The sequence below is a fragment of the Dermacentor variabilis genome, chromosome 4, assembly GCF_050947875.1.
Source record: "Dermacentor variabilis isolate Ectoservices chromosome 4, ASM5094787v1, whole genome shotgun sequence".
In the NCBI taxonomy this organism is placed as follows: Eukaryota; Metazoa; Arthropoda; class Arachnida; order Ixodida; family Ixodidae; genus Dermacentor; species Dermacentor variabilis.
The window spans coordinates 202,078,681-202,150,769 of NC_134571.1; the positions used below are offsets into that span (position 1 = coordinate 202,078,681).

At 46.7% G+C, this 72,089-nt stretch overlaps 1 protein-coding gene across 1 annotated transcript; it reads left to right on the top strand.

Annotated features, from left to right (window-relative positions):
* The first annotated feature begins 15,047 nt into the window (after nucleotides 1-15,047).
* Nucleotides 15,048-41,312, top strand: LOC142578133 (uncharacterized). Its single transcript, XM_075687538.1, has 4 exons — nucleotides 15,048-15,172; nucleotides 32,904-33,042; nucleotides 34,984-35,221; nucleotides 39,843-41,312. Exons 1-4 carry the CDS (start codon nucleotides 15,085-15,087, stop codon nucleotides 40,023-40,025), a joined length of 648 nt encoding a protein of 215 aa, XP_075543653.1. The 5' UTR covers nucleotides 15,048-15,084; the 3' UTR covers nucleotides 40,026-41,312.
* Nucleotides 41,313-72,089: the final 30,777 nt, after the last annotated feature.

Here is a 72,089-nt window from a genome sequence, read left to right on the forward strand (position 1 = left end):
AAATTCCGAGCAAAAACTTTGTCATGAATGTAAGACAAGGTAAGAGCAACATTGGTAATATAACTTTAGCGCCGTATAGAACATACAGGATAATTTTCGCTCGCGGGACGCCGGCTATGGCGCGACGCCGTCATCGGATTCCCTGCGACACGGGGCCCATAACGCTATCGCGTTAAAATTTGTATCACTCACCCTTCTATTAGGGGCTTTGTTACGGCGTACTAGTATTGGGAGCGACAAGCAAAAAAAAAGGATTATAGGAAACTGATTGAGCTACAAAAGAAAATACCGCGTTGTTATGCAAACTATCATGGCAGCATCTACCGCTTGCGCATATCAACGCTCGTTTAATAATAATAATAATAAATAAATAATTTATTTGTGAATTTACAAGGAACAAATACGGGCCTCCCCAAAGCAAGAAATGGCTTGTGGGGCAGTTACCTGCAGCCAGAGACAAATAAGAGCTTACAGAACTGTCGGTCCACTTGAAGAAAATAACTGGACTAGGGAACAGGCAGGAAGGAAAGGAGAGAAATCAAGCATAGAAAACAGAGGTAAGAGGCTTTACGCCTTTCCGACTGCTTGAAGACAAAACACTAATCGGGAGTTCATTCAGAACACCTGGCACATAGAAAGCACAAACACGTTCCTCATATCTAGTCTGCACGCTGGGCAAAGTGAAATTATGTCGTCGGCGTAATGTTCGAGCAGGGACATGTGGGAGGCAGAATTCATTATTCTACAGGTACGTAAGAATAACACTTTCGTTAAATAACAACCTGAAGGAAGGCATACGTGAGCCCAAAACAGGCTAGCATTGTTGGGAATTGAAACACACTACATCACAACATGAATTATAAATTTTAGTAAGCAATCAATCTTATTGCGCCAAAACACTGACCAAAAGTCGGAAAATAAAAACTCCGTAGCGCAGCGCACTGTATGCTAACGCATGAGCTATCATCTTCCTTACATAAACTGTGCAGAATGCTTTGATAGAGTATAGCAGGCACGCTATCTTGTGTAGCTGTTCACAAACGCTAGTCAAATGACTGTCCCAAGACATGCTGGAACCGAAATGGACACCGAGATATTTTAGCGAGTAAGTAAAAACTTTATTGAAAATAAATAGAATAAGGCACGATGGTTGGGGCCTCTATTCCAGGGCCCCACTGGCGCGAGCGGTTCGCTGGGCTTGGTCCAGAAGAGTCAATTGGCTCTCCTGAGCCTCGTCCGCAAGCCATGCCTCCCAGTGCCTATTCCTCATTAGTAGATGTTGGTATATTATGGGGCTGTCTGTGTGCGGAGACCTTCTGGGGCGCTTCCATGTGACGTGTTTTAGTGTGAGTGTGTCTGTGCACCACGGCTACACGTCAGTGAACCTCGTGGTGGGTATTCTGCGCACTTGAAAAGTATGAAATAGCAGAGCAGGCGTACTTATTACACTGAGGAGAACGAAGAAACAAAAGAATGATGACATGAATACGTTTCATCGGATTGGGAAACATACGAGTTTAGTTTTATTTCGACTGATGGAAATTAAGTTTTTACATGTAATAAAACACAGCAGGGCTAGGCTATGGTGTCAGCCATCTTGTATTCCGAACCCCCTGGCACTTCGTCGTCTGCGCGCAGACCTTTTCTAACTTCTTCACAACGTCCACGTACATTACAGTACTAACTCACGACATTTACAGCGCCAATTTATAATTCAGTTACGCCTGAATCATAATTAGCATGACGGGATACTAGAAGCGTGCCATCAGCGTACTGAAAAACTCGGCGGTAAAGAATGGCTTGAGTGTGATTGTTCACTTATTAGTTAAATAAAAGGGGTGCTAACATTTATCCCTGAGGAACTACACTGGGCAGCTACGTGGGCCTACTTTTAATGTTACCGATTACCACAACTTGAGTTCGAATATTCAAATAATTCTCAAGAAAAGAAAAAAAAAAGCCCTCGGAAGCCATAGCTATGGAGTTTACAAAGTAATACATCAGGGTTCACAGAATCAAAACCTGTTGATATGTGTAAAGTAATGCACAAGCAAATTCACTGTTTTCAAGAGCATTATTAAGGAAGCCAGTTAGTTTATGTAACGCTAACTGAGTGTCACGCCCGGAGGTAAATCCATATTGGTTGGGCAATAGGAGGCTTAGTGCATCAATGAAACTTTGCAATACAGGAAACATATGCTTTTAAAGTATTATAGCAATGCACGAAAGTGTCGAAATAATTCAATAATTTATGACAGGATTAGCCTGCACGCTTTTGAAAAGGGGAACTAAAAGAGCTTTTTTGAGGCCAGGTGGCATGATTTATCTTACTATAATGTCGTTTGTGATTCCCGAAAGGACATTCTTCAGGGCTTCGGAAGTATCTGCGAAGAACGTCCGCAGACACGACATTTAATACCACTGACTTGCTCTGTTTGAAGTTTAATAGGATATAACGAATATCGTCTTCAGTTTCAGTGCCGATTGCGGCCCAAGATAACTGGTCGTATTACCAGACCAGTTTGTTGCAGTAGACAAGAAAGAATGATTAAATTGGTCTGCTAGCAAAATAGACGGAGGTCCAAAATTTTTAGCAATAGTATCATACACACCTTTACGGCGACTACCCTGTAAATTCATTAACGACAGACCACGCTTTAGATGGATTATTCCTAGATCTAGAAAATTTATTTCGGAAGTGTTTTCGTCTTCCAGCTCTAAGCACCGCAGTAGCTTTATTACCAGTCATCTTGTAAGCTGCATGGAGAAACTTATTTTTAGCGAAACGACGATAACGCGCCTCAGCTGGTTCTTTTTTGCTGTCACGGATAAAACATTCCCGTTTATCTATCGACAATCCGGTTTTTGTTGCTTAATAATGACTAATCTTTTACGTGAGTGCACTGTCTGTGTGAAAACAGTAATAAAAAATTCACACAGTTCTTTCGATACGGGACCTTTCGCAAGGAAAGATCGCCTATCTTAATGCTGTAACGACAAGTCAAGCTTCTTTTCATCGGTAACGTCTATTTCTGATATCGGTTTCGGGACGGTAATATGCTGTGACGATAAAAAGCTACGCCCCACAAAGAACTGATCGGACAGCTTTTTGCTCAACAATAAACGGAAAGAATTCGTCGTTCTCGGTACGGACATTTGCATGATCTGGACATGAAGACACGAGTAAGGCGCCCCAAACTTCGACAAGTGTCGGGAGGTTGACAACGGCTTCTATCCTAGCATCATCAAGCATGTTCCAAGTATTCAGCTACGATGGGCCATTCTGTCTTCAGCACGTCATTGTTAACATCACCTGTGATGCATACATGACCAGTTAGAAAAGTAAGTAGACGCAACACATCCACAAAATTTCTAACGCTTCGATTTGGAGGCCTGTAGAAAGCGAGAAAAGTGATGGCAAGGTATTATGCGTGAATACGAAGCGCTAGCGATTCAGCAGTTGCAAAGGTTACACAGTCAAGAGACTCGAAATCCAACCGGCTTAGATAAAAACAGCAATTCCTCCATCACGGCCGTCCTTGCGTGCAAAAAAAAAGTATTCTGATAACCATGGAAGGAAAACATATGCTCTTGCCCAATATTTATTTCAGTTAATACGAAAACATCAGCTTTGTCACGCATAGCACCAGCTTGGAAGCAAAATTAATTCCAGTGCTTGCGATTACTGGTGTACATTTAAATGAAAAACAGTGAAGGTGCTTTGGGCAACTTTTGAAATATCAGACAAAGAAGGAAAATCACGGCATTGTTCGCAAACAGCCATGAATCAAGGATAACAAAGTGGGAAGAAAGAGTGATCAGGCTAGCTGAGTGAAGTCAGACGGACCCATTATACGCACAATTGCCGCTCTCTTCCGAGCATCAATTTTACCATGTATCACCCACACAAACTTGAAATCCACTTTCTTAGCCTTAGACTTTGTCACCCAGAACAACTCGCTGTTGTATTTTGTCAAATTTTCGACAAAGAATATCGAGGGCTCCTTTTCCTGCGCCAAAGATTGCAATTTCTTCCGCTTTGCCAGCCAGCCGTCTCCCATGTCTGCCGAAAGAAAGCGCACCAGAAGTGGCGCTCGTTTCTTGCCATGCCCAGGCAACCAGAGCACGGCTACATGGCCTGGAAAGAATGAGTCAATCCCCAGCTGCACGGCCAGTCCGAAACGGTAGAAGTCAAGTTCTCACTGGCACTTTGGGATAAGCCATGACTTTCGAGATTCGAGGACCCACTATACTGCTCAGAGGCGTTTATTTCACTTCGAAGGCTTGGAATGATAGCTGCTTGTGAAGCGACATGATCCTCAAGTATTGTCATCATAGATGACAACGCACAGTCGTTTTTGTCCCGAGTTGCAGATTCTTGCAGCGAGGGATCATATTTATTCGACAGGAAGTCAACCGAGACGTGTATTTCTTGCGTTTTTGTAATCACTGCTACAATCTCAGACCTCAGGCACAGCAACTCGTCTGCATCAGAAAGAATCAAGGAAAGAGACTTGACTTGCTCGCGAATAGAATCCAGCAGTGCTAGCTCATCAGCAATGGCTGTTGACTGACTAGAGCTACCTTGGGACGCATCCACTGAACTGCATGTTTTGCATCGCCACTTTTCTCTCCTTTTCAGCCCGGCGGCCGAGAAGGTGCCTTCAGCCACACCCCAGCACTCCTGTCGGAGGTGATATAACGATGCACAGCTGGAACACTCCGTATATCGGTCCTACATTACTTTTCCTCCGGGACGCAAGCGTACAAAAAAGCACACACATGGTCGCTCAATCAAGTGGCGGTTTTGCAGTCAGCGGCACGAGAAGGGCACACAGTCGCGGTCACAGCGAAACCAGCTCACCTGCAGTAACAAAATGAATCACTTAGGACCGGCTCTGAACGTAGCGCCAACAGCGCTTGCTGCTTGAAAGCGACGCACTTTCACGGGGAGAATGACGGTGTACGTAGAGCAGGCCACAACCTTGCGCTGCTAAGCGGAGTCATGAAGAACCGGAAAAGTTTTCCGTATTTCCAGCAAAGCTGTCACACCCACGAACCAGTTCGTGCCGAAGAATATTGGACGCCCGTAGCACAACGCGACCTGCAGTAACAATGAATCGTTTAGGACCGGCTGTGGACGTGCCGCCAGCTGCAAAAATCGAAAGCTGAAAGCAAGGCAATTATATTGTTTTAAACTACTGAAACAGGTGCATAAAAACAAGCTCTACATACGAAAAGAACATAGCGTTGTCCCACCAGAAAAACGTTTAGAACGATTGTCAAGAACGAGGACGAACTATGGAAAACAAAATATGCAATACTAGACAATGAAAATAATTAGGGAATTAAATTTTGGGGTTTTAAGTGCCAAAACCACCTTCTGATTATGAGGCACGCCGTAGTGAAGGACTCCGGAAATGTCGACCACCTGGGGCTCTTTAACGTGCACGGGTGTTTCGCCGCATTTCGCCCCCATCGAAATGCGGCCGCCGTGGCCAGGATTCGATCCCGCGACCTCGTGCTCAGCAGCCCAACACCATAGCCACTGACCAACCACGGCGGGTAATTAGGGAATGGGAATGTAGCACAGACTTCGGTGTTGGTGCAGACTTTTAAAAACCAAGATGAATAATTCTTTTGGTGATCGCATAATTCAAACTTTTTGCAGATCCCACGGACTCGAATTTGCTCGAAGCCTATTGGAAGTAGCCAGCTAGGGCGTCAACCATACGGCGGCTCTTTGACTCCCTCGAAGAGCCTGTGCAAGTGCTCATTGTGGAGCACGGACACATACGCGTATGCTGAGGGTGAGAAAGAGCCTGGGCTTGCCTAGCGGCTCGATCATTTCGAACACGTTCCTCTTCTCCTGTGCTCGGTAGTACTCCACTAGTACGCCGTCTGCGAGCTGCTTGAGGAAACGCTTGAGGAATGCAAGTTCAGATTTTACGCACTTTTTCTGCAAAGCTGAGTCACTCTGAGAGTTCTGCGTTAGCCTGAAAAGCTGCGGTCGTCAATCTGAGTCGCTGTAATGACGCTGCCATGCTGGAGTTTGACGCAGCGTTGTCGTACTCAGACTCCACACGCAGGACGAAAGAGAAGGCCTCGACGCTTGATTAAACCGCTTAGTAATTAAATACAGGAGCCCCGAAAGTCCAGCGAGGGCATGGAGAGGAACCAGGAGGCAGCACGTTTCCGTCCGGTGATCGGAAATCAACACTCGCGGGAAACTTGCTTTTGAATTGCTGTGCTGCTCGTACGGAGGAAACCATCAGTCGTGTTCCGCAGCCGAGATGGCAGGATCTTTTTATGCGCGTCACCGCACTCGAGAGCTGGTGGTGCGCGAGAATCAGAGGCGAAAGTCGAATGACGAAGCTCGAATGACGACGATGCCACGACAACGATGGCGCCCAGAAGACGAGCATTTACCCAACGGCTCAAGTTGGTAGGCACCGCCAGTACTACCGGCGTAGGAGGCTAGATAGATAGATACGGTCAAAGGGCCTGGATTGCCAAATAATGCGAAAGCGTCAGCAAAGCAGCCCAATGCTCCGACCAACCGACGATGGACTACACAGTGACCCTGCTTGGTGGGAAAACGGTTACAAAAAGCATGCGTAGATAGAAACAGCTATTTAGCCCCTGGTAAGTTCATAAAGTAGACTAAGAATGCTAATGCATTAAAACCCTCATTCGTTGAGATTGCTCCGAAGTCCTTCACGAGGGCCGTGTCTCGTAGCCTCTGTGGTGCAGTTGCATTAAACTCTATACTAATTTGCCACCTGGAAAGCTTCTGTCATTCAACACAAGCAAGAAAATGCTTCTTCCCGATTGCAAGTGCACACAGTGTCAACTTTATGACCATTCCATAAGTCTAACAAATCCTGTCAAATATCTGGGCATTAATGTTGCTTCTGAACTAGCATGAGCTCTGCATACAGATGAAGCTACAAACTCAGCTAACAAAGTACTTGGACTTTGCGCCGCAACCTTATCTTAGACCCGTTCTGTTGAACTCTTCGCTTAAGAGGCTGTCATACGTCCGTGACTAGAGTTAGCTAACGCTATTTTTATCAGCATAAGGAAATATAACAGGTACTTTTGAGTCAGTTCAGCACATCCTGGTCCGATTCATCCTTTACAATTATTCTTATAACGTCAGTAATGACTTAATAGAAAACGCTACCAAGTTTTCTTAGCCTAGCCTTTCGCCGTAATGATAGAACGCCTTTTCCTTTATAATAACTTTTTTTTTACATTCCCCCAGCAGACCAGCTCATCACATCTGCCACCGCGGCCACCTAAAAGTTTTTTCCTCTACGCGCTCACACGAACACTTTTCAGCATTGCTTTCTTCTACGCATAGTCAAACACCGGAACGAACTGCCCACCTATAGCGCTGTGATGATTGAATACTCCTACTTCAGAACTACTATCTAAGCATGTACCATTTGGGACGTTACATCACCAGCCCATTTAATATCTATCTGGGGCAATCGTCGTATAATAAATAAATAAAATTAATTAATAAAGAGTTGGCGTGAAATGAACCTAGAAAAAATCACGTTTGGCGCTGTCTCCCAGTCGACGAGGTGCGTGAGTGACCGCGTACACAGGATGTCATCGAATAAGATTACGCAGCAACCGAGCACGCCTTCACCGGATGCCAGTGTTGGGGGGAGGGGGGAGCATCTGATATTTCATTCTGGGGTCAAACGTATGCACGCGTCTGTGCCGGTGATCCGGCACAGCCCTGTGACTCGTCTCTAAGTCGCTCATGACTCAAAAGTCAACCCGCCGTGGTTGCTCAGTGGCTATGGTGTTGGGCTGCTGAGCACGAGGTCGCGGGATCGAATCCCGGCCACGGCGGCCGCATTTCGATGGGGGCGAAATGCGAAAACACCCGTGTGCTTAGATTTAGGTGCACGTTAAAGAACCCCAGGTGGTCAAAATTTCCGGAGTCCTCCACTACGGCGTGCCTCATAATCAGAAAGTGGTTTTGGCACGTAAAACCCCAAATATTTTTATTATTACTCAAAAGTCAGACAAAAAAATGCTGAGAGCCAACACTCAGGATTGAAAGAATGCAGCATTGACTCGGGAAGCCAGCGGAGGCCCATGTTTGCTTCTTCACAGACGAGTTGCCTGAACAAGCAATGTTTATTCAAGAAAATGCGTGAGTACGCTGTCAAAAAGATAGCGCATTTCGCAAGAACACAACTCGTATAAATACGGCTGTCGTTGAAAGGGGACTATGTATTTAACTTTGGGTACCACATTCTTGCGGCATGAATGTTGCTCTCATGACTAAGCCAGTTATTCTTCTGTGTTAACCACACGGAGGTAGCAGAAATCTTTCTCTACTCTATGGGATTGAAGTCATTAACATAGCACGGCAGTTTGAACGTCATGGAGGATTGAGAAGAAAATATTGATTCCGCTCGTTCGTATACTGCTGTAAACCGAGTATTCGGATCGATTCCATGCTGTCAGTGACAGTAGCGGCTTGTCACATGCATCTCTGTACAGACTCACGCGAATGCACTTGAGCAAGGATATGACAAGCTTAGCTTTCCGTTATTTATTTAGTTATTTATTATACTATTTTATTTCCATATTATATTATAATAATTTTCAGAGCACCAGCTTCTTGGCTGGCCTCTCTCTCGTAGTTGGCAAGTTCTATGGCTTGGAAGCCAGAACAAGACAAAAATTCCGTCAGAACCCGAAACTAAACATTCATTTTTTAAATCAGTATTACTATCTATGCAGCGTACCAACCCCAAAAAGTTTTGAGAAACTATTAACCCTACACGACACATGCCTCGAACTATACTCGATTGCACCAATAATCCCATTTATTTATTTATTTATTTATTCATATACCCTAAGGGCCCATTCGGGCATTACATAGGGGGGGGGGGAGCCAGTTACAATTGGAAACGTGTAGAAAAAGAACATTGGTAAGATACAGTGACAGTGACATAATTATATACAGAAAGAATAACATACGCAAGTAGGCACTCAACACAGAAATAATCACACATTTAGGAAAACCTTCAACTTCTTAACAAAAATATCATGGTTAATGGCAGATACAATGTCCCTCGGTAGTCTATTCCAATGATATATTGCCAAAAGTAATGGTGAATGACGGTACAGATTAGTGCGAGCAAAAAGAGGTTGCACTTTAAATGGGTGATCAAAACGCTGAAAAATAGTATGAGCTGCATTGATGTAAGATTCGCGGAACGGGGATCTACTATGATAAAGCGCGTGAAAATGTGATAACAATGTTATTAGTCGGCGGTTTTCAAGAGAGGGCAATGAAAGTGATTCCTTGATGTCCGTAACACTGTAGTTTCGCGAGTATTTTTTTGTGATATATCTTGCTGCTTTATTTTGTAATGCTTCGAGCTGATCGATCAGATAGGTCTGATGCGGATTCCAAATAATGGATGCGTACTCTACCTTGGAACGAACAAGCGTAGTGTATGCCAATAAATTAGTAGCAGAGTTCGCCAAGTATAAGTTGCGTTTAATGAAGCCGAGTGTTTTGGATGCCTTACTGGTTATGGTATTAATGTGCTCGTTCCAAGATAAATCAGAGGATAAATGAACTCCGAGATATTTAAATGTGGATACTTTCTCAACAGGGATTCCCTGAATCGTGTAATAGCTTAATTCTGGATTATGTGTTCTCGTGAACGTCATGGCCTTAGTTTTAGAAACGTTAATTTCCATTTGCCACTGGCAACACCAAAATGCGAGTTTGTCGAGGTCTACCTGTAATGAGTTCTTGTCTTCCGCGTTACTCATTTGTCTGTAGATGATACAGTCGTCTGCGAATAACCTTATGGTAGAAGATAAAGTGTTTCCTATGTCGTTAATATAGATCAGAAATAATATTGGACCCAGGACCGAACCCTGCGGTACACCGGATTTTACATGCGAAAGTGAAGATGAGTACCCATTCACGTAGACTGATTGACTTCGGTTGGTTAAAAAATTAGCTATCCAATTTGTAATCCTACTGTTTATGTTAAGATTCGTTAGCTTCATTAATAAGCGGATGTGCGGAACTTTGTCAAATGCTTTTGCAAAATCAATAAATATAGCATCTATTTTTAGTCCACCATGAACGGCTTCATGGAGGTCAGTTACCAATTCGAATAGTTGGGTTTCACAGGAACGACCACGAAGGAAACCATGCTGATTGCTAGCGAAGAAATTGTGATCTGATAGAAATTTCATGACGTTGGATGATATGATGTGCTCTAGTAATTTACAACAGATGCTTGTTAATGATATGGGCCTGTAGTTTGAGATTAAGGAGGGATCACCAGACTTCAAAATGGGGATCACACGGGCACACCTCCAGGCGTCAGGCACGCATCCTGTATTAATTGACTGTTGAAATATAGCAACCAAGATACGTGATATAGCTGGTTTTGTAAGTTTTAGCAATTTTGCGCAAATGTCATCTGGTCCGGGTGCCGAATTGACTGGTAGACGATCTATAGCAGCTTCTACACCTTCGCGAGTGATTATGAGGTCATTCATTGAAGTATTTAGGCTGATAAAGTTCAGATCTGGTGGCACTGGTTCTTCCGATGTGAAAACCGAACAGAAAAAAGTGTTTAATTCTTCCGCAACATCGGACTGCAGAAGAGGCTCACCATCTTTCGTTATCGACACAAGGGAGGATGATGATGGTTTCGGATTTACTACTTCCCAAAATTTTTTACAGTTGTTTTTTAACATTTGTGATAAGTCGTAGTTGTAAAATTTTTCCTTCGCTGCTTCAATTTCTGCTTTGCAAAGTCTCGCCTGTTCGAGATAGCGTTCCCAGTCGTCGGCAGAGGTCGAAAGCTTTGCCCTTGAATACATTCTTTTCTTCTTATTAATGCACCGCTTGACATGAGTTGTAAACCACGTGTTTTTGTTTGAAGATTTGATAGTAATTCTTGGAATATATCTTTCCTTCAATTCAGTGAGCGTCCTTTGAAAGATCTGCCAATTTTCGTTTGTATCACGCTCGGAAAAGGACAATAAAAACTGCGTAGAAAATGTTAGTAGGTCGTTATTTAGTCTGCGTACATCCCCTCTGTTGTAATCGTATATGGTTTTCTTTGCATTACGAGGTTTTTCATATTTTATGGTGTACTCGCAGTGGATAACATTGTGGTCACTCATGCAGTCAAGGACGCGTACATACATACATTGTGGATCTGTAGTCAGTACAAGATCTAGAACTGAATCACCACGTGTGGGACTTGATACCATTTGGCTCAAATTAAACAAAGAAAGAACATCAAGAAACTGCCTACATTCATGCCTTCTTGCGCCCTCGACAAGTTTGCATGTCGGCCAGTCAATTCCGGGATAGTTAAAGTCACCTGCAAGTATTATTTCTGATGATGGATAGTTGCTTTGAATAATGCTTAAAGAATCATGAAGGCATTCAACAAAGTCAGCTGAAGAACTGGGTGGCCGATAGCAAACCCCAATAACGCAAGTTACAGACGGCGATAAACGGAGTGCGATCCACAATATTTCCAGGACGAAAAAAGTGTCGACAAGATGTGCACTGAACTTCTTATTTACAGCAATTATGACGCCACCGCCTCGAGATGTGCTTCTGTCTTTTCTAAACAAGGAAAAACTATTCGAAAGCAATAGTTCGCTGTCAGCTACATCAGAGCAAAGCCAAGTTTCGGTACCAAGGACTATGTCCGCGGAACAGCATTAAATAAAGGCTTGCAGATGATCTTGCTTGTTTAACAGACTTCGGAAATTTGATACTATGATTGACAAGGTGTTATTCGGATGGGTTCTATCAGGTTCATTCGTTTGTTCTACGTGTCTCGTGGTCTGGGAGAACTACCACCTTATTGGTCGAGGAATCAAACGTATAGTGCTTATTGGCAAGAATTAGTTTATCAAAAACTAGCTTGAATTTTTCGTTGGGTTGGCGGTTAGTCCGAGCAACGGACTAACCGGAGTATAATGTTACTATATAATAGACTAACTATAATGGACTAATTATAATGGACTAACGGAGTATAATGTTAGTTGCACACTTCATACCCTGTTCTGCTCAGATTTTACTAAACAAACCAACACCGTACTACCAAACTTCCCTACATTTGACCACCCAGCTATGCAAGATATTTTGTTCGAACCCAATGGTATTATAAAACTGATCGATTAATTGAAAGTCACATCGTCATGTCGTACTGATGGCCTGAACTCGAAAGTTGTAAAAATACTAAGAACATTGTTAGTCTCTTTTTGTACCATTTTTTTTCAAGTCATTAACAGCTGTGCCTCCGCAAGACTGGAAAATTGGTAAGATCGTCCCCGTCCCTAAAGAAAAAAAAAAAAACGTTCATCTTCTTCACATAAAAATTACCGTCCCATTTCTCTCCCAATCATCTGCTCGAAAGTAATGGAACATGTAATTCGCTAGCACATTATCAAATTTCTTGTTTCGGCCAACTTTTTCACCCTAACCAGCTTAGTTTCTGAAAAGGATGTTCTTGTGATTCACAACTAGTAATTTTTATGAACGGCCTTAGTTCTAAACATGACCTAAATATTCCTACTGACACACTCTTACTAGACCTTTAGAAACGTTTCCATAAGGTACCGCATAAAAATTACTACTGAGACTTTCGAGCCTAAACCTTAATCCCCTAGTAATGGAATGGCTTCGAAACTTTCTGACTAACAGAGAACAATTCGTCTACGCTAACAAATCCTCGTCCTCTCGTTCTCCGGTCACCTCAGATGTTCTCCAAGGCACTGTGCTCGGACCTTTGCTTTTCTTGATTTACTCTCATTTGCATCTCTCTCTTGATTTACGTCAATGATCTTCCATCTAACATTTTCTTTAATATCGGTTTATTTGCTGACGATTGTGTAATCTACCGCCAGATTTCTAACGGCGCTGACGCCGATTCTCTTCAAAAAGATCTTAAACAAATCGAAACTTGTAGCAAGGACTGGTTAATGTCTTTTAATATTACTAAAACATGTTTGATCTCTCTCCATCGCAGGCGATCCCACATTTCTTATGAATATGTTCTTTTCGATACCGAAGTCTCCCGTTTCCACCTGTAGTTAGGGGGCATTACATTAACGCATACACTAACTTGGTCTTTGCATATAGCAAACATCGCTAATGATGCTCTTGGACTCTTGGATTCTTACGTCAAAATCCTCGTTCTGCTACCCCTTTCATCAAATTATTAGCATACCAAACTTTTGCCTGGCCTAAATGAGAATTTGCTTCAGCCATATGGGACCATCATTACTCTAACCTCTCTCTTACTCTAGGAAAAATACAAAAAATGCAAACCCTGAACACTCAGCATAGTAGGCCGATGCGCTGGCTATTAGACCATGGACTGCCTGACCAGAGACGCAAGTTGGCGGCAAAACGGTACAGAGACACAGATACACAGATAAGCGAGGAGAAGGGAAACGAGGGGGCTCGATTTTTGTCAAACACGACCATATAAAGGCAGCAGTCAATTACGCTATGGAAAGCGTAGGGGTAATTAGCTGCGGTTGAAATAGAAATCTATAAAATAAAGAAAAATGGCAAATGAAAATTGACGAAAAGATAGCTTTTCGCCGGCGGGGACTCAACCCGCAACCTTCGTTATTCCCATTGGAACAGTTCTGCAAGCTTTCGCCGAACGAAAGCTTAATTAAGCGAGTTCTTTTTTCTTGTAAGCTCCGTTTAAGCATAGTCTAAAGCCATCCTGCTTCTTGTGCTAGCTACAACAGGATCCACGGCGAGGAGTTTTCTGTATATGCACAGAAATCTAGCCTTATTGAAATGTTATTGTAAATCTAAGCAAAAGAGTTGAATGTTGGGCTAGTGGGTACTTTGACACGAGAACCATCTTGAAATACAGCGCAACGTCTTTCTTTCTTTTGTGTCGTCGCGTTGCGCTGTATTTCAATATGGTTCTCATGTACATCTGCGCAGACGCATCGTTTTGTATGCACGGCTGATCTTATGGCACTGCGCAAACCAATGGACGGCCACGACCAAGCACTGCTTGATCGCAAGAAAGAGCAACCAAGTATTTATTAATGGCAAGAGAGATGACATTTTTGCATGCAACGCAGCATCGCCTCTCTGCGAAGGACCGCCGGGGACTGACTAGTTAGTGATCAGGTGGTAGCATGTCTCTTAAGTCTAAAGCCCTTGGATTTCGAGAGAGCTAAATAGTTACATGCCCTGATTTCATTTTTTCTGTGCTTCCAAAGAATTAAGAACTGCAGCGAAGCAAAATCATGTCCGTAGTCAGCCAAAGATGAAGCGAGCGTTTCACCTTTTCTGTCGTTCTTTTTGTCTCTGCACCACTTGTCATTTTTATTACGCGCTGGAACAAGTTTTTGTCTAAATTAGAACTAGCTCGACGATCTACCTTAAGTGCAGCGAACGATTAAGCGTGTAGAGTTTGGAGCGTGGTATGCCGCAGGATTTTTCACACGTCACTTTTCTACGTTGCATCACAACACGAAGCGGTGAATTACACTCAAGTCCTAAAGCCTACGACACTTCTAGAATAACGTTACATAACTCAATCGGCGGCCTAGAAATTTTTCCGGCACTGCGACTAGTGATCTCTCGTTGATACTCCGTAGTATACGATTTAGCGCCTAACGTCTCACCTAAAAACTGCTAAGTTTCTGTGCTCGAGGTAAACGAGATCGGAAACGATTATGTCGACTGGCCGCTGAGCGTGCTGCAACAGCAGACGAGACTGTTGCGCGCCGAGCACAGCCCGCCCGTCCTGTGCTGGTACACGTTGCCCGATGGGAATGTCGAGTTCTGCGCCTTGCCTCGTCTGGCACCATTGCATCGGCATGTGTGGAAGCGTAGCTCCTCCCCGCCGATGCAACTTCCCCGATGTCTTCTTGGCCGTTTGCATGGCGATGCGGTCGACCCCGAAAACCGTGTCATCGGTGGCGACGCCCGTTGCTCAGGGTGACGCACCACCCCACCCGCGCGACAAGCGAGGCTTCAAAAGGTCTGCGCAAACTGTCGCACCGTTTCACACCATGGTGGTGCGGATAGAGAAAGCACGCTCGCCGCCGCCGTCCCGGGTGCTGAGGCCGCCGCTGCTGCTGCGGGATGCGCCGTCGAGAGGTACGCTCCGTTCGATGCCCCCGGCGTTGTGAACCCTCTGCCGATCCACCGTTCATTTGTTTCCGCAGTCCCCCAACGCGAGGGCGCTTTCAATTGGAATAAGATCGCGATGCGACCAGGCGTTACTTCCAAGAAAGCAGAGCACCGCTGTTCCGCGAACGCGCGATGTTACGACGATATGTGCCGATCAAGTGACTAGCACCAGTGCTCACTTTGCCCCAGTGCGCTGAGCTAAAGTTTTTGCCATCTATGTTGCCGACAACTAGTACAGCTTGAATGTTAATAATGACACGTTGTTCTCGCAATCTCGGATATGCGGTACGTTATAAATTAGGTTTTTTAAAGGCGATTGTTGGGCATTTCGACGTTGTGTTTCGGTGTAAATGATGGCTCTTCTTGCAGATGAGATGATTAGTTGTATTTTTAATGTTTGCCATAGGGTTGTGGTCGCGAGAGGAATGCAGACACTGCATTGTGAGCTCGTAACCAGAAATGGCGAGCTAGGCTGTGCGAAAAGATATTTGCAGGACAGTAATGGCGAATGCTCGGGAAGACTGTGCAAAATTGTATACTTCAGTAAGTATTGTTCCGAACTCCTTCATTCATAGAAAAATTCATTAGCTCTCAAATTTGTGTAACGACTTCTGAGTCGCGTGTTATTGGCACCTAACCTATAGTACGAGCGGCCGCCGCACTTCGTCAGTGCTCGCACCATCGACTATTGTCGACCACTTCGTAGACAACGGAAATGGGTTGGGCTCCGCCTCGCTCAAGAGCTGGTAAATTAAATCTGCGAAAATGAAGGGTGTGGAGAAGAAAGAAGGGGAGGGTAGTCCACTTACCGATAGTTTTACACCAGTCATTCGCACATATGACGTGCGTTAGCGTCAAAACTGCTAATTTTCGGCAATTTGGCCCCGACAGCTTCACCTTTATTTTGGTATATATTCTGGCCCTCTCGGCCTCTAAAAACGACATTAATGTCAATGTGGAAGCGAAACAATTTCGAAGGTCAGCTCGTTACTAGGCAAGGAAGGAGATAGCTGTGTATGGACCCTTTCGTACATGTAGAAATCGCAGAGAGAGAGAGAGGAATACAGGAAGGCAGGGATGCTAACCAGTCAATAGTCTGGTTGGTTACCCTACGCTGGGGGATGGGAGAAGCGGATGAGAGAGAAGGGAGAGAGAAGGTTTAGATACGTGTACGGACAACACTTGAGTTAAAGCCGCTCGCGCAAACCAGAAGTTCTGAGAAAACACAAAAGTGCCTTCACTGCCTTCTGAGCCGCTGATCGGTCGGGACGGTGCTCTAGTATTGTCAGTTCACTCAGAGGACGATCACCTAATTTCCTGAATGTGTTGGACAAAGATTGTTTTTCTGCTTGAAATTGAGGACAATGGCACAATAAGTGGTCAATGTTCTCCTCGCGTCCGCAAACATCACATGCAGGACTATCAGCCATTCGAATTAACGCTGAGTAGGCATTCTTGAAGGCAACTCCAAGCCATAACCGACACAGAAGAGACGCTTCACGCCGGTGCAGACCGGCTGGAGGTCTGAGTTGAAGTGATGGGTTTAGTCTGCGCAGTCTTGTGTGCCTTGTATGTACGGTATTCCACTCTGCTAAGGAGATCGTGCGTGCATGAATGCCAAGTTGTCTCGCGGCGTCGGTCCTTGAGAGAGGAATGGGGACGCAGCGGTCTTCTTGGTTTGACGTCTGAGATGCCTTATCGGCGTTATCATTTCCAATGATACTGCAATGACCTGGTATGCACTGAAAAAAGAGATCATGACCTTTTTCTCTTAAGTGATGGACAAGTTCTGCGATTTCACACGTGAGCTGATCGTGAGTTCCATGTCGGAGAAACGAATGCACACATTGCAAGGCCAGTCTTGAATCGCAGAAGAATTTCGCAGAATTTTCTAGCACTTTCAGCACTTATCACTTGAAGCCCGTCGCGGAGAGCCGCGAGCTCTGCAGCTGCAGGTGTAGTGACATGGGAAGTCTTGAACCGCTTGGTGGTTATTCTCATTGCTGGTATAACTACAGCGCCACCGGAACTGGTTGATGAAGTTGATCCATCAGTGTAGACGTGTGTGCAGTCACTGTATTTCTCGTACAAGAGAAGTAAAGTTAGTTGATTGAGCGCTGATGATGGCAAGTCCGACTTTTTCTTAAGTCCTGGGATTGTAAGGTTCACTTGAGTACGGCGCATACACCATGGAGGAATGTAAGGCCTTGCCGCAGGTGTGTAACCTGATCTGAAAGAGGCACAGTGCGCGAAGACAGTCACACTGAATGTCATGTGGGGCCTATCTACTGGGAGACTTGCTAGGTGGTGGGTAGGGGTCCGGGCGCAGTGTCTTATGTGCAGACGCATTGCTTCAATGCTAATGTGCGTTCTAATAGTGGAATCTTGAGCGACTGCAATAACTTCAGTCGTTGACGCACTCCGCGGTAGATTAAGACATATCTTGAGGGCTTGGGCTTGGATGCTTTGGATTATATTCAGGTTAGTTCTGCAGGTGTTGGACATGACCGGTAGGCTGTACCGCAGGAATGTAATAAAGAGGACCCTGTACAGTTGCAGCGTAGAGTTTATTGGCACTCCCCTGGTCTTTCCTGCAAGGAACTTAAACATATGGCAAATTCCTGTCAGGCGTTTTTTCACATAATTCACATGAGGGGTCCAGGAGAGATTTTTCTCAATGACCACCCCCAAAAATTTGTCACTCGTGCTGTACGAGATCAGTTGTCTGTCGACGGATATCACGTATGGAGACATTGATTTCCTGGTAAATGCCACCACTGTGCACTTTTCGTATGATATATGAAGTCCTTGTTCTCGAAGGTAGGATGATGTTAAAGTGGCTGACTTCTGAAGCCGCGCGCGAAGCTGCAGTCGCGTCACAGCCGACATCAAATGCAAATGTCGTCGGCATAGATGGAGAGCCTAACGGTGCCTGGCAGTATGTCGGCGAGTCCAATGAGTGTTGGACTGAAGAGCGTTGGGCTGAGTACTCCGCGCAGAGGCACCCGACGGTTACTGTAATGCTGGGAGGTCGAGCCACCCTCGGTAAATATGAAAAAAGATCTCTTATGTGGATCGCTACTTATCCAGAAATAGACTTTGCCGCCAAGTCCTACTGCCTCTAACGCGTTGAAAATCACTTCGTGCGTTGCGTTATCGTACGCTCCTTTAACATCCAGAAACAGGGCAGCAGATAATTTTTTGCAGGACTTCTGGTGCTCGACGTACGTCCCCAAGTCGATAACGTTGTCTATGGAAGAACGGCCACGCCTGAAACCGGCCCCCGCATCTGCATATACCTGTTAATGTTCGAGGTACCATTCTAGACGTGCTAGAACCATCCTCTCCATTAGCTTTCCGATGCAACTGGCAAGCGCAATTGGTCGGTATGATGCAATGTCTACAGGCGACTTGCCAGGCTTGAGCAGTGGAATTAGACGACTGGTCTTCCATTCCTGGGGAACCGTACCTGTCTGCCAGGAGCTGTTCAACAAGAGCAGGAGCACTTTCTGAGCCTCTTCGCCCAGATTACATAGGGCACGGTAAGTTGTTATACCGTCGGGTCCTGGTGAAGATGAATGCTTGCCCAAGGCCAGTGCAGCTTCGAGCTCGTCCATGGAGAAAGGACTATCCATGCGGGGGTCGTGTGAAATCGTTGAGTGGTGGAGCGTCGATATTCCAGCGGAACTAGTTTCGCCAGCAATCCTCATGCAGAAAGCTTCCGCTATGTCACGCTCGCTGCATTGCTGGTGAAGGGCCAAAGACTTAAAAGGGTCGCGCTGCTGAGGGGTTCCACGGAGACCACGAACAGTTCTCCATATGTGATACAAAGGTTTTCGTGGATCCAAAGACTCGCAGAATAACTTCCACCTTTGCGATGCGAGTTCGTCCATGCGACGCTGAATTTTTCTTTTGAGTTCTTCTGGCCAACCTAAAGTCATGTACGGACTTCGTGCGCCTGAACCTTTGCTCTGCACGGCGACGAATTGCACGAAGCTTCTCCAGCTCAATGTCGTATTCGGTGCGTGTATAGATTCTCGGAAGCAAATCTGTGGCAGCCTCTAGGGCACCCTTTATAATGTCCTCTAGGCTAGAGGACAAGTCATCACTACAGCTGTCTTCGACAATTGATTTGAACATTGGCCAGTCTATGCATTGTGTGACACCAGCTAACTTGGAGCCCGTCAGCCCTTCAATCCTAGGATAAGTGGGTAGGTGGTCACTTCTCCGCGTTTCAATATCCGGAAACCACCTGACGTTTCCAGTTAAGGAGCGTGAAAGAAAGGTGAGGTCCAGGCAGCTGCAGTAGGCAGTTCCACGCAGAAAGCTGGGGCTTCCATCATTTAACAAGCACATTTCTTGTTCGGAGGCAAATGACACTAATCTTCTGCCTCTCGAGTTTATCTTAGAACTTCCCCAGAGATGGTGGCGGGCAATAAGCTCTCCAGTCACCAAATCACCAAATGCTGCGGAGTCGCTGTTGTGATTCGCCGTAATCTCTCGCAGTCCAACCGACTTGAGGGCGATATGTAGGCTCCAATTAATGTAAAAGTGAGCTTGCCTTTCTTCACTGTCAGACATACGTATTGGTTTTCTTGGTCACGTAACACTGGATGATGGACATACGTAAGATCACGTCGCATGAATACGATGATCTTGCTGCATTCTCCGTGGGTGGCGGACATGAAACACTCATACCCGAACAGTCTGATGTTATCTGATAGGGGGCTCGCAGATGACTGAGAACTTATTCGTGAACACAAACTGCCGAAAGTCCGACATGCGCGACTTCAGTCCTCTGGTGTTGCACAGAAATATCGACGCGTTCCGGACTTCATCACGAAACAACGGCTTCAGGAGAGCCATGATTTTAACCAAGAGCTGCAAGTACTGGACTCAAAGTGTCCAGCACCTGTAGCGCGCTTTGCGCAGACGAAGACTTCATGTTAATAGGTATAACGCGAATGGCATTCATGAGCGACCGCAGAATGTTGGTGACCTGGAGATCATCAGCCAGCGTCGCTTCAACAGTTGCCGAAGCCGTCGAAGTCGGTGCGTTTTGAGGTAACTTAGAAGAAGGGAGTTGTGCCCTCGGTAGCTCAGGCCATTCTTTAGGACGGGCGAGCCTCTCCGCTTTGTTTGCTTTCGTTGTATCTGTCTTGATGGCGCAGTGCGGTGATGCGGCAGTCCTTCTTACGGTAGCTGGCGTGTACCTATCTGCAGTTGCGGAATTTCGTGAACGATTTGGGTGTCGATGCCCACGTCGCCGAATAGCGGCAGCAGCCTGTCGATGCGTTGAATTGTCCCGCACCATTCGTTTTAGAATCACGAATTCCTTCCACACCCGTGGGCAATCCTTTGATGAGGCCTTGTGAGGTGCACTGCAGTTAGGGAACTTTAGAACATGTGTGCTGCAGGCGTCTTCTGAATGGGACTCAGAGCACCGCGGGCACACGACGTTGTTTACGCAGACACCCTTCACCTGGCCAATCTTGCAACACTTGAAACACTGGAGGGGCTTCGGTACGAATGGTCGTACTGGATGGCGGACATGTCCTACTTTGAAGTGGGAAGGAAGGCTGTCTCCTTGAAACAAAATCTTCACACAGCGTGTGTTTTCCAGTCTGAAAATCCTTGTAATAAAATTGCCTTCTGTCGTTGGCTTTATCAGCGTTGGCAAGTCGTCATTAGGGATGGCAACGTCGACGTCATAAATGACGCCCGCAGTACCATCGCCGCCTGTAGAGATCATTGATCGCACCTTTACATTGTCGATATCAGTTATATTACGTAGGTCTTGTAGGGCGCTGCGGTGTAAGATATCAACTGCCAGGAAATTTTTTCGCGAGGTAATTCGCACGTCTTTAATCTCATTTGGTGCGATTTTCTCGAGTAACGAAGAGAGGACCTGCCTGTTGAGGAGCCGCAAATTGGTCGCCGGGCCCACGGGCATAAAGAGCACAGTGTGCGGCCAGCGCAGCGATGCATTCTTCACGGTAGAAGCACTTGGCGGCGAAGATGCGTACAGTAGTCTTCTTTTCGCTGATCTACTCATAACGACCTTGAAGATATCGTCCGACGAGTTGTAGCTGTCCGAACATATCTCAGTGGCCTCGCTGTCTGTATCGCTTGACGCATTTCCACGTTTCCTGGACGCTAGCCGACCTGACGGCTGCACATCACGAAAGTCCTCGGGGATCTCTTCATCCATTGCGGCAAGGAGGGAGCGGCAGCTCCCAGAAATGCAGGGAAACAAAGCGAAAAAGCGGAGACAAAAGCACAAGCGTTCTATCAAAGAATCACTTCGTCTTCCTAGAAATCGCAGCGTGTTCAGTGTTAGCCGAGAGCTCAACAATTTTATCAGCTTCGGAACTCCCCACAGACCTCCTATTTCAGAATCGATATATAGTTATTGAACAGTGCAGACATCTGCTGGTTGTCGGGTTACCTACGGAAAAAATACAAAATTTAAAAGCTGCCCGCCTGGCACCACGATAGAAGCAGAAAAGTAGATCTCAGAACGCACTGTTAGAAGCAGCCGAAAGAAGGTTAATTTTCATTAAGCACTCTTTGGCAAGCGATGAATGACTACATATCGAGACGAAATTTCATTTTATTGCTCAACTATGGTGTCCAGATTACTCAACTCATCGCAGATCAACATTCAGAGATTTCGAAGCGAAATTTTGCCACTGGTGTGATTGAAAAATGCTGGTATTGGCCAGCCAAGCAGCTATGCGTGTCATCTCAAAATTCAATACAAGTTGTAGCATTTCTCATTAGGCTTAAGTTAAGCGCTGAAAATAGCAGGTTACCTTTGATTTTTAATATGAAGTACCACTTGGTACTACGGGTCAACACAATGACGAGTATGTTCATTTACAATAGTATCCGAAAATTTCGTATAGTAACACGATAGACTTTACATACGGCCATGCGGGCAACATATAAAGTCAGAAATCGCAAGCGTCAGCTGACGACATAACAGTTTATATAATTTTAGGATGAATGTTTATACAAATCAATTGACTCCACGTTAAAGAGCTTCCGAATACTAAGTGCCTGAGATTGACTGCCTAATTTTGATGCATAGTTGGTATGAAAAAATTGCATATTTGAATAAGCAGCCGTATACAGGAAAGATATGGCCAGGATGCAACAGCAGCAAAAGCAAAAAAATTTTCTCTGTGCACTGGTTGTAATGAAATAAAAAACGCGCATTCCGTAAACTAAGGATTCTCCTCATGCGCATTAGCCAATTTCACAAGAACGTAGTTTTTAAAACTAACTGTTACCAGCGATTTTCTTTCACCTCGCTCGAGTAAAACACCTCATCTGGCGCGGGAGTTGTCAGGTTGTAGTAACACTTGTGCCACATAGCCCCTGAACTAGTCTTCGATGCGGACTTGCCCATATTACTGCGGTGGCTAATTCACTTCACGTTCAATTTGCTTTGCTCAGGCTTTGCGGAAGTCACCGGACAACTGCATTTTAGGAACATGCACTGTACTGGGCGCTCCATTGAACTGCAGAAAATTCTCACCATGGTTTCTTACCAACCATAATTTGTATTTGCGATATGCTTCGTGAAACCGTGAATAGCTGCTGCGAAGGCTCCATGGCCTCTGTTTCGGCGGCAGCATTCTCATAACCCAGCGTTCCTTACGGCGTCCTGTCGGTAAGATACCTAGTGTTATATAAAGACATGTGTGTAGAAGAGCCGGCTTCTTCAGTTGATTCACGACCATTGCGTCCATCGTGAGACGATTTGGCTGACTCCTGCATTCCAATGCGGAGTCAGGCCCCAATGCGCTCAAACGAAACGAAGGGGAGGAGCGGGCGAGTGGCGCGCCACCATTCGGGGCTGCGCCGTGCATAGCGAGGAGGGGGTCTTCTGTGTTTGCCGCAAGATGGCTCTGCGTGTGCGCCAAGCTCCGAATAAATGTAGCGGAAACGTACTTCGCTACGCGTTTAACTGCGACTTCTGTAATTCACATGCTCATAATTACCGATATACACCGCAGTATAACTTTCTACGGCATGTTTCTAAGGCAACACCGCATTCACTAGAGGCGCTTTCGTCCTGTTTTGGACCATCGAACTCATGGCTGAGTGGTAGCGTCTCCGTTCACACTCCGGAGACCCTGGTTCGATTCCCACCCAGCCCATCTTGCAAGTAGTTTTTATTGATGAATTGCCTTCCGCCAGTTTCGCTCACGGCCAACGCCGCCGATGACACCGGCTTTTCTGCGACACGAGCTCCTTAACGCTGTCGCGTTAAAGAGAGAAAGAGAAGGCCGAGGCAGTCACAGAGCCCTTTGCTGTTAACGATAGCGAGGTGGCACATTCACCATTTACACGGCTGCCACGTGTCCGCCAGGAACGTGAGAAGATGCCTGAGTGCGGAGCCGTGGTGCCGGCCGGGCAATAGCAGCTCGGATGCCGAGACCGCAGGGAGTCCCAGGCGTCGAGACGCAGAGACAAGAGAGAAGCGTAGAGAGAAGCCCTCTGTTTGGAAAAAGCGGGGCAAAAACAAAGACGATTCTCGATTGGTTCGGCCTCCCGGCACGCCGAGGAGGCCGGGGACGGAGCGAGGCCTTTGCTGTACCTTCGGGATGTCGTCCAGGAGCAGCCGACCGGGAGGCGCAGCAGGAGGGACCACTCCTGCCTTGTGAGGCCGCGTTCGAGTTGTTTTATGGTACAACGGCGTGGAGTTAACGCGACGCGTCACCCCCTCTCCACCGCCGGCGCCGATACACGCTTCGGCGCGTAGGCGCATGCAGCGCTTTCTGACGCGTGTCTGTGGTGGGGCTTTACTTCGTCGAAGCGTTCCAGTGACAAGCGTACATTGGCTGGATTTTATCTTGACCTGTACAGTCGTGCAGCCCTTTCGTTTAGATGGAGCAGATTGCACGCAAATTGACACTCCGCTATATCAGCCCTGTGATAATGAGCAAACTTCTCGAAATATGTCAGGATATATTGCTGTCGCCTTTCGACAGAATCGACGCTAACGGTTTTGGTCACATCGGGCCGATTAAGTCTGCAATGTCAATCGCACGAGTCGTATATTTCATAGCAGATCCAAAACAACATATTGAACTTGGCAAGCATTGACGTTCGACTTCGCTGGTAAGGCATGCTTAGGATTGTTTAAGCGCATTGCTTGGTGTGTGTCCACTCTGTTGTTCTCGTTGTAAGCGCGCTCAAAAAATCGCAACTATATTGAACTAGTCTGTCTGTAGCTGTCAAATCGAGAAGTAAAGCAAAAGTGTCGCGCTCGTTGCTGAGCCATGCACTGATTAAATCCCTACACAGAAGATTGGACATCTGCAAGTGCTAATTGATGGCAGGTCGTCATCCTAATTTATGTTGAACTTGATATTGCATAGTGCATAATGACAGATGTTTGTGACTAAGCGTTCATGAAGAATGCCAGACAGGTGGTCGTTGTCATACCATCAGAAGCACACAGTGGAACCTTCAAGAGCATTGCGATAGCGAGCTTCTCTAACAGCGGAAATGGCGTGTCTTTCTGTCGGTGCATAGTAGAGTGATGTCCCCACTTTTCCAGTGAGCGATGAGAAAACCAGAACAGAGGCGTCGTTGACATGAATCTACATATAACGACGCGTTTGAAACGTCTCGACGGATCACCCACGCACTACAAGTGAAACTGACTGATCGGTAAAGCCTTCTTTTCACCCGAACTCTGGTGGAAGCGATATGGCGAGCATTTAGGGGTTAGTACGTGGATTGATGTTTTCCTTTCCGTTTGTGAAGGTAGTGAGTGTCAACAAAAACAAGCATTTTGAAGGATATACTCGGCAACGATGGTCCAATTGAATGTGCTTCATGTTTCCTGTTTGTACGAACTAGAACAGCACTTAGAACCTGTTTTATTGTCTCTTGAATCTGAGTTCATTCTCGTTTAGGTCTCCATTCTCGGGCCAGATTGCAGCATATCTAACTCTATTAAGTCTAGTTAGCTCCTCAGTCTTTCCTCTACCTCTTCCTCTTTCTAGAGCGATCTGATTCGGAGCCTTCATTAATGTCGGTGCAAAGCAGTACTTTAATTATGTCAAAAAGCGTGCATCGCAGAAAGAGTAAATAATGTGCACTAATGGAGTAAAGTTACGCTGGATACGCCATAGGCCGCGCGCCTCACTATGTACCTTGTAGAAGGATCTTGTCGGTGGAGCGAACCAAAAGTTGCGAGGCTCAGTCAGGGAGTTGGATTGCTGCATAGCTCGCTGACGGCTAAAACACGTTGTAAAGGTGCTTAGCGGCGTGGAGTCAATCAGACTGCGAAGACAATCACGAGCTGTGATAATAAGGCGGCTGTATTGGTACGTAACTCATGGGAGACTAAAGATGCCTCACTAGAGAATTTCCATGCGGAATTAGGCAAGTGCTGTGACGATCCTTCAGTGAGCGGTACTGTCACTAAGCTCATAGGAGGCTGTGACCAGTAACTAGAATACGCGTACGAAAAGAAGGCTTGCTGGTTCAGCTTGATTGAAAGTCGAAAAAGCGATGTTAAGCGGGGACTGCAACGGAAAGGCTAATGGACCACTTAGGGCGTAACACTGCTAGTGTTGGGAGTGCCAGTGTGCATTTGTCGGGAATAAGCGAGCGCTACACCAGGCCAAATTTAATTCATACAGCCAACTATCAGTTTTCATAATTCAAAGGTGGATAACGAGGTCACACGGGAAAGAAGTCCACACTGTGTAAAGCACGGTCTCGTGTTGGAAGGCCTGTGCGATATATATGCTCAGAAGCATGTGTTCTCTGCCTGCGTAAAGTGCACGTCATCACCAAAACATCGAAGGTCAAATCGCAGGTCAAATCGTTTGCCATTTACAGATACAGGGTGGTAGATGGGAGGCCTACGTGGTACCCAAGCCGAGGACACCATGTAGGCAGCACCCCGCGGGAAATGACTTACCACACCGTTCTCCCGATCGTATCTGGTCGCGCTTGTACCTACTACTATCTTGAGCGCGCTGAAGTACACGTGCCACACCAAGTCACCCTCTTTGTATGACACCATCAAGAAAGCTGAACGCACGTGCTTATGTTGTTACCCATCTATGTGGTAAAGTGACTGAATGCAAGTACAGCAGGCTATCAAGACGTCCGCATAGTGGCGGAAAGCAAACGTTAAAACGTCTGTGTAGGAAATATTGCGGTGCACCATTGAAATATCATATGGTCAAAAATAATTTAGAATCCTTAAATAGGTTGTTGTTCCAAACAGATATTGTGGCCTTAGGTTTGTTAATGTGTTCGATCTTGTGTTGTCTTGAGGATTTAATAGCGTTTCCCGCTGTCATACTCGCGAAGCTCATTCTGTATTACGGGCATCATTTACAGGACACAAAGCATGCGGTTCATAGCTGAGTCAACGCGTGCCCTATACTCCATGCACACCATTAACCGAATCGTATGTATTGAAAGGGACACACTTTTAGGACTCCCTTCGGGTTTCGCGAAAAATCACTCTCCCATCTTAATTGGATGCATGCAAAAGGAAGTTAGCTGCAAATATGTCTAATGAAGTTGAGTTTAGGAACGATCAGGGCCATAAGTGAATTGACAGCTGAATGGCAATTAGGAAAACTTGAACAGTAGCACGAAAATGTTCTCACGATGTAACAGTGCCATAGAAAAGGGAATGGAATGGAATGGAAAACTTTATTGACTCTTTTAAGGTTTTAGCCGGTCGAGGCCGAAGTCTTCGTTCTTGAAGCTTGGGTCCTCTTCAGCCATGGATGGGCCCCTAGTCCAGGGCTCCACTGAGCCGGGCCGCCTCGCACGCGTGCGCTAAAAGAGCTCTTTGAGCCTCTAGCTCGCGGCTGGTGAGCCAGCTCTCCCATTGCTCCGCACTTGGTGTTTTGTGTTTGTGGAATGCCTGGTTTCTTGTACACTCCCATGTAATGTGGTATAATGTTGGTTTAGCTCCACACCACGGACAGGTTGCGCTATACTGCGTGGGGAACATCCTACTTAGTATGTGTAAGTTTGGGAAGGTGCCCGTTTGCGGTCTCCGCCATCCTGCGGCCTCCTCCTTTGTTAATGCTTTATGTGGTGGGGGATATTGATATCTTAGCCCCTTATAGAGGTTTAATAGCTCTGAATAGCTGTTCCCGCAGTTGATCTGTGGCCCCTCTGGGGCGGTTGACGTCCCTGCTCGGCTGGTCATCCCTCGAGCTAGGCTGTCCGCCCCTTCGTTGCCCCTGATCCCTGCGTGGCTTGGTATCCAGATAATTTTATGTGTGGGTTGTCCCTCAGCGATTGGAACTCTGCTGAGGATCTTGAGCGCCGTGTTACTAATTCTGCCTCTTATATAGCTCCGGTGCGCCTAACTTCTTTCTGAAGGTGATTGTCTTATTTAAAAAAAAATTGCTTGATGTCGTTTAACATCCCCAATAAACTCACGGGCATAATATAGCCAATGTGCTTGGTAAGGGTTCCAGATAAATTTCGCTCATATGGTCCTTAACGTGCGCCAAAACCTATGTACACAAGGGCTTATGCGTCCCGCCCATATGAGAATGCAGCAGCCACGGCTAGGTATGGAAATTCAAGTCAAGGTTTTTTGGAAGCACGGAGAGAAAGAAAGGCTATGGATAGTTGGAACTTATACTATAGGAGAGGTACAGCACTAACTCTTTTGCGACAGTTGGCTTTAGGCGTTAACCTGTACGTATACATGGTAGGAGGTGGGTCCCAGCAGAGTCTTACGGGTTGCATCAAGTGTAGTTGGTAGACGTGTGGGGCTAGTGACAGCATTGAACACTTCGCGGAATTGCCGTGACACCTTGTGACAGTGCTTTTCCACGTACGCGTGAGGGAAGTACAGGCCAACCCTGCCCAAATTCTCCTCGGAGACACGCCTTGAACCCTGTGAGTTTAGCGGAAACTGACACGTTGAAGTAAGAGCGCGTGTGTTCGTTTGTGGTCCACAAGCCCTGTAATCGGCGTAGGCGGTGTGTGGGCCACAGCTCGTTCGGCGTACTGTCACATGCGCCACTGCACCCACAATGACACTCTGATAGACCTCGGAATGACTATTTTATGCACGACTTGACTTTTCGAGGTGTGCTTCATGTTAATTTTATTGTTTTACGAACGCTCGAGGCACGTTGACGCCACCGCCGCCATCGTGCTGTACCGCTATTGGTGGCGCATGCGCGGAGAGTTTAGAGGGTCTCTAGAACGAAGCGGGCGCGCTCTTAAAGGGTCCCTCACCAGGTCTGGTCATTATGAGCTGACAAGCGCAGAGCATGCAATGTGCAATGACGATCGTGGCTGCAAAGTATTACATCACTACGCGCGGCGGAAAGATCTGAATTTTAAAGCCGAACGCTGTTTTCCCTTCTCCTCGCGGCCGCCGCGCTCCAAGCCGGAGGATGACGTGCTAGCGCGCCTACGTACGCGTGTTCGCGTGTGACGTGGCTCGTGGTGACACGTGACTTCGAGAATTATTCAAGGCAACATCTGTTATTTGTGTGATATGTTGCTGGAATAGACGAATTAAGGCTTACAGAAATAATAAAACACACAAACCGAATGTCTGCGTGTTTTTTATTTACTTCGCAGCACGGCAAGAGAGATGTACTTCCGTTTCGTCTGCTTGTTTCCACGTCGTGCAGTCGCGCACGCAGACACAGAAACTATGTCATTTTCTACCCTTGTACCAGCGCGAGATCATGCTCTGTGGGCTGCGCTAAACCACACAATCGCAACAGCTCTCGTGCGATGCCGTTAGCGGAAGTGCGCCGCGCTGTAAAAAAAGCGAGAAAAAGAAAAGGGAAGGCGGGGCCCATGACGTATGCGTCAAGCGATCCTGGAGGTCTGGTATGGGAGAGCGCAGGGAAGTAATATCGCTTGCGGAGGCTAAACGGGGCGAGTAGAGAAAGCGTTTATGTTTGCGGTGAAGCTCGCCTCCTGAAATCATGTGTTCGCGACTTTGAAATATTTCTATCTCGGCTATTATTGAGCCAATTTGAAATATTTTTGGGGCAGAATGCTCCCTAGAGGACATGTAACAACTTCAAGCGTATAACCAAAATTTTCTATGGGACCTGGTGAGGGACCCTTTAATGGCGAACTGTCCATTACCGTGCGTCAAACACCGTATGCAGATAAATGGCAGGCGAGGCGCGACTAGTCGTTCCTCCACGATGTTACGCCTCAGAAGATGATGAGGCACCGGGGGCTATACATACCCGTGTGTTGTTGGAAAACGCTGCCCGACACCTTTTACTACGGCCCGTAGAACAGACACGCACCTCACCGCACTCCGAGGGCACAGACGGCTTCACCGTAGCCAACGTGATCGTGCGTTGGTCGACGTGCCGCACTGCAGTAATGGCTGCGAGGTCACTCGAAAACCACAAGCGGTCACACACAACACAGGCCACACAAAACTGGTTCCCCATAAACTCCCTCTTAAATCTGGCCGTTGCTTCGGTGAAATATTCCAAGTTTGCGAATCGGGGCCACATGGACGGTTCGCATTTCTTTCCACCTCGCAGTCCTCGTGGGCAGCACGCTTACGGGACCGCCACCCCGGGAGAGTGGACTGACAGGAAAAGAAACACGCAAGCGATTAAAACGCCGACAAAGAGAGGGCGGTGCGAACGTAGACAGGGTCGACGCAGGTCAAAGTCTAGTACCTGCTCTTACCAGCTTAATACATGATACGGTTTGTATTTGATCTTAAGACATTATACTTATTTTTGCAAGTTGGCGGAGTTCTTAAAGGGAAGCTGAAAGCTTTTCCAGACAAAGTGAGTGAAGAGCAGTACGTCGTGGTTTCCAACCCTCTGAATCCGAATATCGCATCGAAATTGAGCGAAAGAAAGCGTAAACATTTTATTTCGACGAAAAGTGCAGCAGCAGACACGCCCAGCTCGCGCGCCTTGTTTCCGCCTGTGATTGGTGGGGCGCCTCGTGACGTCAACAATGGTGTTCGTCCGGACTGACTGCTGCCGCTACACATGAAGCACGGTGCAAAGTAGTTTGGTGGTGTTTTGCTGAGACGGTCATGGAAATTTTCGAGAGCTTGCGTTTCTCTGAGGAGTTCGGCGTTAAGTCCAAACTCCACGAGAGCGATTTTGCGCGCGATGGTGACGGGCGACGGCTTCGAGCGACAAAACGGGCCGTCGCTTCAACAAATCGCTCGGTGTTGTCGCTCGATCGTTCGTTTCTAGAAATCTAGAACACGTCACTCGTCGCCCGGAAATGCTATGAGCGACTAGCCAATTGTGCGAAGCCGAAACTGGATGTACATAACTCAAATACTACTGTTTGTCACACGGAACGAGCAAACTATTGAATTTTACACGTGCAAGAATAAGAACCTAGTGCAAGACCTTCAGAAATATATTATGCTCCTTCTTCAATAAAATACATCAACTTAAATTGATAAAGCATGCGTCACGCTAGTTTCTGAGCGTATATTGCTGCTCTCATACCGGGAAGTCGTCGCGCAAAGCCGTCGCTCGCATGGAGTTCGGCTTTCCGACGACAAGTGAACGCGACAGCCATCGCCTCGCTTGTAGTGCTGTCGCTGTCGCGTGCAAGATCACTTGTAAGTGGTTTGTACTTGTACATACCACACGTACGTACATACTTGTACATACTACATGTACGATCCGATTGCGAAGAGCCGGCCTCTCCAAGAAGCAAAAAATGCTGGTGCAAGCACTGCTTTCCACGCGAACGAAGGCGAAGTGTTAGCATCTCCTTGTGTTGGAAATGTTCTTTGGCGAGTATGTTTTTTGCTAAGCTGCATTCAGCGTTCAAGTGAGTACGTTTCCGGTAAAACAGCTGTAGTGTTATGTTCCTGCATGCCTCCTCGTAGAACGTTAGCGGTGATGCGATCTTCGGCACTTGTGCGCTGCCCCAAAGCTGTCGGCAATCTACACAGACGGTTTAAACGCGGGAAAAGTTTACCGGCTGTTGTAGTACGTGTAGTATAGAACCTTCATCAGCGCGCCATCCGCACGCTACTCGTAACCGGCGAATTCTGTCGGCTTCGTGAGAAGGTCGGTTTCTTATGTGTGCGAAAGAAGGGGGAGCGCAGCGTCTTGGCGTGAGCAGGCTTTCCAACACATGCAAACTTTACGCTTGCACTGCGTTATGGTAGCTGCATGCAGGCTGTTTCACAACACACGTGCGAATAGGAAATTCGCGGCGCTTGGCGATGAAACCTGCGTCAAGGGTGGGCGAAAACATGCACCTTCCGTTCAGCGTGCTAACTATTTTTTTTTAGGAGAACCCAAAGCACGCATTATTGATAAACTCCGGTAGTAATCGTCACGGAAGTCGTTAGAGCACAACACTGTAGTTCTTGAGCGCTTGAAGTTGTTTCGCTTCCCAGCAGCCTCCCACTTAGCTGAAAGCTTCTTGTCTTGCAGGAACTAATGGAACATGGGAACATCGCCGCGGTCGCTGGTGTTCGTGCAAGCGTAGGCTGCACAGAACGCCGGCATGATCGGCCTACAAGTTCAATTGATGCTGCGCACGTCAACTACCACTCCTATATGCATACAAATAAAGGAATGTAGGGTCGAGCGAAGCAGATTAGGACGGCACGCACGCAGAAATAAGCCCGGTCAGGCACGGTCGCGGAGACTGCGAAGTAGCGGAACACCAGTGTTGACGTCACTAAGCCGCGGTTTCCGGTCTCCGCTCGCATCGTCAGCGTCAGCAGCAGCGCGCGGCGCTCGACGGGGGGCGGAGCTAGAGCGCAATTTTAACCGACAATTGCGTCGCTCCTAAGTGAAAAAATCCCCTCCCCCAAATTTTACCTTCATGGTTTATAAGGTTCCCGCATCCGTATATGAGCGTCTTATTGAATTCGACAGACTCTTCAGCTTCCCTTTAAAGGCTGTTTCACCACCGCCGCGCGTCGGCCCGGTATTTCACTATCTTCGGGATCGGCTCACGTATGGAGAGAAATTCTCGCTCTACATGGCTCAATTGACGCAATCAGTTTTTTCCAGAACCTAGCCATATACATCATCGCTGCAAGAAATGCGACTATTGGCTCGTCGCATCGCACTTCCAATGCGTCGAATTCATGTAAACGCGGTAATGCGCTGTCACATTGTACATTGCCTGTAGCTGGCATGTCGCATAACTGGTGGGACATTTATGTTCAACACAGGTGCTTAATGGTAACATAAATTTGGCCAAATTCCTACGACAACAGGACGCTACCAAAGAGCATGGGCATAGTTCCTAATACAGAAAACTTGATATTTGCACAAAAATGTGTCTTAAAAAGAAAGAGAGTGAGAGAGAGATATGAGGAAAAATGAAAGGCAGGGCGCTTAACCAGGACTGAGGCCGGTTGGCAGCCCTGTACTGGGGGAAGAGGAGAGGTGGGAAAAAGATTAAGAAAATAAGTGAAAGCACAGTGTTGATGTCGGCTACGTAGTGAAAATTTTGAGCGCTGTATCTCAGGAAGTCGCTCAGTTCAGTTGTTTTTAGGTATCGTAATTGTGCTTTTAGTCAAGCGTACGGTACCAATACGATCACTAAGTGGACAGTTTATCAACAGCCCCCTCGAACGGGACGCAAGGACGTGGTAGCAGGAACAATATATGACTGACAACTGCCCATATAGATTGTCACTCTAGGCGATATTCATTTTTGGAATTGTTGACTGGGAACGCAGGTCGTGGCTGCTCGGATTGGAAGCGACGAACCCTTCAGGCTTTCGTCTTCGTCGCCATCTTGTCTCCGATGTGCTTGGCACCCGGTGCGGATGCTTTGTTCCTGAAAAAGAAGCTCAAGCTTTTGAAGGCCAGCAAAGGGTGAGGTCAGCGCAATGCTTTGGAGTGGCAGCGCGCATCCTGGGCCGTGGTGGTTTCTCGCGCCACCCGCGTCAACGACCGATGGCGACAGATTGTTGTATATCTTGCAATACAATCGAAACAGGTTATAACTAACGTACTCTGATTATGGATAGATAAAGAAACACAGAAAAACAGCCGCTGGTGAAATTTATCTCAATTCGGATTTATGCGATAAAGAAGTTTCGATTTATCCGTGAAAGCCTTCCCGCTACATAGAGCGAACGTTGAAGGGGCGTTCTCTATGTTCGGTGTCGTGAACGAGAAGCAGCGCGTCAGAATTGCCGATGCAAATATTGTAAAGTGGGCTTCTACATATTACAAGTTGTAACCTGACACAATGATTTTGTTGCCCATGGCCCAATAAATGAATTTTAATATTTACTGTGTGTTCTTGTATTAGAGAACAGATGGATAAATTTGGGAAGAAATAAGTAAATAACAGAGAAACTCTCTTTTTGGGGCATGCAAATATATGTTAAAAAGAAACGCACAAAATATACTCCGAATTTATTTTTTAAAAATGAACTGTCGAAAACGCAGAACCCTATTTATAACGAACCACGACTAGTAGCTAAGACAATCCGAACTCCTTTATAATGAATTTTGGCTAACTTTTGTGATGCGTTCATTATAAACGAATTTGTTGTAATTCATAGTGAAAGGAAGCAAGGAAAGAATCGATTTACTGAAAACTAAACTACGCATAGTGGATAATAAGCTTTGCCTGTGCTCTGAACTACATGCTTTTCCGACTCACAAAGAACAGCATTTTCGAGATTGTGTGGACCTGCTCCGGTCTAGCTTCCTCAATGTGACAAATTATGCTGGCATAGTACATCCACTGGAGAAAGCACGCTTGAAAAAAAAAAACAACAACACTAAAGATAACTCCCCAGAACGCTCTGTTCGCGGCACGCAATAGCTTTGTGGCCCAGGCAGCAGACGCCCCGACTTTGATATATGAAATGCCCAGCTCTTTATGAGGTAGTTGTTTTGACCCGATAGCGTTAAGGGCGCTTTGTCGCATAAAACCCGGCATCGGCGCCGGCTGCGATGTGCGTATGAGAAAAATCAACCCGAACCACGCGTCCCAATCCCAGCAGGCCCTTCGCGTGGCGCAGAGGCGCTATTGAACTAATTGAATTTCTCAAAGTAAAATGTGTCAGGAAATTGGTAAAGTACGACTGACACACCGCCTACTGACAGGATAACGCCAGATTGTAACTTGAATGTACGACAAAACATAATTATGTAACGTGGAGAAACTCAAACACAAACTCTTTTTTTACAGCTGTCGTTATAGGTATGTCTTAGTCGGAGTGGCTCACCCCGCTCGGTTCCTTGTAATGCCATCCAGACGGCGCTCGACTCCGCGCATCCTTGGCAGCAGTAGCGCCTGCCGTGGGGGAGAGAACGAAAAAAAGGAACGGGAAAGCTCGCCTTCGTCCAAGGCGTTGACGCCAGCGTTTCCAGGAAAATATTACGGTTACATAAGCTGCATTTGCGGTCAAGCGTGAGAAGCAGTCAGGGATCTCTGAATGTTGTCGCGTTCCACTCTTAGAGGTGAAGCTAAAGCATCATCAACATTTTTTTGATGAGAGGTCAGTAACTTTCGATTGTTCTACGTAGAGAATAATTCGCTTTATCCGCGCTGAGATAGAGCGAAGGACATTACAGCATTCGCCGTAAGCGATCCTTGGCTAGACTAAACTGTCTCGGAAAATCCCACTTGCCCGCCCAAGTGAGCCATCTAACCGAAAAGCATGGCGTGATTGAAAAAAAAAGAAAGAAAAAAAGGTTGTAGCGTGGGGACGTACGCAAGAACACTGAGGGACACGAGACGTCGACTTTCGCCGACAGTGACCAGCTATAACGCGATGGACGCTTGGCCATTTGCAGCAAGCTTGGTCTTAGGCCCCAGCCCCAGCCGCAGCACGCGGTTGGCGCAGCGTGGTTGCCGCCGCCTCAGTGGGTGCCGCCCCCTCACCCGGTGCCGCTGGGCGGACCTCCGGTTGCCCACTGGAGCTACCCTGGCGACTACACTGGGTGGGTGCCCCCGCCAGCGCCACAGCCAGTGCCGGCGCACGGCTGGGTTGCCGCACCACCAGCTGTGCACGCTGCCCACCCACCACCGCAGGTGAGAGCAGTGCTCGAAAGCCTCCAATTGCAGCGCTTACGTAAAAGGGGCCTTATAACAACTGGTTCTATCTAAACCAAGTCTGACCTGACGATGTTAAATTACGAGATCTTCAAACTCGAAAATAGCCAAGTTTTGAACGTATATAGGAGCTAGCCTAGGTGCAGACAAAAAAGAGCCGACGATGAACTACATTGACGCTTCTCTTTCTTTTCGCTGTACCGCTTGTTGGAAAAGTGATACTCGCCAAGTAATTCTGTTTGGCGCAAAGCAAGGAGGCATACAAGGTGATGATCGCTTTTGTGTTTACGGAATTTCTAAAACTCGCCAGTTGCAGATAACATGATTCTATTCCGTAAGCATGATTATTCAGGGAGGTAGACATGCACGAAAAATCGAAACACATATTTAACTAGTTAACGAAAAACCCCTAATTATCTTTTGGATTAGTTAGTTTATGACACACATTGCAGTTTACGAGTCTTAGGCGGTGAGTTGGCAAAGCGTATCCACTTGGAATCAATTCTCAGAATGAAGCGAGTTCGGAGGTATGCGCCATCAAACTTACCGTAAAAATGGACAGTTGTTCCACTTATTTTTTTTTATTAAAACGCTCTTTCATGCATTGAAGCACAAAAGTAACTGTAATGCCCATGTATTTAGTTACACTTTGCGAAATAATGCCTCGAAACTGACGTCATCCTGGAAATTCATTCAAGTGTACACGTCTTGCAAGCTCACCGGCTACAGTTCGGGAATTGCAGTATGTGCCACAAAATAATTAATTAAGGAGTTAATTCGTACATTTTGGTGATTAATTCAATATGTGTTTCGATTCCTCGAGCTAGTAATGTCCGCCTCTTCAACTAATCCAGCTCAAGGGCAAGAATTATACCATCTGCTAAGGCGATTTTCAAACATTCCGTAAATCTTAAGAATGATCACCCAGTAGAACATAGATTACCCATGTCTTTCTATTCTTTCTGTGTGTTCTTTCTTTTTCTTTCTGTCAGTTTCCCTTTCTGTCTGTCAATACTTCCGTCTGTCACTCTGTTCCTTCTGTCTGTCATATTTACCTGCTATACTGTAATGATGCCAGCTTCCATAAGAACGAGTTGTTCTGTCTAGCAATTTTTCACAAACTTGTTCTAGTATACAATATGTCCTCCAAGAAACTTCACCGCAGTGGAGTTTGTCTTTCTTTTTTGCATGCAGTGATTGTGAAGGCTAGCTTGTGGCGTCGTTGGGAAGAGCTGCGGTTCGTTCACAACGAGTAGTCTGAAAAATGCCACCAAGCATTAAAATTCCGGTGACTTACCACTCATCCCCTGCTTTTGAACAACACATATGATTGACTGATTGATTGAATAACGTATATTATTTCTTTTCAATAAAAAAGAAAGCAACAATGCATGCTGAGAAGCCGGCAGGAATGTCTTGAGTTGGAAGGGAGTTAACGGCCACTTTTTACTAAAGCAGTAGCGCCTTGGAAAGCCATCATTCCTGAGCATCTGTGCCCGTATTTACAGACGTCCTCCTGCATACGATCGTTTCCCGATTGGCTGGTGTTACCCTTGATAGCAATGGGTGACAGTCTGACAATAGCCGCAACAATGAGCAATGCGTGGGAAAACTTCTGTGAATTGGGGGCGCTATAACGTACCGCTATTCCAAAATGTTTCTATTATATTTCTGGAACCAGCCGTCCACGATTGGCCAAATTTTTTCGGGCTACACCCCCGCCCCCTGCCCCCATGTTTATCTCTCACATGACGTCCCCAAAATTGAAATCTCCCCGTCTGATATGACGTACGCACACGGATTATGCATGATTATATCAAGCAAAAGAAAAATAATCGCTTTTGATTCTACACTTAATTGGCCATCAGCCCGCCAATATTGAGAAAAAGATGTCAGGCTGCGGACACTTCGCCTGTCTGTCATGTGACGTCACAAAACTGCGAAAACTCACCACGTCAAAGTGACGCGTACGCATTAACGGTGCATTAATACGCCGAACAAATTTGAATTTTTTTTCGGACTAGCCGGGGGCGGCTCCGTTCCGAAAGGAATAGATGTCCGCGTACCAAGTATTCAGGAACTGGCTACTCGGAGCTGCCGGGGACCATAAATTTATTTGCGTATAACAAACATTTTCGCGTGGCAATACCACGTTGTAAAGCCCTTTCATCGCGTTTACAGCATTGCTCTGTCGACTCTTCTTCGCTCAGGGACTGTCTTAGCGGCATTATTAACCTTCCGTTGCACACCGCGCCAATTTTCGACCAGCAAGCGCAAGCTGAGCAAAGGGAAGCGGGCCAATCGCAGACACCGGCAACACCCTCCGCTTCCGGTTGTCTACTTTAACTGATCAGCCCTATTGAAACCCTCGCCCCTGCTGCGCGTTCCTCGCCTCTTGTCGGCCAACTAGATAAGAAAAACCTGTCAAGATATGCAATGCTATTCGCTTTGAAAGCAAACAAAAGTGACTTAATGTAAACGAGGAGAGCGTTTGATTGGTTGGTTCAAACAACGCAGCGGGTCACCACCTGATACTTGCGTCGGAACTTATGTAAATTTGACGACAGGAGCTTGAATGAAAACAGATTGAAATAGTTTTACGCTATAAGGCCCAGGGTCGCCAACATTCATTTCTTCGTTTATTTGAGGGCTCTTCCAACAAAAAAGTGTCCTTAATAGCTGCCGCTAAAGATTCTAAAAAAATGAAGCAGACGCATGTGAATATCGAATCACTGGTTGGTTTATGCATTGAGCTTAGTGCCCCAACAACAAAAGCGATGCGAGAGGTTACTGGTAGCAACGCTCCGGATTAGTTTTGACAACTTGTGATTGTGCAGCTTGAATTTTCAGTGCAAAAAGGGCCGGAACTTCAGAGAAGCACTCACGGAAAGTCCTTCATTAGACTTAATTAGACGCAACGGTTAATACATTTTACAACGGGTGCAAGGAGGTCTCGTCGTCACTTACTTGGTGCCTCCGACTACCATCTTGTTGTAGGGTTATTTAACAGATATGTGAACACGTAAGGCACATGCTCAAAGATGTCGAACATGTGAAAGCTTTGTCTTCTTGGCGAGGCGGGTCAAGTTTTTGTCTATTAATGTCCTGCATTTCTTTATTTTGCCTCGTGTCGCGGATTCGGGCCTTATTGTTTACTGTGGTCTTACCTGCTTTTCCTATGTTGCCTTCAATGGAGGTGAAATAAAAAAAAAAAGAAACGTCCGGGCACTTAGATTTAGCTGCACGTTAAAAAACCCTCAGTGGTCAAAGTAATTCGGAGTCCTCTACTGCGACATTAATCTAGGCAAATGGCAGGAAAACCCGCACCACCGGACATGGAGCAGGCTAAAACCAATAAAAATGAATTCAGAGATGTTCCAACCCGCAAGAGTCTTGGAAATCGATTCTGATTTCGGCGCGTAAAACCCCAGAATTTAAATAATTTAACATGTTGCGTTTCATTTAGCACATGCGTACTTTCTTGGGTTGTTCGCGCTCTGTGCAACAAAGATTCACGCAATCACTGTCCGTGTGTGCTTCTCGGTCGTCCCTGTCCTTTTCGAGCTGCAATTTCAAGTTGAATCAAAGCCATACAGCCCGCTTTTCAGTTCTTTCATTTGTAGGGTGCATCAGAAACGCTTAGATAAACGCAGGAAAGGACTTACAACAGTAACGTACTATTTCTGCTATCCGTCAGCTGGTTTTAGTAAACTTAACTTTTAACTTCTGTTGCACATGCCGTATGTTATATGAGGTCACTGTTTTCGCAATGATCCCTTCCACTCTCTTCTTTGTTACCCCACCTCACCCGCTTGACGTTAAAATCTTCATCGCAGAATTTTCTTCGTCTGTTATTAGGCCAACCTTGTCGGGTCTAGTCTTCACAAGTAACCTTTATCACCTTCTAGCCACTGCATATTTCGCCATGTGCAGTTATTCGAAGAGAGGCGTCTGAACTACGTGAGTCCACCCTCTTGAAGGATGCTTAGAATGGCTGGGCTTTTCGGCACTTTTGTTGGTTTAATCTGTTTCAACGCTACCCCTTGCACGCTACAGCGAGTACTGTCTAAAACAATAACATTTGTTTAGACTGATAGCTATAAAGAAGGCGACGCAGACAGTTCAACCAGGGTCATGCCCATTTGGCAACGCTACACGCAAGCAAGAGGTTAAAGAAATATGAGAAGCAAGAGGAAAGTCAATTTCCTCACACCGCCAGATGAACGATGCATTCATGTACAGATGTGACGCCCATTTGCGTACGAGAAGCGTATTAGCGCTTTCGCAGCCTTGTGCATACTAGAGTACCTCGGCAAAGGCCCCAGGAATGTAGCTTTTGAGAACGGTGTGTAATCTAAGCGGCCAATGCGCATGTCTCTGAGAGTCGAAGGACACATTCTCTGTGCCCCTCTCCATTAGTTGAAGCATATAGCGCTGTGTCCTGTGGCCTCCGTTTTTCTTCCGAATTTCCGCGGTGCTTCCACCATGTCTGTTGTCCGACTATAGACCAGCCAATGTTCGGTCTTTCCTGCATTATCGTCTCGGCTGCAAGCGCGTGTGACAGGATTCTAACACGCGCACTGCCCCGTGTCTGCCGCAGGGGCCCGCGACGACGTACGTGGTCGAGGCGCCAGTGGCCCCCGGAACGGCGTCGTTCGCATCGGCCGCCGGCAAGGGAGCGCACCGGCCGAGGGGACCGCAGGAGTACCAGTACACGCTGCACTGTCCTTACGAGCTGTACGTCCAGGCCGAGCAGCCCACGAACAACAAGGACCGCTGGTGACGCTGTTCGCGGTGCCTGTCGACCGACGGGCGACACCGACCTATATACTATCTGCGATGTTGAACGAGCGGGTCGCCACAGCCTTCTGAAAGCTTCAAAGATTGCGCATAAGCCTTTCGCTGTGTAGATACTTGACGACCAGTCGTCTCGACACAACACGTCACGCTGTTCCATGGTTGAACTTCGCTGTTACCGAAGAATCGAGAATAGCTAGATTAGGCCGTCGTTAAGAGGAAGGTTTAGCCCAGGTGATCCTATATAAATGCATGTAGGAGGAGAATTAGTTTTTTTCGCAACCACTGCACCAAATTTGACGGAGTTTGTTGCATTTAAAAGAAAAACTAGATATCTAATGACACTTGGTTTCGAAATTTTATTCTAGATTGTAATTTTTTTATTAAAAATTGGCAAAAATCACAAATGCTCATGAAACAAAACTATCAAGTTTGCAACTCTCTCAACTCAGAAAGCAAAATTTATATCACAATTCTGTGAATTGCATCTAATAGTACATCTAAAGCGGACAAAATTGATACGTTACATATGAAGCTAAAAAATTTAGTAATTTGGAAATACAGCTTTTGCAGAACCTTTCTAACAACCTAATAAATTCACGTAAGATATAAATTGACATATCCAATTTGTCCGCTTTGAATATTCTAAGGAATGCCGTTTACAGAACCGCGATATGTGTTCTTGATGCAGAGCTAATAATTTATAAACGTTGCGCGTCTATTTTTTCCGAGCTGTCAAATTTTCGAAAACCCTTTCCCTAAAAGTCAGCCACTAAATCGACATTCCACTTGCAACAGTCACTAGAATTTAGCTTTCTCTTTCAAATGCAACAAATGCCATTAAACTCGGTCCACAGGTTATTTCAGAAAAGCATTTCTGCGTTTTACATGTATTTGAATAGGCCGCGTCGGAGTTGGGGCCGAGCATAAGCTTCCTCTTAAAGGGCCCTTTACCATGTCTGGCCATTTTGAGCTGACAAGCGCAGAGCATACATTGCGCGATAACGATCGTGTCTGCAAAGTATTACATCGCTACGCACCGCGGAAAGATCTGAAATATCAAACGGAACGCCGCTTTTCCATCTCCTCGCGGCCGCCGCGCTCCAAGCCGGAGGATCACGTACTCGTGTGCCTGCGCCTACGCACTGGTGTCCGCAGTGTGACGTCGCTCGTGGTGACACATGACTTCGAGAATTATTCAAGACAACGTCGGTTCTTTGTGCAATCTGTTTGAATTGACGAACTGAAGTGTAGAGAAATAATAAAACACACAAACGGAATGTCTGCGTGTTTTTTGGTTTACTTCGCAATTAAGCAAGAGAGATGTACTTCGGCTTCGTCTGGTTGTTCCCACGGTCGTGCGGTCACGTGCGCAGGTACCGAAACTATGCCATTTTCTACCGTGTTTCAGCGCGTGATCATGCTCTGCGATCTGCTTGTTCTGCCTCATTATTCGTGTAGCACTGAATTATACCGGTAGTCATATTCCCTTGTGCACAGCTCGCACGCGATGCCGTCAGCGGAAGTGCGTAGCGCTGAAAAAGAAAGCGAGGAGAAAAAAAAATGAAGGCGGGGCTTGTGACGCATGCGTCACGTGAACCTGGAGATCCGGCATGGGAGAACGCAGGGAAGTAATTTAGCTTGCGGAGGCTAGACGGGGCGAGTGGAGTGAACGTCTTGCTTTGCAGTGGAGACCACCTTCCGAAATCATGGGTTCGCGGAACTGAGATATTTCTATCTGGGCTATGAGCTAATTTGAAAAAAAAGAAGATTGCGGCAGAACGCTCCCTAGAGGACACGTAACTACTTCCAGCGTATAACCAAAATTTGCTATGGGACTTGGTGAGGGGCCCTTCAAGAAACAACGGATGTTCGCAGTGGAAGTTTTCTGAATAGAAGAAAAACAGAAAGGGGACAGAGTGTACTGCGCAGGATCGCTGTTGCATGTGTTATCACTGTGCAAAATTTTAGCGGCCTAAATTTTATATAACACAGCAGGAAGATATGCAAAACTCAACCTGCTTGTTGCAATAGAAGGCCATTCATGTTCTGTCCCCCCCCCCCTCCTCCCCTTGCCGGCTCCGCAAGAAAATAAATGAAGCTGTGGACTCTAGGAAAGGACTTTAGAAAAAGGACGCCAGCGTATGGCACTTGTCTTTATAAAGGAGTCTTGCATCTTGACATCCCTTGCGGCATGATGCAATGAAGTGACGTATTGGCTCTAAGGCATGTACAGTTCATATAGTGTAGGCATTGAGAGGAACACCACAGAAAATATTTTGCGATTACTGCGATTTAGCGTACATGATGTAGTTGCAAGACGTCATGTTGCTGGTTGTATTAGGCCAGTGAGAAAGTCTGATGACAGCGAGAAATACATTTAATGATGAAAGAGAGGCCCGCACGGATTCCGACTGCCGTAGCATGCTACTGTGCTTTGCGAGAAGACAAGGTGCCCACGATGGACACCCGTGGCGCGCCTCAGCGTGTGTTGAGAAGTTTCGATGTTCCTGAACACTTCGTCCTGCTTGCTTTGAAAGAAATCATACGTCCCAGAATGCCGAGCAAATGTCGCCACTTAAAAAAGACCCATCGAGCCACTTCCATCCATGCGGCACACCAGCGATGCTTTTGTAGTGCATCAGTGAAGAGAACAGTATCGTCAACAATGTGGATTTACTATTTGGGCGTTGAGGTCTCACAGCCTGTGTCACGTGTTATTACTTACATAAACTTTTGCGTAGCTGATGCTTTGCATCATTTATTGAACGCACCTCTTTGAGTGTAGAGTGCTTCCTGCCGCACGCCTACGTTATAAATACCCTCCCCCCCAGCATGCTTCCTCTCCGATACAAAGCAACAGGAGGCGAGAGGCGGATGCCTCCCAGTGTCAACGGCATAACTGGTAAACTTGGTTCGCAGCACTGAGACGCCGACTGTAATGACGAGAGCAGCAACTGGTGGCCCACAAACGGCCTGCATTATCGCCGCCCACATACAGCGAGCACCGAGGGCACAGTGCAAGCTTCTCAGTGCAAAAGAATCGAATAATAATGTGGAAAAGTTTGAATGCATGTGCAGAAAGAGAACTAAAGCGTAAGTTACGAGTGGTACGAAAATAATTTTTATCTGGACACTAATAGAAAGTCGAATGAAGAGGTAAAAGCTAGCACTAAGCAGCTTCGACACGGTGTGATAAATATGCGTCTAGTGAATAAATGACACTTACCGGTAGTTCAAGAGGCTCGCCACAGAGCAGTTGCGCAAAAGAAAACGGCTGTTAAGCATTCTGAAATTATAGCGTATAAGTGTGTGTGCGCGTACCTCTGAGTGTGAGCGTGTCGGGTACAACCACTCATCGACGTGCGTAAGGATAGCCAGTCACCTATACATCGCTAGTACCCATCGTGTCGACTACTAGCATGTCTTTTTGAGATGTGTTGTGCATCAGACGCAGTAAATATATTCATATTTTGCTGACCCGTTTCTGAGCGCACGACTTTTCCCCTTATTAAGCATTACACAAAGCGTTTAGGCACAAGCGTCGCACACGCTGTACTAAGGGCAGCAGACCTTTCTTTCACTTGTTCGCTATCAAGATGAAACGTTTACTAGGAGTAGGACAACGCACTCCGAAATTAGCTTCGATCCTATCTGAACGACGCAAGTTTGTTCATTGACTGCGAGGGACCCGGATACCATACTGTTGCTACCTGCACATGGACAAGCGGATAAGTCCTTCGCGGAAGGAAGACGGGGCGGAGACTGGTCGTTAACGCATGGCCAATATGCAAATCGACCATAGGTGCATGACGAAGGCCAATCGTTGCGGTGTGAATAAGTATCCCTAGACTATAGGAAGAGCGCTTCGTGGTTTGTGCTTCGCTGTTATTAAATGTGTGCTCGTTCTTTGCCAGGATAAAATAGAAAAAGAAGAAACGGGGACGCTACGCTATGACGAAACTGGCGATGGCGCTGTGGGTGCGTAACCACTTGATTATGCATTCAAGCACTATTATAGTAACCGACTTGGCACTAAAGAAAGCGCTCACTATGAACGGGTTGATTTCAACACAGCCTCAGCAATCGGTACTGAAGTGCACATTGCTTTAAAATGGTATGATAGATTTACACGATCATCAGGAATGGAGAGGACGTGTAATGATAAACAGATTGATCAGACTACATGAATTTCCCTCTCGTCTACTGCGCACGCATCGAAGGGCCTATAAGCTTGAAAACCTAAAAACTTTGTTTATGTTGGCAGCATTTATGTCACGGACGTCATCTTCCGCATTTGTACATAACCATCACCATTTATTCACGTCTTCATCTTTGGCGCGCTAGCTCGCGCTTGCGGTTCAACCGCTGCTTCTCAAGTGCTGGAGCGGCTGGGTAGGCAAGGAGATATGGCTAGATGAACGGCGCTGTTCAGGGAGGTCAACTCCTCTTCAAGGACGCCGCGTAGTCCGGTAGCAGCAGCATGGACGTGAGCTTTAGAGGAAGTTGCAAATCGGGTGCTTGCAATTCTTCACGAATGAGCCCTTGAATGAGAGCTCGGAGCTGAACCCTGCTTGTCAGGGGGTTATCAGACGAGTCGGTTTGCAAACAGATCGACTACAAGTCATCGAGGCGCAGACGCACAGAGATGGCATGGATTACACTAGTGGGATTTTGCGACAGAAGGGTGTTAAAAGCGACAGATCCGATACCCTTGAGAAGGTGGCACACGCGGTCAGTTTCTGGCATGGCGTGTTTGATGCGATGACAAAGGGCGAGAACACCTTCAGTAAACGGCGCATAGGACTCGCCGTAATGCTGGACGCGCTCAGAAAGATTCTTTTGCGCAACTTCAGGACGGACCGTGAGCGTTCCAGAAAATGCGCCGAAGATGCGCTTAAAGAAGAAGACGAATTCCGTGATTCTTGAACCATGTCTTGACGGCCTCAGTGACATAGAAGACAACGTTACGTAATTTAGAAACAACGTTCTAGTGTTTGAGGGAGATTACATTAGCCAGTTTTCCAGCCGGTCTTCAACGTCATCGCCCGCCTTTTCAGAACAAAAAGAAAGATGGATTGCTATACGCGTTTGTGTTGATTACCGCGCGCTAAATAAGGTCACCCGCAAGGATGTCTATCCGATGGTGTGTATCGATGACACGCTTGATTCTTTGCAAGGGGCTCAATACTTCTCCAGCCTAATCTTCGTTCGAGTTATTGGCAGATTCCTAAGCAGGAAGTTGACAAAGAAAGGCGAACTTTTCTACTTCTGATGGCCTTTGCTGTTCAACATTATGCCTTTCGGCTTATGCAATGCCCCCGCCACGTATGAAAGAATGGCTGACACTTCTTCGCGGCCTGAAGTGGAAAATCTGCCTATGTTATCTCGACGACACTAGTCTTTTCTTCGGCTTTCCCTGAGCATTTGCGGGCTTTCGACAAAGTGCTTACATACCTTGGACATGCTGTTCTTCAACTAAGCTCGAAGAAGTGCTGCTTCATTAGCACAATGATTAAAGTTCTTGGCCGTCTTGTTAATTAACGCGCCCTTCAATCTGATCCGGATAAGATTTCTGCCACGCTCAACTTTTCGCACCCACTTCGTGCAAAAGAATTGCGTAGCTTCCTCGGACTCGCCTCATACCTCCGACGCTTCATCCAGGACTTTGCTACTATTGCGTGCCCCTCTATGGACTTGCCAGTGCCAGTCTCTTCCGGTAGTGCGAGTGGTGCAAAGCTGCGTTTTAGAAGCTCGAACGCGCCTTGACTGCCCCCATCTGTACTTTGTACCACCTACTTACTGTACACAGACGTTAGCGGTCAAGGAAAGGGCGCCGTGCTGTTGCAGCGGGACAGTGCTTCTCGAGAGAAAGACGTCGCATATGCAGTCCATATTGATTGCGTAAGTCTAACACTACAGCTAGAAGTCCAGCTAGAAATACATATAAGTAGTCCGAAATCCGGATTGAGAACGACCGTTCTAGAGCAGGAGCCAAAATGCCAATTCCGGTGTTTTCTCCACACTGTGCGGAGGCGTCTGTCGCAATGACCGTATCTATAGCCAAACCGAATAAATGGTCTTGTAATAGTCCACTTAATACATTATGAGCGAGAAGTTCTGCGTGGTGTGGGTAGTCGTCACGATGGACGATTCGTACACTCTCTCACACATCACAAATAGGTGGCACCTTCTAGATACGTACATTTAGGGGATTAATCAATGTTTCTACAAAGACCATCTGTGCTGCTCGCAAGACTGGTACCGGACGCAAGGGGATCGTTGTCGCATTCGTCCCTCGTGACATCTAGCGTTTAGAGCTAGCTGTTTGACTGGTTGACTCCCGCGTGCGGATGACGCATGGTGGTAAATGTGGAGCGCCACCAGTAGCACATAGTGTGGTATAGTGTAGAGCTATTTTTTACGTACACTTTATACATAACAGTGTACTGCAGGGCCGAGGCTGTGACCTCTCGTGCTGCACTGGCTAGCCGGATTCTAGCCAATCAGAGAAGACCACGCGTCGTCTTTTGCATTAGCAGACAAAAAAGCGCCTGAATTCCCACTTCGCCTGACGTCACACCCACTAGCACCGCATGTGCCCTTACTTGAACACTAAAAGCCGTTGTACTAGTTTCATCTCAGAAACAAATATGCACAAACTGCAACAGCATTGTAAAATTTTGGAACACTTTATTGCAACTTATATATACCGCTTCCTAAGAGAAAACAACAACAAGTCGACGAAATGCTGCGCGACATCATCCAGCTGTCGAAAAGCCCGTGGGCATCCCCTGTTGTCTTGGTGAGGAAGAATGACGGAACCTTACGTTTCTGCGTCGATTGTCGTCGACTGAACAAGATCACAAAGAAGGATGTACACCCACTACCAGGGATAGACGATGCATTGGATCGGCTCTGCAACGTTATATACTTCTCGTCGACGGATGTCAAGTCTCGCTACTGACAAATAGAATTCGATGAAAGACATCGCGAAAAGACCGCCTTCATCACGCTAGACGGCCTCTACGAGTTCAAGGTCATGCCATTCGGACTGTGTTCGGCGCCTGCAACGTTCCAGCACGTCATGGACATGGTGTTAGCAGGATTGAAGTGGCAGACCGGTCTTGTTTACTTGGATGACGTCATGGTCTTCGCCGAAAATGTCGACGATCGCCTTGGGCGGCTTGCGAGGGTGCTAGAGGCCGTCAACTCATCAGGGCTCACTCTGAAGCCGGAAAAGTGCCGCTTCGCTTACGATAAGCTTCTGTTCCTGGGCCACCTCTTCAGCAAATATGGAGTCCACCCCGACCCACAGAAGACAGCTGCACTCGCAAAGTTCCCGTAGCCCATCGGCAAGAAAGCAGTGCGTCGATTCCTTGGCATGTGTGCCTACTACAGGCGCTTAGTCAAGGACTTTTCACGCATCGCTGAGCTGCTGACACATCTAATGTCGAGTTCAAATGGCAAACACCGTAGGCGCACGCATTTCAAGAACTCAAACGACGCATGCAGTCGCCACCGCTACTTGCGCACTTCGTCGAGGACGTCGATACAGAAATTGACACTGACGCCAGTAGCCTAGGCATCGGTGCCGTCCCAGTCCCGAAAAGACGGACTTGAACGCGTGATAACTTACGCTAGCCGGTCGTTGTCAAAAGCGGAAGGCAATTATTTTTTTACAACATCATCATTTCATTTTATGAAATCAATACAACAAAACATGATTGGACTCATAGCCAGCTCGGCTAGTGAAAGGTACAAATACAAGATATTCACTAAAGAAATGGCAGACATTCAAACTACATGTACAAAAAGACGTGAGATACTACAATAGCAGTATTGCAAATATGTAAAGGGCATACACATTCTGAAAAACAACAAAAGTAGGTTTATAAATATACAAAACCAAACACAAAGGTATTTAGTCCCACAGTTCTGGACAGACAAGAAAAATGTTTTTCAATAAGGCCGAAAAATTATGCTTGAGTTAAATGTCATCGGGAATATCATTCCATATCTGAGCACAATTGTACTATAATAGCCTTTGACCGTAGATGTTATGACAAGGTGGTAGGTTAAATCTATTAGTGGCGGCTTTTGTTTGTCTCAGCAGCGATCTAAACAGTGTAAGAGGAAATGGATCATTAGTTCTTAATACTGTGTTTATTATTTGAGCTATCTTTAGTTTGTATGAAACTGATACCGGTAATATTCTCAGTTCTAGAAAGAGTTGTTGACTAGGGTTGGATGTCTTTGTGAAGGTTATGATACGAACAGCACGTTTCTGCAAGCCTAAAATTGATTCTAAATACGTTTTATAGGTACCGCCCCATGTCTCTAGGCAGTAACATAAGTAACTATGGAGAAACGCCAAGTACAATATGCGTAAAATCGGTGCACGAGAACATTACCTCACCCTTAATAAAATATGACAGCCATAAGCTAATTTAGAGCAAACATTTTCAATTTGTTGCTTCCAATGCATGTCCGATTCAAACACTACACCAAAGTACTTGGTGTGGGAGACATTAAGCAAATACGTACCGGTTAAAGTTAAAAATAAATTATAACAGCTAATGTTCTTTTTCCTTGAGTGATTCTGCAGCGGAAAAGGAATGCCTCGCCATCGTTTAGGCTACAGCAAAATTTTGCCCTTATCTATATGGCAGGCCATTCAAACTCATCAGCGACCATCACGCGTTGTGTTGGCTAGCGAATTTGAAGGAACCTTCAGGATGGCTGGCGCGGTGGAGCTTAAGACTGCAAAAATATTGCTACACGCGTGTGGTATTTGATTGTTTGAACGAGGAGCGTGGGCGCCATCACTCGAGAAAAAGAAAGAAGAACGAACTGGGCTCGCGCTGTGAAACTAACCTGTCAGCGCTGCTACCGCTGTTGTAAATATAACCTGTAAATACTTGCTCGTCTGACTGACGCGTCCTTCACGTAACATTGTGGTGGAGGTGGAACGTTGTCGATCCTCGCCACGGAGCTGCGAAGCGGCCGCACCGTCGTCTTCGCAGCCATGCCTTCCGATGGAACCACCCCGTCGCCACCTACACCTGCGGCGCCAACCACAGCGTACGTTACGGTTCCTAGTCTCCGTGATCCTGGGACATTCTTCGCCCAAAATGACGTTGACGTCGACGACTGGCTCAGCATGTATGAACGTGTTAGCCCAGATCCACCACTGCGGCCCTACCATCATGCTGGTCAATGTGATCTTTTATCTCGACCGGACACCGCGTGTCTCGTTTCGCACCCATGAGATAGAGCTCTCCAGCTGGGAAATTTTCAAAAAGTGGCATCGCGACCTATTTGGCAACCCGTCAGGTCGCCAACAGGCTGCGCGAAAAGAGCTTGCCACACGTGTCCAGTCATCGACCGAATCGTATGTCTCCTACATACAAGAAGTGCTCGCGTTTTGCAAAGTCGACGAGCACAAGACCGAGCTTGACAAAGTGGGCCATATCCTAAAAGACATCATGGACAACACCTTCAATTTTCTCGTCTATAACGACGTTTCTACCGTGAATGCCATTGTCAAAGAATGCCGCCGCTTCGAGGTAGCCAAAAGCCGCCGTGTTGTCCCACAGCTTTCCCGGCTCCCAAACACCCCTGCCACGTCCTCTTGCTCCGCTCTTACCACCGCACAACCATTTCAAGAGAATGTCACACGTATCGTTCGCCATGAGATTGAAGGGGTGAGTCCGGCCACCCTTCATCCACGACTCCCTGAAGGTACCTTTGACCAAGCGGCCCCCACTATTTCCGGTATTCAAGCAGTTGTGCGGCAAGAAATTGCAAACCTTGGCATCCCTACCGCCTGCTCCGTCTCCCGACCTGATTCGGCACCCATTCCCATGTCCACAACCTGTAATGACCAGTATTTCGATCCCAGACCACGCAATCTTGCTGAATGGCGAACCCCAGACGAAAAACCGATCTGCTTCCGCTGCCACCGCGTTGGTTATGTAGCCCGCCCCTGCCGCACCACCTGGATGCCGCCGTACTGGAGCTCATTCCCTGCTCCTCACCCGTACGCCGACGCTCGCCGTTATTCACCTCACTGGTCTGTACCCTACTTCCGATGCCCCTGACAGCCGCTTCTCCGTGCGATCGCTGTCGCCTCAGCGCCGTCGCTCCCCGTCACCACAACCTCGCCGCTTTTCCTCTCCAAACAGACGGACAAAAAACTAGGCCATGCAGCTCTTGGAGGTAGTGCTGGATCACGTTCGTCCTGTCCAAATCCTCCGTTGACGCTCCTCGCCAACGCGAACCTAATTGAAATAGGCGTAGGTGGCGTTCGGTTGACGGCATTAATTGATACTGGAGCCCAAGGATCCATAATGAGCGCTAACCTATGTCGTCGCCTCAAAAAAGCTCTCAAGCCTGCTACCACTCGAGCCGTATGCGCTGACAATGGCGTCACTGTTGCCGTCAGGGGTACGTACACTGCTCGCATGGGAACTGTTCGCCGCCAAGTTGTAGTCCTGTTCACCGTGCTGACCAGTTGCCCTCATGACCTAATCATCGGGCTCGACTTTCTGACGACCCATTCTGCCCTCATCAACTGTTCCACCTGTACACTGTGCCTCGAGCTTCCTCTTCTTTCAGACGTTTGCCCTGAACAACAGAACACCCTCTGCACTATAGCGTTTGTTCGCTTACCTCCAAAAGCCCTAACCTTCGTCGAGTTGGCTTCACCGGCAACCGTGCCTGATGGCGACTAAGTCGTCGCACCTATTCGTGATGCCCTCCTGGCGCGCGACATTTCTGTGCCACATTCCGTCATAACCCTTGCCGCTAATCGGATGTGTCTCCCCGTTATGAATTTTGGCTCTAAGAAGCAAGTATTACCTGAAGGCATAGCGGTGGCCACGCTCCGGTCAGGTACAGACGACCATGTCACTGCTTTTGCAGCCGACGCGTCTCGAGATCCTCCTGATTACCCGCAGGACGCCTTGAACCTCGGCGGCCCATTACGTCCCATGGTCGCTCCGGACCTCGCACCTGACCAAGCAGCTGCCTTATATCGCCTTTTGCTTTCCTACCGAGACATATTTGACACTGACAATCAACCACTTGGTCAGACATCCCTTGTTATGCATCGCATAAACACTGGTGATGCTGTTCCCATTCACCGCCGACCGTATCGCGTGTCCACGGCAGAGCGGCAAGTTATTCAGCAGGAAGGAAACAAGATGCTCGCCAGAGGCATTGTTGAGCCTTCGTGAGAGTACTTTGGTGTCGCCGGTCATGCTCGTCAAAAAGAAAGATGGCACGTGGAGTTTCGGCGTTGGTTACCGTCACCTAAACCGAATTACTAAAGAGGACGTTCACCTTTTACCAGGAAGGACGACGCTCTTGATTATCTTCATGGTGCCAAATACTTTTCGTCGATCGACCTTCGATCGAGTTATTGGCAGATTTCCGTCAATGAGAAAGACCAGGAAAAGACCGCTTTCGCCGCTCCAGATGGCCTCTACCAATTCAAGGTTATGCCGTTCGGTTTATGTAATGCCCCCCCCCCCCCCACTTTCGACCGGATGATCGGCTCTCTGCTTCAAGGTTTCAAATGGTCAACCTGCCTTTGTTACCTCGGCGATGTCCTTTTGATTTTTGCTACATTTGAGACGCACCTTGAGCACGTCGAAGCTATCCTTGACGTCTTTCGCATGGATGGGCTCCAATTAAACTCATAGAAGTGCGACTTCGGGCGCCGACAGATTACAGTGCTAGGCCATCTCGTCGATGCTTCCGGTGTACAACCCGACCCGAAGAAGGTTCGAGCAGTAGCGGCTTTTCCTGTTCCTCAGTCTGTCAAAGACGTCCGGAGTTTTGTGGAGCTCTGTTCTTATTTCCGACGGTTCGTCAAAGCTTTCGCAGCAATCTCTCGACCAGTCACTGGACTTCTGAAGAAAGACGTGCCTTTTACGTGGGGTTCCCCTCAGGCTGCCGCATTTTCAGGCCTTATCACGATTCTCACCAATCCACCGGTATTGGCCCACTTTGACCCGTCTACACCTACAAAAGTCCGAACCGATGCCAGTGGTTATGGGATCGGCGCGTCGTCTGGATGTATGTAATGGATGTATAATGACGTCTGTGTGAGGACGACACAATGGTGGCGATGGCATGACAACGGCGGGTGGTAACGATTGAATGACGATACCATGATCAGTATAGGATGACGACAAAGAAATTACGTCATTGGATCGATGAAGGCGGTATGACGACGACGGCATGACAAAAATGGGGTGCCAATCTTGGAACGATAGAGTGACGAGGGTGGCTCGTCGGCAACGATATGACGACAGCATGATGAGAGTAGGAAGTCGAAGGTATGTAATGATGACGATGTAAGGACCACAACAGCCTTCCGACAATGCTGTAACAACGAATGAACGACGACGACTGTGTGGCTACAATGCACTGACGACGATGTCATGACAACGGCATGAGGACAATGGGATGACAAGTGCGTGATGACAATGTCCTCACGATGACTGTGTCACGAAACCTGTATGACAGTGACGGCATGACGAGAGTCGGGTGACGAAGCTGGAGGGAAGATGATGGCACGACTACCACGACATTACGATGACGGTCTGACAACGGAGGCCTGATAGCGATTGTCCGAAGATGACAGCATGACGCTCTCCCACCATCCGACCGCAGAGCGCTTGCTGCTTGAATGTCCAACGAGACGCACGGCCCAATAGTGGGCACTCAATCTCGTGGACATTCCGTCACGTTGGTCTTTTTCACATCGCTCATGTGACCTGCTGGACATTCCGTCTCTTTGGACATTCAGGCTCTGAATAACCGCAGATTCGATCGCAGTTTACCTTAGAGTGACCCCACCTACGGAGGAAGCAATAACTAGGAGCGAGCACTGTGTAACTTGATTGAAGTCAAACGACTCGAGTCAACACGTGATCGGCACGTCATAGCACATGGTAGATTTCAGTGCTCCCAGTTTGGAGGCAGAGCTACGGCAGGGCAGCCGAACAAGTGTGGCATCGATTAAACGCTACCGGATACCAAACACTCTCGGTCAACAAGCGGCGTGTAAGAGGTCACGTGTTTGGTTGGCCCGGCGAGGGGAAAAATCGAATAGCTTCAGGGAGTGTTGGTATGCCGAGGCGGGCTGTGTAACGTTATTGCTCCCTCCTAGTTTATTTACTTCTTCCATGCCCACCCCCTACATAACCTACGTGAACCACGCAACCGCCGATTACAGTCTACAGAATCGGCCCAGTTAACTTTTACGTGGTGTCCGGTATCGAACTTTCTTACTAAGTGAGAAATCGGCCAAGTGCTTGTGTCAAATTTGGGGGACGAATGCATAGGAGCCTCCGCTTTAATAAAGCAGTTATGTGCTTGAAGGCGGATATCAGGTTGAGAAGTTGATGTTTAAGTACCGCGTGTTGTCGTGCTGCCTAGAGCTTTAGAGAACAGAGCCGGTGCGTCACTGTCAACTGCACATCTGTAGGACCAGTGCACATGGGGCTATGTATATGCTGTAGATTCGTTATATGAGTGTTGTTCTGTGTGTGAGCTATTATGGTAGACATCAGTCTCTGTCAGCAAAACCGAGAGGCCTCGTCTAGAAAGCTTCGCTTTGAAACAATGCAACGACAAACTCATTCTGAACGTCGCCAGCTGCTGCAGAAGCAAATGCGATTCCCGGGGCATTTGCTCCCAAACTCCCAAGACAACTCGCAATAAAAAGGGATCACTAGAATTCTCCCCCGTGGAACTCTCGACCATGCATGGTCTTTGTAAGTCATAAGAAATTACTTAATCTGACATAAAGATTTATGCTCGAGCCAGCGAAAAGGTTTCCTTTTCTGCGCCTCTGTTTTGCGCCATACAATTAGTGATCAATGATCGACACTAAGCAGGTTAAAATAGCTGCGATTAAGTGGCAAGCACCTTCGCAGCGTACAAATGGAACGTCTAAACCGCGCAGTTGCCAGGCGGGAGCAGTGAGGGTACATTCGGGCTCAATTTTCGGTTACGCAGTTGCCTAAGAATATCTTTACAGCAGCACTGCGATGGGCAGGGCCATCACTTCGCCGCACGCAGGCGCCAGATTTTAAAGCTTTGTCGCGCTGTGCACCTCGTCCCAAGGTAATTGGCGCATAATTCGTACAAAGGCATCCATCGGGCTAGCGCTCTCACGGCTATTTTGAGCATGTCGGCAACGACTTGTCGCAACAAGCAGCCAAGATTATCTGGCAAGTGCCTTCCTGACTAGGAAACGATGCGAGTCCTTGAGAACACACATTACAGTAAAGGAGGCCCAACTTCTAGAAATAATATTTTAATTTGTATGTAGAAAAATGGAACGCAGGCTTCTTTTGGGCCAGGAATCCCGATATGCTAAGTACATTACTTAGGCAAGAATGACAGAGAAAAAAATTAATAGATGAAAAAAAGTATCTGCGCTTATACTAGACGCACAAATAGGGGCATTAAAACGTAAAGATATTCCAAAGGGTTTCTATTCCATTTCTCCACGATTGGTCAAAATTTTTTTCGGCAAACCCCCCACTTTGGTTCTCTTTTGGACGACGTCACGAAAACTGAAAACTCCCTATCTGATATGACGTGCACACACTGATTATGCATGATTAGACCAAACAAAAGAAAAATAATCGTTTCCATTTTACATCTTTTTGGCCATTAGCCGTTCGCCATAGGCCGTAAGAATTCGGCCTGCGCCCACTTCGCATGTTTGTCACGCGACGTCATAAAACTGCGAAAACTCACCACATTAAAGTGAGGCGTAAGCATTAAAGGTGCACTAATATGCCGAACAAAACTGAAATTGTTCGATATAAACGGAGACTGCCCCGTTCTGAATCGAATAGAAAGTGTCTGCCTCGCGATCACTTGGACGCTGGCTATACTCGGAGCTGCTGTGGATCATAAATTTATTTGCCCCTAATAAACATTTCAGCGTGGCAGAATACCGTTGTCAAGCCCTTTGCGCCCGTTTGCGCCCGTTTGTGACATTTCTTTGCCAACATTTCTTTACTGATCATCCGTTTTATTGGCATCTCGTACCTCCCACTGCACACCACCGACGAGCCAGCGCAAGCTAAGTAAGGCGAAGCGGACCAATCGCAGACGCCGGCACCATACTCCTCTTCCGGTTATCTACTTTCATTGCGCTAGCTGGGTCCCACCGAAACCCTCGCCACTGTTGCGTGTCTCCTCGCCTCGAATTTCCCTATTCCAACCTACATAAAACACAGAAATTCCTTAACTAGGCAACAACTGCACGAACTTCAATGAAATTTCTTGTATTTAAGAGAGAAAATAAATCCGTGCAACAGTAGGAAGCAGAAATTTGATTTAGAACTTCGAACGTTCCACAAGAACTGCCACTACACGGCAACCTGAAAAAAAAATATAAGCGCAGAATTTGCAACTGCATAAATCTGCGCCTGAAGAAATCCCACAGTCCTGTAAAACTGCGTATGTTAGAACATCTGAAACATTACACTTTAGCTGAAATTGTTATCATGTTCGGAATGCTTACCTACAAAGGCTCACTTACAAATAAGCGGTGTAGTTCTCAGCAATGTTTATTACATCGATTTTGTTCGATTTAGATGTGCTATGAGATGTAGGTTAGAGAATTTCGATATAGTATTGTATGGCTCAATTACAGAGTTCCAAGCTTAATACTTTGGTATTTGATGATTTTGCACATTTCAACAATTTTCCGAACAGCTTGACGGCGTGAAATGAAAATTTGCTTGCTACTATTGCTAGATTGTCAGGTTTTTTTTAATGCAAGAAATCTAATCAAGATTCGTTTCGTAGAGCCTAGCAACACAATTTCTCCATTCCCGTGTATTTGGGTAGAATTACTCGAGCTAAAGCTGAAAAACAAATAATGTAAACGTTGCTGCAGCGCGAAGGCTACGGTGATGGTTTTGCGCCCAGCTCGTGAAAATGTAGGATCTCGAAAACAAATTTTAAAATTGTTTGCAAGAATAAAATAGGTTGAAAGCAAGTTTTCATTAGCGATGCAGTCAGTTTTCTTAAAACTCCCCGTTGAAAACTTGAGAGAGTGGCATCTTCTAACTCGTAAGCCTACTAACAATTCTTACGTGTACACTCAGTGGTTCCTGCATAGGTGCAATTAGCTTGACAGGTGCATTCAACTACAATATCTGTCATATATTTGAGGGCGAAGTACTTTGTATGGAACATTTATTCGCGTATAATTTACGCAGATGTGATACCATACCTGGTGTACACTTAATATGTCATAATCAGTTGCGCGTTGTGTGTGGTGCCAAGATAACAACGGGCTACTAGAAAATACTAGAGGTGATTTACAACAAATACGTGAGGACTTTAACCAGCATAGTTTACAGGCAACTTTCGATATTGACACACAGAAAGCTGTTGTAGCGTTCAGCGGTCTGGTAAGGAAACAACAGTTGGTAATTAGTAGTCAGGGTATGGAAACTCTGCCAGAATACGTTTGTGTAACTAGTATACTTAAAGCTCGAAGGAGAAAAAAAAACAATCAGCAGGGACGACAGGGCGGACGCGGACAAGTGCTTCCTTCGTGTTGAGCTCGAAGGGACGCAAACGAGACGATCTTGGCAGCAGGGACTTGCTGCATTATTTGACATATCGACTGGCGTCTCAGTACAAGGCAATAAAGGAGAAGGCTCGCAGATACGGGCTGCCGGCTTTTTATAGCTAGCGCACAACATCCCTGGCATGCCTATAGGCGCACAGCCAGGTGGCATGATGGCCGCTCGCACCGATCTCATCGACAGGTAGCAACGCGCCCGCGCTGTACCGAACGGCCGCATTACGCCGAAGAACAACTTCGCGCTTCAAGCTTACGATTGTTAGGGAATACGAGCTAGCCCGCTCTCTATTTTTCGATAAAACTAAGTCCCATTGGGAACCTCAAGGTGAATTAAGATAGATTGAAACGCACGTAGAAGGTACTCTCAAGTCATGGGCCGGCCACCTACAGTTATCCTTTAAACGAAAAGTTAGCAGTAATTGCATAGTACCAGTAATAATATATGGTGCGGAATCTTCAAACTTGAAATTTGAAAAAAAGAAACTGGCTGAGCACGACGCAAAGTGTGACTGACCAAAATGTAATAAGCGTAGCGTTAAGAAGGTACAAGGCAACGCTGTTGATTAGAGGTTAAACAGGCGCCGATGATATTTAAATTAAGGTGAAGAGGAACAACTCGCCTTGTGTTGGTCACGGAAACGGTGCAACAGATGACTGGTTTTTTTAAGCGTAACAGAATGTATGCCAGTGAGAAGGGAATGCAGGAGTTGATATCGGATAAATTAATTGGCAGGGTGAGAAGAGAAAATTCATAGGTGTGTCACGTAGGCACGAAAATGTACCATGACGTAATTGAAAAGCACGTACCAAAAGAGTACGTAGTCCGAAAGTACGTAAATCATTTCTTGTGTGTGTATGGCCAACACGTCAAGTAGGCGGTGACCTTCAGCACAGCTTTGCCTTCATTGTTAACGGTAGTTCGAGGAAGCTGGAAATAGTTGGCACGTAACCATGACACTTCTCAGGCCCGCGAGGAGTTACAAGGTCAGAGAAAGCGAGAAAAGACGGAAGTCCGTGTGTATTTTTGTTTTTTGGAGCAGTCGTTACAGGCATGATTTCCAACAACTGACCCAGCCCCGCTGTTACTATGGCTGTAAATGTAAAGTTTCCGGACCTTCTTGGCGGGAAAATAGCTACTAAAATAAAGACAACTTTTTTCCCCGGGCTCTAGAAACAGTGGAAAGATATCTGAAAAATGTTTCGCATAGCTAAAAGAAGCCGGCAGGTTTGGGTTTATGTAAGCAGGTGTTTCTACTGATTACATCTAGACGGCATCATCGTATAGCAGTTTTCCCAGTCTTTCCAGGTTTTTGTTGGCTTAGAGATTCTCGCTTGCTTTGACCATTCCCACCTACCGATTACTGACATCTACCTTCAGGGAGGGGAGGCGGCCATACTGCCAGAATGTTTGCGGCAGTTTAGTTTTTCCGAACAGTTCAAGATTTTAGTGTGTTTGCTACGCAGTGAATTTTTATGTTGCGGTTCTTCATGGTGAACTTTTTCACACGAATGTAAGAAGCCTCTGAAATCGACGCGTAGAAAGCAAAGCATACTTAGTGGAGCTAGAGTGTTGCTTTGACTGTATAACTTTCTCTAAAACTTTGCCTTGAAGAAGACAAGTCCACTTATCGAAACGTTGGCTCCTGCTTTCACCTTGTTCTCGTTTTGCTCATCGTCTTGAATTTCCATCTCCCGCATTCCCCGTATTTTCCCTGGATTTCTCTAAAACTGGGTGCTTAGACGGTGCAGGTGTGCACACTTTCTCCTTTTATAGGCATGTTTCTGCTAATCGTTCAAGAAGACGGGTAGGAGGCGTGTCTCCTCATGTTCGGCAGCATAATTATGCGAACGCATTACGGGATTTTACCTCCATGTGTGACGATTTGGAAATAGTTGCTATTGTGTGTGTGTGTCGCACTTTTTTGCTGTTGTGGTTTACCGTCAGCCTTTCAAACTTTTTAGATTACGTTGAAATGCTGTTGCATTACACCAATGGTAAAAAATTGCAAGTTATTGTCGTCGGTGATATTAATGTCAACTTGTTTTCTGGTACTCAAGCAAAGTTTCAGTTTCAGCTTCTTGAAGTTATGCTTGCGAGCAGCTGCGATACTCTGACTGAATAAGCAACTAGGGTTACCGTGCATTCTGGTACGCTTATTGATTTACGCTTTACAAAAGTACTAAAGTTGAAAGTTGCCCTGGAGCCCTAGAGTCAGGTATTAGTGATGATCCATCCTTATTTGGAATTTTTTTAGCCACGATCATTCAGATTACGTAAAGTTCACTACGAGACACATAAACCAGCACACCATCGGATTCTGTCAGTCGCTAGTCGCAAGCGCAAACTTGGTGGACGTGTATTCCGCACATAATTATTCTTGACTTTTTGGAAATGTTTATTTCAAAATTACATCAGAGTTATAGTGCTGATTTCCCTCTCGGAACATTAGTAAAGCATATGAAAACACGAAAATCATACATAGAGAAGAAACAACACCCATAAGCGTATTAAACACAAGGACCAATAATTTAGTCAATTTCTAAAGATTCTTTCTAATTTTACAAGAACTCAAGCAAGTTATGAACAGGTAAAGCGTGGACATGAAGAAAGCTAAATTCACATTTTTTTAAAGGTCAGTCAGAAAGTGCTGTCCTATACAGTCCCAAGACGTGGAATACCTGTTATGAATTGACAAACACTACTGGAGCTGGTGGGTCATTAGAATTAAAAGTAAATGGTATAAATTATTGTGGTGATGTCTCAGCGAAGTTGCTGAAAAATTATTTATAAACGTTGGGGTAGCTTAGTCCCCGCTTCCCGTACTTCAGTAACAAAGCGGTTTGACGTAAGTGCGCATTTTCTTAAAAGAAACATTATTTTTGACTGCTACACGCGAAAAGGAAGTCACGTCTACATTGAAGTCCCATGAAAACAATAACTGAAATTTGGTAGAGTTTGCAAGAATTCACATTTGACTTGAAGAGCAAATAAACGAGGACACAAAATGGAAATCCAGACAGGAAGAGCGCTACTTCATACCAAAGCTTATTTTAGAAAAAAAAAAAACGCCAATGGCGACAGAGCAAAAATCAGTAGACACAGAGATCATAAGCTTTAAACTTGAAAACAAGTCAGCAGCCGAAGAAGATGCAACAAAAGCTTTGCCAATTAAGGCTGTTAAAACTTCAAAGACAGTAAATCCCATTTTCGATATGGTATGGTGTGATAAACTTTATTCAGGTCCTGAAGATCAACCCTCAGGTTGACGCAGGCGGCTCCCATGTCAGGACATAAAGATTGTGTTGGGCAATAAAATTTAATGAAAAATAAAATAATTAAAATAAAGAACTAAGCCCTGTCTGCTGCACCTAAGTATTGCAGGCTGCCAAATCAGAAAGATAAAGGAAAAGGACCGTACTCAAATAATTTTGTAGTAAAAAAAAAGGGGGGGAGTCTACCACCAGGGATACCATAACCAAGGAAACGGATGGTTGCGGGATTTATCGAAAATTATGCATAAACACAATAATACATAATAACAAGTAATAATGTCTTGTCTTGATTTACAAAGTTTCATCTTTTTCTTTCTTTCTCCTTTGCATGCAGACTTATACAATATTTAATCTCCTTTCTTGATCTTTTCTTGACTTACAGTCATTGATTCTGACGTCTTTTGTTTATGATGTCCCGGTTGGCTTGCCCGTTCTTGTCTTGTCTCTTCCAATGTCGGGACAGTAAGGCTTAACCTTACCGCCGTATCGTGGGCCTTCTGGACGGCCTGTACTTGATCTAAAATAAATCCACTGTGAAGCACTCGTCGTCACCAGTCTCTTTCCTTGTCACAGTTGGTGAAAGACAGAGGGCACTGCCAAAGAATATGATCCAGAGTAATGATGCCATCACATTTCTCGCAATTGATTGGTACCTCTCTTTCTGAATATAGCTTGTTAATAAAGTTTGGACTCGGATAAGTGCTTGTCCGTATCTATCTCAGAGTCACCGCTTGAGCTCTATTGAGCTTAGCGTGTGGCACTGGGAATTCTTTTCTATTCATGTGGCAATGCTTCGTCACTTCATTATATGTAAGTAATTGGCCCCCGTTCTGCTCCTGTATACTAATATGGTCCTGGTCGCGTAGCGCCCGGGTAGCAAGTCATCGTGCAGCTGCGTTAGCCATCTCGTTTAAGTTCTTCCAAGATGAATCGATCCCTTGGCTGTCTATCTCACCGATCAGCTGGGCAGCTCTTTTGGTTACAAAGCCTTTGGTAAGGTGTCTAATAGCCATGTTAGAGTTACTGCAAATTCGCGTCCACTCATTATTCCTTAAAGCCAATGCGATCACTACCTGTGCAGCGACTGTCGTGTATTTAGTTATCATTGTAATAGCATCCCGAGTGAGTATATCTGCATCTACTACTACTGCCATAAAGGCTTTCTCTCTTCTGGCCCATGCAGCATATACAAAAGCCGCATGTTCTCTGTCGTGTTCTATCTCTTGACAGATAGCTTTGGCTCTTACCTTCTTTTTAAATTGTGCACCGGGCGCCTATTTCTGAGGAAAGGAGTCGTCTTGGTTATCTCTCTTATGCCATCTTTTAGTTCTACTGTGTCTTCACCTGAAATTTTGGATTCCGTTGGGTAACACCTTACTTCTTCCGCTACTGCTTTATCTGACCTTGTTCCAGAGACCCTCTCTCTGTGGAAAATTTGCTGAGCTTCAATTATCTCGGCTATTGTGTTGTGGAGCCCCAGTTTCATTAATTTATCATCCAGGTTGTTACCGGCAATCCCACTGTTCCTCTGAGAAGCCTTTTAATGAATCTGTTCAACTTATTTAGCTCTTTCTGTGTCCATCTAAGCATCCCAGCTACATGTGAGAAGAGACACAAGGCGAAAGCGTGGATCAGTCTTATGGCGCTCTCCTCTCTTAAGCCTCTGTGTCTGTTAGTGATTCGCCCTAGCAATCTTATTAGCTCCTTACTTTCGCTTGTGATGTATTGTATTGTTCTTTCGCTTGCCCCGTTTGCCTCCAAGGCTCCCTAAGGCACCCTAAGGCTCTAATGAATTCTACTTGCTTGATAGATCTGCTTGCCTTCAAGGTTAGTACTAACCTGGGTACTTCTTCGGGAATATAGCCCCTCAGTTTTCTACCCCTTCTCCCATTATTGAGTGCTAGAAGTTCAGACTTATCAGCACAGCCTTTGAGTCCCACGTCTTCTAAAATTGACTGCTTTCCGCCTGTTATATACTTCCTTCAGTGGTCCATATAGTCACGTCATCTGCATAAATGGTAAAGTGACCTTTATCCGTTTTAATCCCTTTGCAACTTTTAACCTGACCAGGTTGAAAAGCATAGGTGACCCTCGTGGCGCCCCTGTGTCATCGAGATCCATCTTCTTTGATTTAATATCCCCGAATCTAAGGTGAGCCGACCGATTGCCAAGAAAGGTTTTAACCACTCCATGGAGCTTTCTGCCCAATACCAGTTCGGAAATGACCTCATGTATTGCTCTATGCTGAATTTTGTCACAAGTTTTTTCGACATTCAACCCCAAGAGAGCTTGAGTGTTCTTTGGCTTGGCTAAGAGCAGTTGATGTTTCATTAATAAAGTAGCATCTTGTGTGGACAAGTGCGGTCTGAAACTAATCACATTATACGGTAGGATGTCATTGTCCTCCACATAATGCTAGATTTTATGTTTTCGTGTACGCGAAGCGTAACCATGTAGGTAATATAATATTGATGCACTTGTTGAAAAGTGTTCTGATCTACCTCATGTTTTCCTGTTGTCTGTTTGAGAACCTGTTGTATCTTATTACAGGCCTATGATGATGAAAGCCCGCTCCTTGTATGGGTCTGCAGAAGACCTACAGTATTGATAAATAAATAAAAATAAAATATTTCGTTAACTTGTTTAATATGACATGCTCGACTGTCTTCCATAGACACGATGTTAAGGAAAGTGGCCTGAGGTTATCCAAGTTGAGTTGTTTGCCCGGCTTTAGTATTAAGATAGTATTGGCCATCCTTCATTGTTCTTGACATACACTATGTTTCCAGAAATAATTATTGTATGTGGTCCGGTATTTTATTGAGTCGTCGTCCAAATTCTTAAGCACTTTGTTAGAGATTCCATCCGGGTCCGCTGCTCACCTACTGTTCAAATGATACAGTGCCGTGCGCACCTCATTTTCCGTGAATTCCTGATCCAAATAGTTGCATTCTATCCTTAAGTACTCGGAATACCTTACTTCCTGATCCTCTTTCCTGAGAGGCAAGTATTTAGCTGCGAATAGATCCATTATGCTCTCTGCGCTTGCAGTCTAATTTTCCTGGTGTACCAACTTTGACACTGCCATATGTCTATTCAATTTAGCGCCTTTTTCATTGAGCATATGCCTATGCACATTCCAATTGCCTCGACGTTTTATCCTTTTATCTAGAGATTTACACCCCTCATCCCATTTTTGTTTCTGCAAATATCGTACCTGCTCCTCGATATACCTGTCGAGCAGAGCAATTCGTTTCCTAAGTCGTCTGTTCAAGGGTTTTGATTTCCTTCTTTGTGAAATAAATTGATTGGCTTCGATCAAATGCGAAAATCTACTGTCCATTTGTTCCACCTCTTCCTCTGTCTCTATAGCCTTAGTTGCTGCATTCAAGTCATCTCTAAGCTGAGCCACCCACTCTGGGAGTCTGATGCGTCCCTTTCTATCTGTGTCTGCTCTGTCCTTTCCGATTTTTCTAAATTGATCCCAGTCTATGTAAGTGAAATGCTTTACCTCCACCCACGTTGTTTCTAATATTATGTGTAGTATACAATCGTCACTCCCTAGATCCGCACAAGAGTTGATCCAGTCTGACCTAGGTAAGTTAGAAGTGAAGGATAAGTCCGGGATAGTGTCCCCGCATGTGAAAGTGCCGCACCTATTAGGATAGGCTGGATACCTTATAAGAGAAAGGCCTAAATCCGTGGCGAGATGTCAGATTCCTTCCCCTTTCTTAGTACTCCAGCGGTAACCCCAAGATTGTTGTGGAGCGTTGAAGTCCGCTCTTATTATGAGGGGCACATTTTTGGCTACCCCATGGCCTGATTAAAAATTGCTGTGAAGCTCTGTCTCATCTCTCCAGGACTGCTATATATGTTGAGGCAGAACAAGCCTTGCGCTTTATTTCTGTGCCTTTTTAGGACCATTTATATCTATATGTGTTCAATTGGTCTATTCATTATTATTAATTATTAATAATAATAATATTATTCGTTTAATGGTAATTATTAGTTGAATTAATATTGTCGCGGTACAACGCGGACAGAACACAGGGAGACGTTCTTCATGAACAACAGGACAATCTCTTCAATAACAGAGCAGAGACGCGTCTTCTTCGTCATCAACCAATCTCATTCTGACCCACTAGGCGGAGTCCGTTAGTGCTCCCATCGTCGTCGTCGTCTGCATAGAATACACGCGTCATTTGTCCCTCCCTACGAGAGCATCGTACCGATGCTAAACAAGAAATGTCACTTGCGGAAAGTAAAGGCCGCTAGCATAGTCATTCGCTCACATACGGCTTCATGCGCACAGCATGCACAAGTTCAGGATGGTGTGTGCGGCGCCGCGTACAGTTTGGATTATCCAGAACGACCTCGTAGGTGACATGACTGAGGCGCTGCAATACCCGATATGGTGCGAAGCATCGCCTTAACAGTTTCTCGGAGAGGCCTCGTTTCCGTATAAGTGTCCAAACCCACACTCTGTCGCCGACTTCATAGGTAACCATTCTACGGTGAAGATCGTAGCAGCGTGCGTCGTTGTCTTGCTGCTGGCAGATCCGCAAGCGCGCGAGCTGCCGAGCTTCTTCTGCGCGTTGCGTAAATACATCGGCTTCCGTATCAGTGTCGTCAAAGTCATGTGGAAGCATCGCATCCAGCATCGTTCGTACATCCCGTCCGTGAACAAGTGAGAACGGAGTCATGCGCGTCGTCTCTTGTTTCGCCGTGTTATATGAAAAGGTGATGTAAGGTAGGATGTCGTCCCAATTTTTATGATCAACATCCACGTACATGGAGAGCATGTCTTCAATTGTTTTGTTTAAGCGCTCTGTTAACGCATTGGTTTGTGGATGGTAGGCGGTGGACTTTCGATGGGCCGTTCCACTTAGTAGCAAGACGTGATCTAAAATTGCAGCCGTAAATGCGGTTCCTCGGTCGGTTATTACGACGGTTGGCGCACCGTGTCGCAACACCACATGCTCAATGAAAAAGCGCGCTACCTCGGCTGCTGTGCTGCTCTGGGATTGCCTTTATTTCAGCGTAACGTGTGAGACAGTCGGTTGCGACGATAAGAAAGCGATTGCCTGCAGTAGAAGTAGGAAGTGGGCCCAAAATATCCATTCCGATTTGATCAAATGGTCTTCGAAGGACATCGACGGGTTGTAGGAGGCCGGCTGGTTTCGTCGGAGGCGACTTGCGCCTCTGGCAGTGGAGACAAGTGCGAACGTGATGTTTCACGGCGGTGGTAAGTCTCGGCCAGTAGTACCTTTGCTACACTCTGGCTAATGTTCCCGTGTAGCCTAAGTGACCAGAAGTCACCTCGTTGTGGCAAGCTTGAAGTACTTCCGTACGAAGAGCTGCAGGAATGACAAGCAGATAGGGGGACCCGGTCGAAGAAAAGTTTTTTTTTGTAAAGGACCTTGGCCCGTAAACAAAACGACAACAGTCCTCTTGTGAAAACTCTAGGTGGTTTCGCAGATCTTCCCTCCAATTAATTGATTAGTTCAAGCAACTCAGGGTCGTCCCGTTGTTGTTCGACCTGGACGGGTTGTAGGAGGCCGGCTGGTTTCGTCGGAGGCGAGTTGCGCCTCTGGCAGTCGAGACAAGTGCAAACGTGATGTTTCACGGCAGTGGTAAGTCTCGGCCAGTAGTACCTTTGCTGCTCTCTGGCTAATGTTCGCGTGTAGCCTAAGTGACCAGAAGTCACCTCGTTGCGGCAAGCTTGAAGTACTTCCGTACGATGTGCTGCAGGAATGACAAGCAGATAGGGGGACCAGGTCGAAGAAAAGTCTTTTTTGTAATGGACCTTGGCCCGTAAACAAAACGACAATAGTCCTCTTGTGAAAACTCTAGGTGGTTTCGCAGATCTTCCGTCCAAGTAATTGATTAGTTCAAGCAACTCAGGGTCGTCCCGTTGCATGGCGGATGCATCCATAACACAAAGAAAAGCTGAGTCTTCTTCGGGCGGAGCAGGTGACTCTATCGGCAATCGAGACAAGCAGTCAGCATCCGTATGTCGTTTCCCCGATTTGTACGTGACAGTCATGTCAAACTCTTGCAGCCTTAGGCTCCAACGTGCCAGTATTCCAGAAGGATCTTTAAGGTTTGTCAACCAACATAGTGAATGGTGGTCGCTGATAACAGTGAAGTGGCGGCCATACAAATATGGGCGAAATTTCATAACCGCCCATACCACGGCGAGGCATTCTTTCTCAGTTGTGGAGTAATTAGCCTCTGTACGTGAGAGTGTTCTACTTGCATAGGCAAGTACTCTTTCTGTGTCGTCTTGCCACTGCACAAGAACAGCTCCCAAGCCAACATTGCTGGCATCAGTGTGGAGCAATGTAGGAGCGGTCTCATCAAAATGAGCAAGCACTGGAGGTGTCTGGAGACGTTGCCGCAAGTCGTTGAATGCACCTTGTTCATCGTCGCCCCATACAAAAGCAACGTCGTCTCTCGTCAGGCGAGTTAACGGCGACGCAATGCGCGCAAAGTCTGCAATAAACCGCCGGTATTAGGCACAGAGACCGAGGAAGCGCCTGACAGCCTTTTTATCGGATGGTACGGGAAACTGTGCTACGGCTGCAATTTTTTTCAGGATCCGGCCGGACACCTGCGTGGCTGACGACGTGACCGAGAAACTGCAGTTCCTCGAAGCCAAAGTGGCACTTCTGCGGCTTCAGGGTGAGGCCGGCGTACCGTATGGACTGCAGAACCGCTTCAAGCCGTTCGAGGTGTTCTTCAAACGTTGCGGAGAACACGATGACGTCGTCGAGATACACTAAGCAGGTTTTCCACTTCAGACCCGAAAGTACAGTATCCATGAGGCGTTCTAACGCAGCAGGGGCAGAAGACAAACCGAAAGGCAAGACTTTAAATTCGTATGGGCCATCTGGCGTCACGAAAGCAGTTTTTTCACGGTCTCTCGAGTCTACTTCGATTTGCCGATACCCGCTTTTTAAGTCCATTGAAGAGAAGTAACGTGCCTGTCGAAGCCTGTCGAGTGAATCATCTATACGGGGAAGCGGGTATACGTCTTTCTTTGTCACCTTATTTAGCTTTCGGTAGTCCACACAGAAACGCAAGCTGCCGTCTTTTGTCTTGACTAGAACTACAGGAGATGCCCAGGGACTTGTTGATGGTTGGATCACGTCATCTTCAAGCATTTGTGTCACTTGTTGCATGGCTTCACGTTCTCTAGGTGCCACACGATATGGATTTTGGTGAATTTGTGTTACCGTATCCTCTGTAATTATTCGGTGCTTTTGTCAGAGGCGTCCGACCGACCCTGGACGTCGACGCAAAACAGTCGTTGAACTTGGCGAAAAGCGTAAGAAGCCGCTCTCGTTCGTGCTCCGACAAAGCAGTGCTAACGTCAAGTATAGGAGCTGGGTCTCGCGTAGGCGCTTCTTCGAGTAGTGAACAGCAGCCATGAATATCCGCAACGCCGTCAAAATAAGCCACAGCTATGCCCTTGGGAAGCTGCCGTCACTCTGTGCCAAAATTTGTTAGCAACAGGTTTGTGCGCCCGTCGGTGACATTCGCGATTCCTCGTGCGACCGAGATACCGTGAGTAAACAACAACGAAGTTATTCGGTCGGCAACTCCTTCGCAACAAAATGGTATGTCGCATGCTACTGAAACAAGGGCAAATGATCGAGGGGGGATGATGACGTCGTCTTCTGTTAGACGAAAGCAGTTGTGTTGCGGCGATAAACAATGGACTAAACCGGAGCTCTTATAAAACGTCACCATGCTGTCCGGGATGTTAATTACGGCGCCATATTCTTTTAGGAAGTCCTGTCCAATAATCAAATCCTCGCAGCATACAGGAAGGACGATGAAAGCGGCCACGAAAGAAGAATCCCCGATGTTAACTCTAGCAGTACATATTCCAGTAGGCATCATTAATTGGCCGCCTGCCGTCCTTATGTGAGGTCCCGTCCATGGCGTCTTTACTTTCTTCAGGCGAAGGACGAGTTCCTGACTCATTATAGAGAAGTCGGCACCAGTGTCGACTAACGCTGTCACCGGTTGCCCATCCACGAAAACATCAATGTCGGCGCTCACAATTTCTTCAGTGCTTATCGGCTTCACGTCGTTCTGCAGCGAGAATGTTGGGGGCTCTTTAGTGTGTTGCGGCGGGCCTGCAACCTTACCCCCAGAGGTCGCCGCCTTCAGTTTCCCCGATGGGGGCTGGGCGACCTTCGTCTTCGGAGCTCCGCAAAAGTACATCCAGTAGATGAAGCCATCTGACGTGGAGGAGTTGGAGAGCGCGATCGACGGCCGAAATCGGACCGATCATTGGGCATGGATTCGTCACTCGGGTGCGCTATTGGGGGTCCATGAAAAGCAGCGTCGGCGCGGCGTAGCATGGCGTCGTCATTTGCCCGTCGACCATAGTACCACGGACGAAGAGGCCGAAATGATGTGTCATGATGCCAGCAATGACGCAAAATATGGCCGGCGCCTCCGCAGTGAAAACAGAGTGTGCGCCTATCGACAGTGCGCCATACGTTGGTTCTCCGAAGTTGCGGCCGTCCCGTAGCGTCGTTTTGCGGCGGTGACCAAGACGTGGCGAACGACGGCTGGTGGTAGGACTGAAGCGGCATAACGGCTGCGCGCCTCGAAGCCTCCTCTTGCGGCGACGACCAAGGAGCGGCTGTCGGAGGCTGTTGGTACGGTGGTTTGGTTGCAACCGGCGGTGGACATCGGAGAGCAGCGGCGTAACTCAGGGGTCACTGGCGGTCTTGAAGATCGGTTACCGGGAACGCCTGCCGGATTTCATCACGCACCACTTCGGCGATTGACGCGACGGGTCTATCTAGTGTCGATGTCAGGATCTTTTGAATTTCCTCTCTGACGAGCTCTGTGACCAACTCACGCAAGGAGTTCTGATACTCGGTAGTCACTGCGGCGGCATTGATTGTAGTGCTGGTGGACAGTCAATCGTATTGCCTGCATCTTTGATGAAGTGCCAGCTCAATAGCCGTAGCCTCTTTGATAAACTCAATAACAGTGACTGGCGGATTGCGCACAAACCCCGCGAACAACTGCTCTTTTACACCTCGCATGAGGTAGCGCAACTTCCGATCTTCGGTCATGTTCGGGTCGGCTCTACGAAAGAGGCGAGCCATGTCTTCGGCGAACATTGTGACCGGCTCATTAGGTTGTTGCACGCGTAGCTCCATCATTTGCTGGGCGCGGTTGCGTCGGTCGGCACTCGCAAAAGTATCGGTGATCTTCTGCCGAAAGTCATGCCACCTCGTGAGGCTGCCTTCGCGGTTCTCGAACCAAGTACGGCCACTGTCGTCAAGGGCGAAATAGACGTGGGAGAGCTTTTGCTGCTCGGTACACTGATTAATCTGTGCGACGCGTTCGTACTTGTCCAGCCAGTCTTCAATGTCTTCGAAGACTGCTCCGCGATAGCGATGGGGAACCAGCGGATGCAGAACGGTTACCTGTTGTGGACTGAGAAACCGACTGCTTTGGGGTGCTTGTGTTGGAGTGGTTTCGGTCATTGCGAAATGTGTGCAGCTCCTGGAGAGATGTGGTTGAAGAGCGGAGAACTCCGGGGCAAGGCCTAGCAGTCGACGACTAAAGCGATGCACCGGTGTCGTAACTGGCGATAGTGCGTCCGGGCTAGATGAACGACTCCCAGAAGGACTCCGACGCATCAGACGCGGTCAGTACCCCGCACCTCCACCAGTGTCGCGGTAAAACGCGGACAAAACACAGGGAGACGTTCTTCACGAACAACAGGACAATCTGTTCAAAAACAGAGCAGAGACACGTCTTGTTCGTCATCAACCAATCTCACTCTGACCCACTAGGCGGAGTCTGTTAGTGCTCCCATCGTCGTCGTCCTCTGCATAGAATACACGCGTCAATATTATTATTTATCTATTAACTTAGGCCTATTTTTAACCGTGTTGATTTCTTGTTGATTTCAAGTCGATTTCAAGTTGATTTCTTGTTGATTTCAAGTCAGGGGTCAACGACAATCGTCGTTAACCCCTGACTTGCTACTTCCTGTCACTGTTCTCTTGACTGTACCACATACCGCTCCCGGAAGTGTTCTAGCGCTTTCGGCTTCCGAGGGCATATATTCCTCATCCTCTCCTTGGGCCTCTAGCTTTCCCACTTCCATGTTACCCTAAAGTTAACGCAGTCTAATATGTCCTTTAGGTCCCTGATCGGATTCCTAATCACTTCCAGCCCCGAGCACATCGATTCCACCTCTGGAACTACTGCTTTCGTTTTGGGCGCCGGTGTGCCGTCTTCCTCCTGGCTTTTACTTCTGCTCACCGGCTTAGCTATTGCCGCATTGCCGCTTTCTGCCTACAACTATTTTCGAACATTCTCTGTATCTACTTCTTAAGTTCTTCATTTGGTTTCTTTAGTGATATAACCTCTCTGATCAGTTGTTCTACTCTGGCATCATTGCTTTGTTACTGCAAGGCTATTGCCCCCTTACCTGTGACTTTCACAGTACCTTTGACTTTCTGGGCCCAGGTCGCGCCTGGCTCCTTTTTCTTGTTTGTCTTCAGCTCCTGCTCCTCGAAGCGCACCTGCGTCTCCCGAGACCTGTGACGGTTCCTTCCCCTCGAAATTGAACGTTGTCTTGATCTTCATGTGCTTCTTGAGCGTAAATGCCTTCCGGCGCCCGAAGGGGTTTCCTCTTTCGGTTGAGTCGATTCTATCTAGTTCTCCACTTCGGAGCGTTCTCTTCTTCTTACTCTTACTACATACGGTATTTGGTACCGCTGCTTGCAAGAATTGTCACTTGTGGGGTGATCTTCATCGCACAACTTGCACTTGGGAGGTCAGATATGATCTTCCCCTGAGTTTTGCATACGACATCCCCTGCACTGCACAACATCAGTTGTGGGGCAAACGTCTGATCTGTGTCCAATTCTTCCACGTGCGTAACATAGGTCAAATTGCTTCCTTTACAGATAGCACGTCTCCAAGGTTCCCCATTAATTGATGAAATTGGGCCCCCTAAATCCGTTGAAAAGCACAATAACCGAGCTCGTAGCTTTGATAGGCTGTGCAGCCAACGCCATTGGGTTGTATTCATGCACAATCTTTTTCGTGATCACACATTGCCTTTCGTTGAGGTTCACTCTTCTAATAACCCCCTTGCACGTAGAGTGGGGGGCCGTTTCATAAGCGATCACTCCATATTCCACCGCCGTGACCGTAACAGACTTGACTCAGAACAGACTGAGTGTACCTTGGTGCAGTTCACTAACCGCTTTGCTGTCGCCATGCAGGTGGTCGTCTATCTCATCTCCAACCTGCTGTTTCCTGTTCTGGTATGCGAATCCTCGAGTGCATCTTCAGTGCCGGCTTCCCCTTGTCACGAAGACGTAGCGGCCGCGTGCAATCCTTTGCCTGGTTTCCACATATCGCCATTTCCATCTGCCTCACCGTTTGAATGCGACCTACCGGTCCTGGAGCCAACTTGGAAAGATTCATCGCCATCGACTGCTCTACCCGCTATAAAGCAACAACCACCGCCGACGCAGCTCTGTGGGCCCGGTGACTGCACCTTGGTGCAGTTCACTAACCGCTTTGCTCTCGCCATGCACGTTAGTCAAACATGCACTTTTTGCTAAAAAATCAAGCAATTATCTTCTGGTACAGCTCTCGAGCCCACAGTGCTGCGTCCTGATTGCCACTGAGTGCGTTTATGTCATCCGTCTTCTACTAATCATATCTGGTGACTTCGAGACTAACCCTGGTCCTGCCAGCCTAGACACTGTACTGGCCGAATAGCAGAAAATAACCGCAGGCCAAACAACACTTGCGCAGGAGCTAAAGGGTGTGAAATTGCAGCTGACCACCACAGACAAAACAATCAGTGACCTGAATAAGCGCATGAACGACTTAGAGGCCCCATTATCAGGCTCTCATGCCTCTACGCCAAGATATAGAAATACTGCAGACAACATCAACTGAAACAACTCGCCTAGTCACAGCATTAGAGGCCCGTCTCGACGACGCCGAAAACTGATCTCGTCGCAATAACCTGATCTTCTACGGAATAACTGACCTCACTACAAATGAAACTTTTACTAAGTCTGAAGAACTAATAATTCAGATCTGCCGTAATCATTTACAAACCGACATCAA

Excerpts from the sequence above, each read along its gene's own strand:
- LOC142578133 (XM_075687538.1), top strand. The coding sequence starts at position 15,085 with ATGGTGGTGCGGATAGAGAAAGCACGCTCGCCGCCGCCGTCCCGGGTG. Across the intron at positions 33,043-34,983 it reads CTTTTGAAGGCCAGCAAAGG|CAAGCTTGGTCTTAGGCCCC; the intron begins GTGAGGTCAGCG and ends GGCCATTTGCAG. Across the intron at positions 35,222-39,842 it reads CTGCCCACCCACCACCGCAG|GGGCCCGCGACGACGTACGT; the intron begins GTGAGAGCAGTG and ends TGTCTGCCGCAG.